This window comes from Geotrypetes seraphini, chromosome 1, assembly GCF_902459505.1.
Source record: "Geotrypetes seraphini chromosome 1, aGeoSer1.1, whole genome shotgun sequence".
In the NCBI taxonomy this organism is placed as follows: domain Eukaryota; kingdom Metazoa; phylum Chordata; class Amphibia; order Gymnophiona; family Dermophiidae; genus Geotrypetes; species Geotrypetes seraphini.
In genome coordinates, this window is record NC_047084.1 from 526,787,732 (window position 1) to 526,859,820 (window position 72,089).

The window sequence follows — 72,089 nt, forward strand, 5'->3', positions numbered from 1 at the left end:
CGCACTTTGTCCCTGCCTCCAGTTCATTTATGAATATATTGAACAGCAGCGTGACCCCTTTCCAGTCAGAGTAGTGTCCCTTTACTCCTACCCTCTGTTTCCTGTTTGCCAGCCAATTTTTGATCCATCTGTGCACTTCCCCTTAGACTCTGTGGTTCCACAGTTTCCTTAGTAGGCGCTCATGGGGTACCTTGTCGAAGGCTTTTTGGAAGTCCAGATATACGATGTCTTTGGGGTCACCTTTGTCCAATTGTTCGCTTATCCCCTCAAAGAAGTGCAGTAGGTTCGTTTGGCATGATCTTCCTTTACAGAAACCATGTTGGCTTGTTCTCATCAGATTATTTCTTTCTATATGCTCATTGATACTGTCCTTGATCAATGATTCGGTCATCTTCCCCGGAATTGAGGTTAAGCTCATCGGTCTGTAGTTTCCCGGGTCGCCTCTTGATCCTTTTTGAAAGATAGGTGTAACATTCGCTATCCTCCAGTCCTTCGGAAGTACCCCTGTTTTTAAGGATAGGTTGCAAATCTGCTGCAGTAACTCCACCGTTTCATCTCTGAGCTCTTTCAGTATCCTCAGGTGGATTCCGTCTGGGCCCGGAGATTTGTCAGTTTTTAATCTATCTATCTGTTTGAGCATGTCTTTGAGGCTTACCTCCATGCATGATAATTTTCCCTCCTGATCCCCCTTGAAGATTTTTTTCCGGTTCCGGCATGTTGGATGTGTCCTCCTTTGTGAAGACCGATGAAAAGAACGTGTTTAGTCTGTCTGCCACCTCTTCTTCCTCCTTCACCACTCCCTTCCTGTCTCCTTCATCCAGAGGTCCCACCTCCTCCCTCGCTGGCTGTTTTCCTTTCACATATTGGAAGAATGGTTTAAAATTCTGTGCTTCCCTGGCAAGTCTCTCTTCATACTTTTTTTTTTTTTTTTGCTTTTCTGACCATGCGATGACATTCTTTTTGATGCTTCCTGTGCTCTTTCCAATTTTCCTCGGTTTTATCCTTTTTCCACTTTCGGAATGATTTTTTCTTGTCATTGGTAATCCATGCCGGGTCTTTTGTTTGATTCTTTTGCACCCTTTCCTAAATCTGGGTATATATAGGTTTTGCGCTTCGTTTACCGTGTCTTTGAATAAGGACCAGGCTTGCTCCACCATCTGTGCTTTCCTGGAGCTGCTCCTGAGTTTCTTCTTCACCATTTGTCTCATGGCATCATAGTTCCCTTTCTTGAAGTTAAACTTTGTTGCAATGGTTCTCTTCCCCTTTGGCACTCCTATTTCCACTTTGAACTGGATCATGTTGTGATCACTGTTTCCTAATGGTCCCACTACTTCCACTTCCTTGGCAGGTCCATTCAGCCCATTGATGATTAGATCCAGAATAGCCGTCCCTCTTGTTGGTTCCTTGACAAGCTGTTCCAAGAAGGTAATTAAACCAATTAAGTTAGGCAACAATAGAGCAGCTACCACTGCCTAACTTTCAGTGACTGTTGTAGAATCTGGCCCTGTGTGACACAGCCTCTCAAAATTTGTGTGGACCAGCATGGCTAAACTACAGCTTCAGGTGTCATCTGAAAACAATTGGCACAACTGGATCGCCCTTTCCAAGTCCACCTACCACTCCCTCGCCCCCCAAACCACTAAATCCATCACCTATCCCCATAAAGCCCCTTAGTACCTTCCACTCTATAGAGACCTGAAACAAAAATGTCGAGCCTTAGAGCGAAAATGGAAAAAATCCAAATCCTCATCTGACAGACAGGCCTGGAGAGTCAATATCAAACTCTACAACTCAATATTAAAAAAAGCAAGGAAGAACTTCTATGGAGACAAGATCTCCAAATCCAAAAACCAGAATGGCACATTGTTCAACATTTGGCGCTCCCTAACCACTAAAAATGACTCCACCCTTCTTCCCTCATCTCCTTCAGCCGAGGTCCTAGCAAAATTCTTCAATGATAAGATCTCTACCTTAAGGCGCTCCTTCCCGCCCGCAATCTCCTACAATTCTCTGGTGCCCCCTGAACCCAACCCCACCCTAGCTGCTCTCAACCCCATCCCTGCCGACAGATCCTGGACTGTGTTCGAGCTCGTATCTGATTCTCAGACCCTTAAACTCTGCCTCAAGTTAAAATCATGCAACTGCATCCTGGACCCATTTCCCTCCTACCTATTTGAGAAAATCCCTGCACAGGCCATCGCATCTCTTACCAAACTCATAAATTCTGCCCTATTATCAGGCCTATTCTCCACTGAAATGGGACATATCGCATTGACCCCTTTACTGAAAAAAGCTGACCTAGACCCCTCCATACCATCCAACTACCGTCCAATAGCAAATATCCCTCTCCTCACCAAACTGCTCGAGTCTATCATATCTACCCAGCTCTCTTCCTACTTAGAAAGATTCTCCATCCTCTTACCTTACCAATATGGCTTCAGACCCAACTTCTGCACTGAATCCCTATTGGCCTCTCTAATCTCTAAGGTTCAGCAACTGCATTCTCGTAACAAGTTTGCTGTCCTTCTACAATTCGACCTCTCTGCAGCTTTTGACGTTGTCCACCACAACATTCTAATTTTCCAACTCTCTGAGATAGGCATTAGCTCCATAGTTCTTGATTGGTTCTCCAAATTCTTGCGCTCCCGCTCTTACATGGTTAACATGAGCGGCACCTCATCCTCCCCCTGGACCCCGACTTGTGGTGTCCCACAAGGCTCACCCCTCTCCCCAATCCTCTTTAACATTTACATGTTCTCCCTGAAACTACTCCAATTATCCCCCCTTGAAACTCTTTACACTTATGCTGATGACATCCTCGTCCTCCTTGAGACCGACTCGAACCTCACTAACCTCTCCACGAACATATCCTCATGCATAAAGAACCTCCAATCCTGGGCATTCACAATGCATATGAAACTAAACGAGTCCAAAACAAAACTCCTTTGGCTCGGCCCAATATTAGACCATCTACCTTCCTCCATCCCATTGTCCTCCGGCCCCCCATTACAGCTCGAGTTTTCAAGCAAAGTTCTGGGTGTCACCTTAGACTCTTCTCTATCCTTCAACGAACATCTCCAATCCCTGGTGAAGAAATGCTTCTTCAGCCTTCACATGCTAAGGAAAGTCAGACCCTATTTTCACCAAAAATACTTCGCAGTCCTAGTACAATCCATCATCCTCTCCAGATTGGATTATTGCAATTCTATCTACCTCAGCCTAACCAAGAAAAGCCTCCACAGACTTCAGCGGATTCAGAACGCCGCAGCTAAGCTTGTTTTCGCGAAAAGCAAATTTGATCGCGTCTCACCACTTCTGTCTAAGCTCCATTGGCTCCCAGTAATCCCCAGGATCCACTTCAAATGTGCGTGTCTGACCTACAAGATCCTACATGGCATCCTTCCTGCCGTTATCCCTCTATCCTGGAACTCCCCAACCCCTACTTCCTCCAGATCCTCCCAAATTTTTAAATTATCCTTCCCTTCCATAAAAGGTATTTCCCATGCAGGCAAACTTGGGTCATCCTCCCCTTTAGAATCACTGAGATCTGGAATAACCTCACCTCCCCACTCCGAACCTCAAGCTCCCTCCAACTCTTCCGCAAACACCTAAAAACCTGGCTATTCTCAAAACTGTAACACTTCCCCCCTCTTAGGCCTCTCACCTTCCCCTTTACACCTAACTCTTTAATCTCTCCACTGTAGTTCCTCTCTCATCCTTCTTCCTGTAAACCGTGCCGAGCTCCGCATTCGTGGAGATGGTGCGGTATATAAACCCAAGGTTTAGTTTAGTTTAGTTTAGGTGTCAGGACACACACACGCACACACACACATTTTTCCCCCAAGGCAAATGATGCATATAGAATTGAAAGTATAGTATTTGCTCCCCCACCTGGAACATCTCCCCCAGGACAACTTTCAGAGAGCCCAATTTACCCACAGAAATGACTTCCAAATGGGTCCTCCTGACTTCTACTGCACTGGAAGCTTTGAGCTTTAAATGTCTCTGAAAGATCAACATTTCACAAAATCATCCACCATACCCAAGAAAAGGTGTTCTGGCCATAAGAACTGATAGCATGTAAATAACAATCAATCAAAAAAATTCAATTCTGAAGTGCATAAGATAATAAGATGGTTTTGATCTTGGAGAAAAAGTATCAACCAACCATCAAATATGAATAAAAATGTGGCTTTTGTCTTACAGACATCCTAATGGGTACTGTGATAATTTTTTCTCTTAGCTGCCTCTTTTAACATCATTGTACAATTGCCTGTATAGAAAAGGTCACTCTTCTTCCTCTGAAAACATTTCCTTGCTGTTGCTATACCCAGGAGTAAACAATGAAACAACAATCAATAGCAGAACATCACAGAACACTTTGACTTATCTTCACAGGAATATCCTTTAGGTCAACAAATTCTACTACTTTCACAACTGCCTATTTTTTCCCCATAATTGTTTTTCTCCCCTAATCAATGGATGAAAATATCTTTAAATTACAATCAAAGAGCACATTCATTTATTTTTTTCAGATGTACATTTAGTTAATAATAATTTAAAAAAAAGCTCTACTTGGAGACTTAATTAAGATAAATCACTTCTTGTTGCATCATCACACTGAAGCATTGAAGCCATTGGTGGTTCTAATTCCCGTCTGACATTCTTAACTGGATAGATTCTTCATAGGAAAAAGTGAATTAGTTTATATGTTGTATACAACTCATCTGGAAATAAGTTACAATTTTGCTTTTGAGCTGGGGGCAATGTTCATTCAGCTTAGAGCGCAATATCCAAAGTCACTGCTATTAGTAAAACAGTGTTGCCTGCACAAATGGGTTGCTTGAAAATTGGCCATCCTCTATACTGGAATTCATCTGGTTTAACAACACCCCCCCCCCTTTTTACTAAACTGCAAAAGCGGTTTTTAGCACAGGTCAGTGCGCTGAATGATCTGTGCTGCTTCCGACGCAGATAGGAACTCTATGGGTGTTGGGAGCAGTGCAGAGTATTCAGTGCGCCGGCCTGCGCTAAAAACCACTTTTTGCGGTTTTATAAAGGGAGGGGGTGGGGTTGTGTAAGTTTACCCCTATAGTTTGGAGACATTCGCATGATTAAGGACTTTTTAGGTCAGAGGAAGAAGAAACACCATAAGTCATTTTAGATTTTCAAAATTACATATGTTGGGAGGCACTAGCAAGCCCAGATAAGATGGCTAATTAATCCCCTCGCTCCTCCGTGGGATTCTCCTGAAAAAAAAATGCATAGTTTGACTATGGGAGCTGTTATGAGGTTTTCTTTTACACTTTCTGCTGCTTACATTACCTGGTGGAGCTCTAGTTACAACAAAAGACTTTTACGAAGGTGCACTAGTGTTTTTAGCGCGCTAGCAGAAAAACTACCGCCTGCTCAAGAGGAGGCGGTAGCGGCTGGCTGGCCTGGAACGTCCTCTCCGATGTCAGAATTGACGTCGGGAAGGAGGCTTCTGGGTGGCGATTAGCAGCAGCAGGGAGGTAAGGACAGCAGCAGCGGCAGCGGACCAGGAGGGTTTTAAATCGGGCCTGGAGGGTGGCTTTTTTTTTTTTTTTTTTTTGCGCGGCAGGGAGGGACAGGAAGCGATTGCCTGTCCCATTGTCCCTGCGCACAGCTTTGGGATGCTGTCCCTGAAAACGGGACATTTTGGCGTCCCAAAGCTGTGTGTGGGGCTAACGGGACAGGGGATCAAAAAACGGGACTGTCCCGTTCAAAACGGGATGTATGGTCACCTTAGGTATACCTACTCCTTATCTAGTTAGCTTTAACCTCAAAATCACTTAATCTGTGAACTTATGGATAAATTATCCTAAGATGTGGTGCTATCTAAATTTAGCATATCTCCAGAGAATCCTACCCAGGGAGCTAAATGTTCAGAATTATGATTTCTTCCACCATGGCCTTAATTTACAGATGGCCTTCCCATAAAATTGGTTTTGGCCACCCTACTTGTTGAGAGGCAAGACTTTTTCATTCAGAATTGTCAGGGGAAATTTCAGGGGCCCAGAGTTAAACCTGGTGTGCATTAGCGGAGCATTTCCCAGGCTGTCAGAGAAAGGGTGGGGAAGGGAGTGACAAGGTGGGTTGGCAGTTGGGGGGGGGGGTGTAAGGGGGAAGGGAAAAGGGAAAAGGGGAAAAAGATGCAGAAGATAAGAAGGAACTGGAAAGGAAGTCAAGGTTTTGTTGGGAGGTATGGGAGGAAAAGGAAAAAGGTAAGTGGGGTAGGAGGTTGCTAAGGGCTAGAATGTTTGCTGGGCAGGAAAACACTACATTTTGGGTGGGTAAGGCTTTGGTTTGGTTTATTTATATCCCGCCCTAAACTACATCCAAAAATACAAAGTTTCATCTAGAATACAAAACAAACAAAATACCAGACAATAAAACATCGATCAGCAATCTCTATTCTTCCTTGTTCATTTTATCTCATGCCTTGTATTTCATCAGGCAAAAGAGGTGCCATTAAGCAATCTCTTAAAATTTTGTATATTTTGTTGACAAATATAGCCAGGGAGGTTATTTCATTCCTTAGTCCCAATACGGTGGAAAGTAGTAGCCCTGGATGATGTAAGCCTCAACTCTCTTACAGATGGAACATGTAGATCTAATTTTTCTGCAGACCGAAACAAATGAGAGGGCGCCTGTGGCAGAATACTCTGAACAAGATGTTTGGGAGCTAGATTGCACACACATTTGTAAACAGTTAACAATAACTTGTAGCATATCCTATCCCTCACCTTCAACCAGTATAGACTTATATAATATTCTGTCACATGCTCCTGTCTTCCCAATCTATACAAAGTCTTGACCAGTGAATTTTGGGCAACCTGGAGCCCACTTACTGCCGACCTTGGCACCCCCAGGAGCACCAAACTACAATAATCAAGAACTGACTGAACAATTGTCTGCACAACCATCCTAAACAAGTGGAATGACAAATATGGCCTACGAACGGCATAAGAAGTCCAACAGGGTCTGTAGAGCAAAAACGGCAAGCGAGAAGCAAAAAGTAAAACTGCAGACTAGTATGTACAAGATGCAAGCTATGTTTATTATACCAAATATTTAATGCAGTTAAATGTTACTACCTTATTACAAACCAAGAGACCCGACATGGTCTGTGTTTCGGAGAACACACCTTCTTCAGGGGTCCATGGTGGACAAGGTTTGTAAAAAACCGCATAAAATGGTATAAAACAATTGCCTGTTTAAAAGAAGGTCACCGGCCAGCAGTGCGGCTCTAAATAAAGCTAAAGCGTGTGTGACGCAGTGGTTGAAGCTACAGCCTGAGCACCCTGGGGTTATGGGTTCCAACCCTGTGCTGCTCCTTGTGACTCTGGGTAAGTCACTTAATCCTCCATAGCCCCAGGTACATTAGATAGATTGTGAGCCCACCGGGACAGATAGGGAAAATGCTTGAGTACCTGATTGTAAAACCACTTAGATACCCTTGATAGGCGGTATATAAAAACCTAATAAACTTGGTAACATTTAACTGCATTAAATATTTGGTATAATAAACATAGCCTCCATCTTGTACATACTAGTCTGCAGTTTTCTTTTTGCTTCTCGCTAAATATGGCCTACGACCATTTACCAAGCGGAGATGAAAATACACCTTCCGGACTACTGCCAACACATGCCCTTTAAAGGTAAGCCCTGAGTCTACAAACACTCCTAAAGAAATTCTGTGTTTGCAAAACCGACACTGTTTCCCCCAGTAATTCAAATGCTTCTGGGAAACCAGGGTTGAGGGAGATGGGCTGTGAGGGTTTTCTCCCTCCCTCTCACCAAAAAATGAGGCTGCAGTAGATCAATAGATGTACATTACAGTAAAGAAAAAAAAAAAGATCTGACTAGATAGAGATCCAATGATTGGTAAAATCAGTGGTAAAAGTATAAAAATTATACAATTTTATAGGGGGAAAATGACCTCAACAACTGAAGTGACAGACCTATAATCTTAGTCCATACTCATAGAAACATGATAGCAGATAAAGGCCAAATGGCCCATCTTGTATGCCCATCCATAATCTCTTTTTCTTTCTCTAAGAGATCCCACGTGCCTATCCCACGCTTTCTTGAATTCATACACAGTCTCTGTCTTCACCACTTCTTCCGGGAGACTGTTCCACACATCTACCACCATTTCTGTAAAAATGTATTTCCTTTGATTACTCCAGAGCCTATCACCTCTTAACTTCATCCTATGCCCTCTCATTCCAGTGCTTCCTTTCAATTGAAAGAGACTTGACTCATGCACATTTACATTACGTCTCTATCATATCTCCCCTCTCCCTCTTACCTTTTGAAGTATACAGATTTAGATCTTTAAGTCTGTCCCTATATGCCTTATGATGAAGACCACACACCATTTTAGTAGCCTTCCTCTGAACAGACTCCATCCTTTTTATATCTTTTTGAAGGTGCGGCCTCCAGAATTGTATATAATATTCTAAATGAGGTCTCACCAGAGTCTTATACAGAGGCATCAATAGCTCCTTTATTCTACTGGCCACTCATTTTCCTATGCACCCTAACAGCCTTCTAGCTTTTGCCATCATCTTTTCAACCTATTTGACTATCTTAAGATCATCACATACCACTACACCCAAGTCCCGGTCCTCTTTCATGCACAGAAGTTCTTCAACCCCTAAACTGTACTGTTCCTTTGGGTTTTTGCAGCCCAAATGCATGCCCTTTCATTTCTTAGCATTTAAATCTTAGCAGCCAAATTTAAGACCATGCTTCAGGTTTCACTAGGTCCTTCCTCATGTTATTTACAACATCAGGGGTGTCTAATCTATTGCAGATTTTGGTATCATCTGCAAAGAGGCAAATCTTACCTGACAGTTCTTCAGCAATATCGCTTATAAAAATGTTAAAAAGAACAGGCTCATGAACAGAACCTGGTAATATCCCTTTCCTCATAGTGATGTCCATTGAATACTACCCTCTGTCGTCTTCCATTTAACCAGCTCCTGATCCAATCTGTCACTTTGGAGCCCATCTCAAGAGCACTCAGTTTATTTATTAGCTGTCTGTGTGGTATACTGTCAAAGGCTTTGCTAAAATCTAAATACACCACATCTAGCGCACTTCTGCTATCCAATTGATCAGATTTGTCTGACAAGACCTACCTCTAGTGAATCCATGTTGCCTCTGGTCCTCCTGTAATCCACAGGATTACAGAAAATTCACCATTCTCTGTTTTAAAAGTGTTTCCATAAATTTGCTTACCGCAGAAGTCAGACTTACTGGCCTGTAATTTCCTACTTCTTCCTTACATCACTTTTGTGTAGAGGGACTACATCTGCCCTTCTCCAATCCAGTCTCAATATTTGTAGGACCAAGTGGTCTGGTGCTATGAGGAACCAATAGTGATAGAAGTGAGTGAGATGATCCCTGATAGGAAGGGTTTGGGTGTAGGCTGTAAAGAAGTTAAAAAGACTGCTGTGATTTTTGCTGAGTCTGCAGTTGGGTGTTTTGAAACCTCTGTTGCTTGGGGCATTTTTGAGGAGGAGCTCTTGAAGAGGCAGATGATGGAACATATCTGCATCTGGAATAGTAAGAAGAGTGCTTAGGATTGTGAAACCATTTGATAGGCTACGATTTGGTAGATCTTGAAGCCAAAAGAGTGGTCATAGACTGTTCATGCCTTGTGATCTTATGGAATATTGGCTTAGTGCTCTTGAATCCAAGTCAAACTCTTAGCCATGCGCATCTCCTATGGCAATAGATAATGCTGATGCTCTTGAGGTGACATCAAAGACTGATCTTGCCACATATTTCCTCGTTTCCAACAAGTCATTAGAAATATGTTGAAACTCATTTAATAGGTCATCAGGAATAAATTGTTTGTAATGAGAGTTTTTGTACTAATGACGAGGGTGTGCTGAAAAGTTCTCAGCTCAACCAACTCCTTAAATTCTGAGCATTATTTTGTCACTGTAGCTGAAAAGAGGTTTTGTTTTTTTGCAAAGTACAAATTTGCAGAATCGTAATGCTATATTTTGACATTGTTTCAGATCATTGAATGAACCATGTCAACGAAAAGTGTGGAATTTTCAAGTGTGGAACTATGAGTCGTCATGAAGTTTCTATTCCTGCAGAAGAAAACTCCAAAGGAAATCCATAATTGTATGAACTGCTTCAGCTAATAGCCAATCTGTCGATCAAATCGGGAAGGTGGAAGGTTGTGAATGCTACGCCAATCATCACAAAAGGTTTGAGGGGAGACCCGGGAAACTACAGACCAGTGAGTCTGACATCAGTACCGGGAAAGATGGTAGAGGCCCTGATAAAGGTCCGCATCATTGATCACCTTGATGGACACAGTCTTACGAAGACCAGCCAGCATGGTTTCAGCAAAGGCAGATCTTGTTTGACAAACTTGCTGCACTTCTTCGAGGGAGTAAACAAGCAGATAGACAAGGGCGACCTAGTCGACATAGTATATCTGGATTTTCAGAAGGTGTTTGACAAGGTTCCGCATGAACGACTACTTCGGAAAATTGCGAGTCATTTAATCGAGGGTGAAATACTCACATGGATTAGGAAACAGAGAGTTGGGGATAATTGGACAATACTCGGACTGGAAGAGCGTCACCAGTGGTGTGCTGCAGGGCTCGGTGCTTAGACCCATGCTCTTCGACATCTTTATAAACGATCTGGACATATAGGTACAATGAGTGAGATGATTAAATTTGTGGATGATGCGAAGTTATTCAGAGTAGTGAAGATGCAGGGGGATTGCGAAGATCTGCAACGTGACATAATCAGGCTCAAGGAATGGGCTTCAAAATGGCAGATGAGGTTCAACGCGGATAAGTGTAAAGTGATGCAAGTCGGTAACAAAAATCTCATGCACGAATACAGGATGTCCAGGGCGGTACTTGGAGAGACCTCCCAGGAAGGGATAAGTCGATGAAACTGTCCACGCAATGTGTGGTAGCGGCGGCGAAAAGGGCGAACAGAATGCTAGGAATGTTAAAGAAGGGGATCACGAGCAGATCGGAGAAGGTTATTTTGCAGCTGTACCGGGTCAGGGTGCGCTCTCACCTGGAGTACTGCGTCCAGCACTGGACACGGTACTACTCGAAAGGGTCCAGAGAAGAGCGACTAAGATGGTTAAGGAACGGAGGACTTGCCATACCGCATAAGATTAGAGAAACTGGGCCTCTTTTCCCTCGAGCAGAGGAGATTGAGAGGGGACATGATCGAAACATTCAAGGTACTGAAGGGAATAGACTTAGTAGATAAGGACAGGTTGTTCACCCTTTCCAAGGTAGGGAGAACGAGAGGGCACTCTCTATAATTGGAAGGGGATAGATTCCGTACGAACATAAGGAAGTTCTTCTTCACCCAGAGAGTGGTAGAAAACTGGAATGCTCTTCTGGAGTCTGTCATAGGGAAAAACACCCTCCAGGGATTCAAGACAAAGTTAGACAAGTTCCTGCTGAACCGGAACGTGCGCAGACAGGGCTAGTCTCAGGGCGCTGGTCTTTGACCAGAGGGCCGCCGCGTGAGCGGACTGCTGGGCACGATGGACCACTGGTCTGACCCAGCAGAGGCAATTCTTATGTTCTTAATAACCATCATACTCCACAGTGAAGACGTGTGCAAACTTTCAGCGTGGAGATATTGAGACCGAAGATGCAGCAAGGTCTAGGAGGCCTCAAATGGTGTCAACTCCTGAAATTGTTGAACATGTCCATGACTGATTTTAGCAGATCAGTGAATATTGGCTAAAACAATTGCTGAGACACTATAGACATCCAGTGAATGTGTTGGGTGTATAATCTACAAGCAGCTGCTTATGCAGAAGCTGTCAGCTAAGCGGTTGGCCAAATGTTTGAATGTTGGTAAGAAATTATGTTGCGTGGTACTTCCAAGTTGATTTTGTCACAATTTCATTGCGCTGGTGCCAGCTTTTGGGAACGACTAGTTATTGCTGATGAAACATAGTTACATCACTATTATCCTGAGACAAAACAATGCAATGCAATGGTCCATGCAATGGTGGCACTCATGTTCTCAATGGCCAAGGAAATTCAAGACCCAAAAGTCAGCAGGAAAGGTTATGACCTCAGGAAGGTGTTGTAATGGCTATCTTCCAAGGAGCCAAATAGTTAGTGCAGAATACTACTGCAACTTGCTGTGCCTATTAGAGGCAATGAAAGAAGAAAATAGATTGAAACTACGGAAAGGAGTTCTCTTTTTGCAAGACAATGCACCTGTTCACAAGGCTGGTAAAACAATGGATGTTTTGATGCAGCTGGGGTTTTGTGCATAGCCCATCCATCCTACTCACCAGATCTGTCTCCATCTGACTATTTTCTCTTTCCAGACCTTAAAAAGAGTTTGAAAGGGTGACAATTTTTGAGTGATTCAGAGGCAATTGCAGTAGTGAAGCACTATTTCAGTGACCAGATATCAGAGTATTTTTATGGAAAGGTTATTTACGGTAAATTTCATAAATGATGTGTCAAGTGTGTTGAGGTTAGGGGTGAATATGTGGAATAACGTATAAGTTTTATGGCTCCAAGTCATTCTTTTCTAGGTTGGGCTAAGAACTTTTCAGCACTCATTCTGTTTATATCATTTTGAAGATACGGTCTCCAGAATTGCACACAATATTCCAAATGAGGTCTCACCAGCAATTGTTTTTGCTGAAATTCATTGACCTGAATTCATTGACCAAAATCGTATAATGGACATGGTCAACAATTTTGCTGAAATTTATTGACCAAAATCATATAATGGACATGGTCAACAATTTCAGGAGTTGACACCATTTGAGGCCTCCTAGACCTTGCTGCATCTTCAGTCTCAAAATCTCCATGCTGAAAATTTGCACACCACTTCTTCACTGTGGAATATGCTGGGCATTTGTCACTCAATGTTTGCATCATACAATTATGGATTGCCTTTGGAGTTTTCTTCTGCAGGAATAGGAACTTCATGATGGCTCGGAGTTCCACACTTGAAAATTTAACACTTTTTTGTTGACATGATTCAATCAATGATCTAAAACAATGTCAAAACATAGCATTTCAATTCTGCAAATTTGCAAAATAAAATAACACTTTTCAGCTTCAGTGGCAAAATAATGCTCAGAATTTAAGAAGTTGGTTGGGCTGAGAACTTTTCAGCACCCCCTCGTAAATGGCCACTTTCAGAGAGTGCTCCTTCCACACCTGGCATGCTGGTGGCTGAACACCATGCTCTCACAGACCTCAGATATTCCACAACTGCTTACTGCAAACAACGTGGATGGTAAAACAGAGGCTTCAATGATGCTCTGGTAGGAGGATTCCACTGGGGTCTCTAGCACACCGCTCAATCTTTAGTTGCATTTTTTTTCTGGTGACTGTTTAGGTCTTTTTCTTCAGACCAGGAGACAGAGGCTTGGCTGTGAGCCACCCATAAATCAATGCAACATGTTAAAGAAGCAAATACGTGACAATAAATAAAAAGAAAAAGGTCTAACTAAAGATAACTGGGAGAAACCTGAGGTTTGCAAGATCAATTTGTGCTTTTTGTCTTAATACAGATAAAAGCTAACCCACAGTTCTCAGGAGAACCTGCTGTCATCATCATTCTTACATGAAAACACAATCAAATTTGATTTGTGAAGAGTAGATGTCATGAAATGACATAATTCTCATCAACAACTCTCCCTTTATTCAGAGTCATCTGCTTTGACAGCCAAGTATTGAGGAGCTATACATCCAGCACCTTGTCAGAGTTTGGTTTTCCCTTCTTGCAACTGTGAAATCACAGTGCACCTTGAGTTTTATCTCTTGCCTTTCAACAGTACACCACTGACTACAGGTTTCAAACTGTGCTTGCTATTCTATGAGATGGCAAGTACCAAATGAAAGAAATAGGCACACTGGGTGTTTTTAAATTCAGGGAAGGAACAGCACAAAGGCACAATGGATAGAGGAGGCTCCCGTGTCAATTAAAGGATTGGTCACCGGGTGGGGAGAAAGGGAGACAAAATAAAACAGAAGTCTCCTTGATCATCCTCTCTCACCCACAAAAAAATATTAACAGAGAAAATAAACACATGGGAAACTTTACCAAAATATGATTTGTGTCATTGGGAATAGAATTTCAAATAGCTTATGTAGCTAAAATCAGCTTTTAACTGCATAAATCTAAATGGTTAGAAATTCTACCCCTCCTCCCCCCACCCCTGATTAAAATCTGTCCAGTCACAATTACTGTGCACATAGATTTAACTGAGCAAAATAAGGTCTGGACCAGGGAGTGCTTGAAAGGGGACTTTCAAATACCTGAAGTGCTGCTGATCAACTTAACATGTTAAATTTGACACTCTTGGGATGTATGATTGACACATGATTGTCTCTTAGGTGTCTGCCGAGACTGGCATCCTAAAGAGAATCAGGCCCTTAGTGGTTAAAGACAGGTTGCTATTTATGTGGCCTAATTTAACCACTAAACATAGATGGGTTGGCACTGAATATCTACATCTACCCTCGAGCTGCAGCCCAGCCCGAACATAGCAAAAGGAGATGCAGGCTGCTAACCATGAAGAAATAGTCCATTTGGTAACAGGTAGGCTCAATCTGTTAGGGTCAAAGGAAATGAACAGTTGTGATGAAGACCTATGTAGCTTAGTCCTCTGAATATAGTAAGTCATGGTGCATTACAGTCCAACGTGTGAAGAGCTATTTCTCCAGGATGGGAATGAAACATAGAAACATGATGGCAGATAAAGGCCAAATGACCCATCTAGTCTGCCCATCCAAAGTAACCATTATCTCTTTCTCTCTCTCGGAGATCTCACGTGCCTAGCCCAGGCCCTCTTGAATTCAGAAACAGTCTCTGTTTCCACCACCTCGTCCATGAGACTGTTCCAGGCATCTACCATCCTTTCCGTAAAAAAGTATTTCCTCAAATTACTCCAGAGCCTATTACCTCTTAACTTCATCCTATACCCTCTCATTGCAGTTTCCATTCAAATGAGAGACTCGACTCATGCACATTTATATTATGTAGGTATTTAAACGTCTCTATCATATCTCATCTCTCCCGCCTTTCCTCGAAAGTATACAGATTGAGATCTTTAAGTCTGTCCCCATACGCCTTATCATGCAGACCACACACCATTTTAGTAGCCTTCCTCTGACCGACTCCATACTTTTTACCGTATTTTCACGCATATAACGCGCGCGTTATACGTGTTTTTACAAACCGTGCATACCCTTGCGCGGTATACGCGTGAGCGCGTTGTACACAATTTTTTTTTACATAGTCCCCCCCGACGTCCGATTCACCCCCCGACGGACCGCTCGCACGCACCCGCACCCCCACCCCGAAGGACCGCCGACTCCCCGACACGATCGAGGCAAGAGGGAGCTCAAGCCCTCTTGCCCCCCCGACTCCCCGACATGATCGGGGCAAAAAGGAGCCCAAGCCCTCTTACCCCGCCGATTCCCCATCTCCCCGACAATATCGGGCCAGGAGGGAGCCCAAGTCCTCCTGGCCCTGGCGACCCCCCCCCCCTAGTTGTTCGGGCCAGGAGGGAGCCCAAATCCTCCTTGGCATGGCGACCCCCTACCCCCACCCCACACTACATTACGGGCAGGAGGGATCCCAGGCCCTCCTGCCCTCGATGCAAACCCCCCTCCCCCCAATGACCGCCCCCCCCAAGAACCTCCGACCGCCCCCCCAGCCGACCCGCGACCCCCCTGGCCGACCCCCACGACACCCCCACCCCTCTTCCCCGTACCTTTCTGTAGTTGGCCGGACAGACGGGAGCCAAACCCGCCTGTCCGGCAGGCAGCCAACGACGGAATGAGGTCGGATTGGCCCATCCGTCCCAAAGCTCCGCCTACTGGTGGGGCCTAAGGTGCCTGGGCCAATCAGAATAGGCCCGGGAGCCTTAGGTCCCACCTGGGGGCGGGGCCTGAGGCACATGGGCCCAACCAGACTGGAGAGTCGGGCAGCATGCGCGGTATACGGGTGTGCGCGGTATACAAAAATTTCTGTACATAAATTTGTGTTTTCCGCGCGCTATACCCATTGGGGGGAGGGGGGTTTGCGTCGAGGGCAGGAGGGCCTGGGATCCCTCCTGCCCGTAATGTAGTGCGGGGTGGGGGTAGGGGGTCGCCGTGCCAAGGAGGATTTGGGCTCCCTCCTAGCCCGAACAACTAGGGGGGGGTCGCCAGGGCCAGGAGGACTTGGGCTCCCTCCTGGCCCGATATTGTCGGGGAGTTGGGGAGTCGGCGGGGCAAGAGGGCTTGGGCTCCCTTTTGCCCTGATCGTGTCGGGGAGTCGGCGGGGCAAGAGGGGAAGCAGCAGGACACCGGTAGGAGCTTCTACATGATGGGGGGTCGGGAGGCTGTGGGGGTGCGAGCGGTCCTTCGGGGTGGGGGTGCGAGCGGTCCTGCGGGGGGGGATGAATCGGACGTCGGGGGGGGCATCAGGCTTTCAGGGTGGGGACAGGACTTCAAGGGGGAGAGGAGAGTCAGGGCGGGCGAAAGAAGAGTCGGGGTGGCCAGAGGAGAGTCGGGGCGGGCGACTGGAGAGTCGGGCAGCATGCGCGGTATACGGGTGTGCGCGGTATACAAAAATTTCTGTACATAAATTTGTGTTTTCCGCGCGCTATACCCATGTGCGCGTTTTACACGGGTGCGCGTTATCTACGTGAAAATACGGTATATCTTTTTGAAGGTGCGGCCTCCAGAATTGTACACAATATTCTAAATGAAGTCTTGCCAGAGTCTTATACAGGGGCATCAATACCTCCTTTTTCCTACTGGCCATACCTCTCCCTATGCAATCTAGCATCCTTCTATGTCTCGCCGTCACCTTTTCAACCTGTTTGGCCACCTTAAGATCATCCCATACAAGCACACCCAAATTCTGCCCTTCCATTGTGCACATAAGTTCTTCACCCCCTAAACTGTACCGTTCCCTCTGGTTTTTGCAGCCCAAATGCATGACCTTGCATTTCTTAGCATTATATTTTAGCTGACAAATTTCAGACCATTCTTCAAGCACAACAGATTGATTAAGATGGAAGTCCATTATTACTTTGGGAAGGAATTTTGGATGAGTTCTGAGAACCACCTTATCATGATGAAATACTGTAAAGGATGAGTTGCAAACCAATGCTTGAAGTTCACTCATTCTATGAGCAGACGTGTTGGAGATCAAGACCACTTTTCAAGTGAGAAACTTTAACTGAGTAGATGCCATTGGTGCAAATGATGACTTCATCAGCTTGGATAGGACTAGATTAAGATCCCAAACAACTGGAGGGGGTTTGAGCAGAGGTTTGGAGTTGAAGTCCTTTCATAAACTGAGATACAAGCCAGTGAATGGCTAGGAGAATGGAAAGAACTAATAGCACTGAGGTGAACTCTGACCAAAGTAGTCTTAAGTCCATAGTTGGATAAATGGAGAAGATAGTTCAACCCTGAAGGAATAGAAGAGAAGGAAGCCTCCAAGTCATGGAGGTTACATCAGATTTGAAGCTTGTCCACTTTTGTTGATAGCATTGCTGAGTAGAGGGCTTTCTGGAAGCAGTTATGATGGCTTGTACTGAGTCAGAAAGATTAAACTCTGGTGAAGTTAGACCAAGAGGTACCAAGTTGTTAGGTGTAGTGAATGCAGATTGGGATGTAAAAATATAAAGTCTACCAGGCAAATTACCGTATCTACCCAATATCAATTATCAAAATTTTGGAACCAACTACCATTTACACTACAATCTTGTGATCACAACCTCAGGTTCAGGAAACTTCTAAAAACATTTGTGTATCGTGACATGGAGCCAACCCTGAAGTAACGGAAATGGTAATTGTAACATTTTAATTTAATGTGGTTTCTTATATACCGCTAAATCTCTCAAAGGATTTGACACGGTTTATAAAACAATTAAATTGACTTAAGTAATGACCAAAAATCTTATCAAGTACTTTGAATTTCCCTCTCTGTCCCAACGGGCTTATAATCTAACTACAGTACATATGAAAGAAATAATTACTTACATTTACCTATATAAAGAGAAGGAAGAGGGAAAATATAATACAATAAATTCAGTACTATAGGTATATAAAAGGCACAACAGAAGGGAAATCTTCAATATCAAAGAACCCCAAAGAAAAATCCTAAAACTAAAATCAGGAAAAAATAGCAAAATTAAACAAGCTCAACAAAAATAAAGCAAAAATAAAATAAACCCCAGTCTTTCTCACCACCCTCTGTCTCGGTCGCCTTCTAATTCCATATCCCTAATTGAGCCATGCCAGCCCAGGGCAGTACCACAAATGCAACTCCTCCGCTTCAATTTCCCTGCTCTTGAAAGGCTGGATCCAAACACTGCAGCTCCACCAGCCCGCTCTGATATGGCAGAACGAAGAGAGGTGGACTGTCCTCCCATTTCTAAACTGTCTAATGCAACTCCTGGGACAAAACAAAGAACCAACGATGGTCTACTTGTATTTGTAACTATATATTTGAAACTATGACCTAACTGTATTAAGTTGTACTGATTTACCAGTAGTAGTAACCCTAGTGAAAGTTTGCATTAATCTGTCCATTATAACTTCCTGGAATAGGTAAAGGCGGAATTGAAAATCTGATTAATATAACATAACACTTGCTACTGCTACATACTTATTTATTTTTTGTAGTACTTGGTCTGTTTATTGCTTAGTCTTTTTTCAAGGATTGGAACTTGGATTCAATAGAGAAAAATAAATGTATGAAGGGTTGCTGAAAAGTTCTCAGGGCAACCAAGAAGTGAATAACGTGGATCCATGAAACTTACAAATTATTCCACATATTCACCCCTAAGTTCAACACACTTTGCACATCGTGTTTGAAGTTTCTGAAATCCTTCCCAAAAAACCCTCTATCTGGTTACTGCTGGAGAGGGTGCAGAGATGAGCAATGAAGCTAATAAAAGATATGGAGAACTTGGAATACGAGGAACGACTTAAGAGACTGGGATTGTTCTCCCTTGAGAATAGGAGACTGCGAGGTGATATGATCGAGACTTTCAAAATACTGAAAGGAATCGACAAAATAGAGCAGGAAAAAAATTTTTTTACAATGTCCATTGTGACACGGACAAGAGGACATGGACTGAAGCTAAGGGGGGACAAGTCCAGGACAAATATCAGGAAGTTCTGCTTCACGCAACGAGTGGTGGACACCTGGAATGCTCGCCCAAAGGAGGTGATTGCGGAATCCACCGTTCTAGGATTTAAAAGCAAACTAGATGCACATCTCCTTACGAGAGACTAAAATTACACCAGGTGTACACCTGGCTGGGCCTCCACGTGTGCGGATCGTCGGACTTGATGGACCGAAGGTCTGATCAGGAGATGGCAGTTCTTATGTTATTATGAAATACTGCTCCGCTGCTGCAATTGCCTCCAAATCTCTCAAAAATGGACTAATTATAAATATTTTGGGGTAAATATTCAAAATAATTTAACAAGGCAGGAGAGACTTCTGCTCAGTTAGACCATGGTGAGCAAGTCATCCATGGCTATACAGTGGCACTTAAACATACAGATTGGAGCACCTAACTTAATTTTTTTAAATTGGCTTAATTGGCGCTGATAATTGAAAAAGTCATTAAAAACAGATTAAAAAACAAAAATGAATTAGCTGGTAGGTACCTAACTCAGTAGGTGCCTACCACCTCACAATAGGTGTCTACACCGAGGCACCTACAGGTGCCTACATGGAAAGGATGCATGGTTAGGAGCAGCATTTGGGCAAGGATTGAGTTAGTTGCCAGTATATTAGGCCAAGAAAACCCTGGCTTAATATACCGGTACCTAAGTTGACGTAGGTGCTGCTAGGCACAATTCTACAAATGGTGCCTAACTTTGATTGACATCTTATGTGGTCGATGCCTCTTGCTTGGCACCTACTGAGATAGGTGCTGTTTATAGAATCTGGCCCACAGGCCTACCAGTGTAGGCGCCTAATTTTAAGGTTTTTTACATTGGCTTAATTGACGCTGATAATTGAAAGCACCATTAAATACCTATTAATATTGTCACAATCCTATCCCTGAAATCCAGCTTTCGCCAGGGCAGGCTAATGTTAAACCTGGCCCTGTGATTCGGAGGGCAAATCATGGGGATAGGATTGTGACCAAGCCTAGGGAAAAACCCAGGTTTCCCTTTGTAGCAGACAGGTCTGATCTCCAGGCTGGAGAAGAGGAGAGTGGGGACAGCCCACAACAGCCCCTGAGAAACCTTTCTTTCCCTGGAGATCATCAGCTGCAGGGAATGATTAGGCTCCCAAAGCCAGCCAGGAAAGGTAGGCAGAAAACTCCTCCCCCTCAAAGGGCAGGGCAGTTTCCCGGGAGTACTTTTGAGGCTGCTTTGAGAGGGAGAAGGGCAGTCTGTCCTGAACGAGCTCAGGGAAGGATCTCCCCTCCTGAAGGCACTCCAGAGTTTGGAGATTGGGAAATGCAGGAGCCTGACACAGACCCTTTGGACAACCAGCTACCTGGGATAGAACCTATGGAGTTCAGTGAAAGTGCCAGTCTGCCTGAAGAAGTCCTTATGGAAATCAGCTAAGTGGCAGGGCTGGAGAATGTGAGGCTTATTTCCCTACTGGGGCTGGGGGTTTGCACTGCTTTGGAGGAAAGAGGGTTTGTTAAGGGAAAACCCTTTGAAGGACTTGTGCTGGCAGTTCTTGCACTGCTTGAATTAAGCAGGAAAGAAAGAAAAAAAAAAAACGGTTTTTTTTTTGAAATGTGATTCAGTCAGCTAGAGTTAAGCTGACTGTATTTTGTCAGGGATTGAGTGAAAGCCTGAGGGAAGTAAACTGGGGAGAATTCACTATCCATCCAGGTTGGGATAGTGGGGCCATTAGTGGCAAGTCTGTTTCACAGATTACTTAATTGGTGAATTCACTTGCTCCCCTCCCCCCTGCCAGCTCTTGTATAGTTGGCTGGGGAAGAAGCCAGAATACCTGAAGGCTTGAAGCACCTGGACTATTTAGCTGGGCTGTGACAATGAACTTTGTTTGCTAGTGAGGAGAACTGTTGGGTTTTGGTTCTCCTGATTCCCTGAAAATAGCTTTTGTTTTTTGTTTATGTTCCTTACCTGAACAAAGGTCTGAGTTGGTCCCTTTTGCTTTTTGGAGACCGCTTCATCTTGAGTGCCTGATTTAAATATTTGCTTTATGACTTTGTGTTTGGGAACAAACTATTGGACAGAGCATATCACACTTTTCTCTGAATAAAGTGTATTACTGAGGATTAATGAAGAATTGACTTTTTTCTGTCTTTGTGCTTTATTGATAAGCCAGTGAATGGTAACCAGCAGGACCTCTCTCAGTTGGGGAGGCACGTCAGAGCGGCGTAACTGTGAGCGCGGGCCGGACCTCCTTGATCCACAGGTACCGGCTCCGCTACAATATAGAATTTAAAAAATTATCTAGTGTGCACCTAACTTTGCAGGCACCTACCACCTTACGGTAGGCATCTTCACTGAGGTGCCTACTGGCATCTAGGAAGAAGTAGGCATGGTTAGGGGCAGAGTTTGGTCATCAATTGAATTGCCTGTAGGCATCTATGTTAGGTACCAGTATATTTTGACAAGAAAACCCTGGCTTAATAGCATATCTCTGCTATCTTGAAGAGATTGCCCATAACGTTTCGCATTAAATTTAATTTTCTGAAACTTATACATCAGGGTGTTTATGATTGTCTGCCAGACTATTTTAAAAAATGCTTAGTGTTCTACGTCCCACCGCGGAAACTGAGATCTGAGAATCACAGGTTGTTAGACACAAAAAGAGAGAACAATATTCATTATGTATGAACAAAGAGTTCCTGTTTCTCCATAGCTGGACCATCAATGTGGAATGTTTTGTCCGGAACGTTATAATTTTGTGGAGATCTTTTGCAATTTAGGAAGGTGCTTAAAACCCATCTGTTTCTTCAAGCTTTCTTTGAATGAATATATAACTTGTGTTTTGAGTTATTACTGGAAAGCTATGTACTATATTAAAGAATAATGTTACTTGAGATTTGCTTAGAGGATATACACAACATACCAGAAGCCGACAGGCTATACGCAGGAAACGAAGACCGGAAACTGACTGGAATGACGGTCAGTCTAGAAGAGGTATGCAGGCAGATTGATAGGCTTAAAAATGATAAATCCCCTGGACCAGATGGCATCCATTTGAGAATAATCAAGGAACTGAAAGGGGTTATAGCTGAATTGCTTCAACTAATAACCAATCTGTCGATCAAATCAGGAAGGATTCTGGAAGACTGGAAAGTTGCGAATGTTACACTGATCTTCAAGAAAGGTTCGAGGGGAGATCTGGGAAACTACAAACTAGTGAGTCTGACCTTGGTACCAGGAAAGATGGTAGAGGCACTGATAAAGAACCACATCATCGATAACCTTGACGGACACAATCTAATGAGGACCAGCCAGCATGGCTTCAGCAAAGGAAGGTCTTGCTTGATGAACTTGCTACACTTATTCAAGGGAGTTAACAGGCAGATAGACAAGGGTAACCCAGTTGACATTGTATATCTGGATTTTCAGAAGGCTTTCGACAAGCTCCCGCATGAACGACTACTTTGAAAAATTGCGAGCCATGGAATCGAGGGTGAAATACTCACGTGGATTAAAAACTGGTTGGCGGATAGGAAACAGAGTGGAGGTAAATGGACAATACTAAGACTTGAAAAGTTTCACGAGTGGAGTGCCACAGGGTTCGGTGCTTGGACTCGTGCTCTTCAACATATTCAAAACGACCTGGAAATTGGTATGACGAGTGAGGTGATAAAATTTGCAGACAATATGAAGTTATTCAGAGTAGTGAAGACGCAGAAGGATTGCGAGGACCTGCAATGTGACATAAACACGCTTGAGAAATGGGCTGCAACATGGCAAATGAGGCTTAACATGGATAAGTGTAAGGTGATGCATGTTGGTAACAAAAATCTTATACATGAATACAGGATGTCCAGTGCAGTACTCAGAGAGACCCCCCAGGAAAGGGACTTGGGAGTACTGGTCGACAAGTCGATGAAGCTGTCCGCACAATGAGTGGCGGCGGCAAAAAGGGCAAACAGAATGCTATGAATGATTAAGAAGGGGATCATGAACAGATCAGAGAAGGTTATCATGCTGCTGTACTGGGCCATGATACACCCTCACCTGGAATACTGCATCTAGCACTGGTCACCGCACATGAAGAAAGACACGGTAGTAACCAGTGTTCCCTCTAAGCGGGCGGGTGTTGTGAGCAAACTTTTTTCACTGTGAGCTAAAAATATCGGGCGCCAGCAAGTTATGAGCCAAATAAATATGTTGTCAAAGTTGCTGATACATGAGGACGAGGTATTCAAAGGAATTTTAGGCCTACACGCTAAATTAAATAACGTTAAATAATATTTTTAAGAACACAGAAATTGTAGGGATGAAATGATATCTTAATAAATGTTTTACAACAAATGTAGTTATGTCTGTTACATCCATATGTGTAAACTGTAAATTAAAAACAGTCCAGAAGACAATACGTTTGATGCTTTCAATTTCTAGACCAGTGTTTTTCAACCTTTTTTGGGCAAAGGCACACTTGTTTCATGAAAAAAATCACGAGGCACACCACCATTAGAAAATGTTAAAAAATTTAACTCTCTGCCTATATTGACTATATATAAAGTAATTCTCTTGAATAGGAATCAAATAAACACAAAGAAAGTATTTTATAATTACTTTATTATGAAATAAAAATTATAAAAATTATAAAATACTTTATTCAGTGCGAAACCTGGGCCTGTTTGGCTGAACACAAAGCTGATATTCTGGCTGGAATGGAAGAAAGACACACACGTAGCTCTTCGTCAACAGCTCTCAGTCTCTCTCTGTATTTGGTTTTTATAGCATACAAAAATAGACAAATATACCCTCCATCCTTTTTATTAAACCACAATAGCAGTTTTTAGCGCAGGGAGCTGCGCTGAATGCCCAGCACTGCTCTTGACGCTCATAGGCTCCCTGCGCTAAAAACCACTATTGCGGTTTAGTAAAAGGGGACCATATTGTAAAATATAGACAGCAGATATAAATTCAGAACTGTGCATAGTAAGTGAAGGGAAGTTTTCATCTCTGGGAATTTACCCAGTTAACTATTAAGTTATTTGGGCAAATTCCTTTGAAAACTGTGGTAATACTGCCTCCACTTTGCTAAATTTAAAATAAAATCATTTTTCCTACCTTGTCTGGTGATTTCTGGTTGCACTTTCTTCTTCTGACTGTGCATCCAATCTTTCTTCCCTTCTATCAGCCTGTATGCTTTCTCTCCTCCACACCTCATTCCCTCCCCCAACTTTTTCTTCCTCTCTCCCTGACCTTTCTTTCTTTTTTTCTGTTTCTCTTCTTTCCTTCTGTTTCCCTGCCTGCCCCCTTTCTTTCTTTCTCCCAGCCTCCTGTCCAGCAGTAACTCTCTTCCCTTCCTCCCCTCCCAGCAGCATCTCTCCGTCTCCCTCTCCAGTAGCAGCTGTCCCTTTTTTTTCCTTGCCCAGCAGCTTCCCAGATTCCTTTCCCTCCTCCCCTCCCAGAAGCATCTCTCCTTCTTCTCCTTATCCAGTAGCAGCTGTCCCTTTTTTTCCTTGCCCAGCAGCTTCCCAGATTCCTTTCCCTCCTCCCCTCCCAGAAGCATCTCTCCTTCTTCTCCCTCTCCAGTAGCAGCTGTCCTTTTTTTTCCTGGCCCAGCAGCTTCCCAGATTCCTTTCCCTCCTCCCCTCCCAGAAGCATCTCTCCGTCTCCTTCTCCCTCTCCAGTAGCAGCTGTCCCTTTTTTTCCTAGCCCAGCAGCTTCCCAGATTCCTTTCCCTCCTCCCCTCCCAGAAGCATCTCTCCTTCTTCTCCTTATCCAGTAGCAGCTGTCCCTTTTTTTCCTTGCCCAGCAGCTTCCCAGATTCCTTTCCCTCCTCCCCTCCCAGAAGCATCTCTCCTTCTTCTCCTTATCCAGTAGCAGCTGTCCCTTTTTTTCCTTGCCCAGCAGCTTCCCAGATTCCTTTCCCTCCTCCCCTCCCAGAAGCATCTCTCCTTCTTCTCCCTCTCCAGTAGCAGCTGTCCTTTTTTTTCCTGGCCCAGCAGCTTCCCAGATTCCTTTCCCTCCTCCCCTCCCAGATGCATCTCTCCTTCTCCTTCTCCCTCTCCAGTAGCAGCTGTCCCTTTTTTTTCCTGGCCCAGCAGCTTCCCAGATTCCTTTCCCTCCTCCCCTCCCAGAAGCATCTCTCCTTCTCCCTTTCCAGTAGCAGCTGTCCCTTTTTTTCCCCTGCCCAGCAGCTTCCCAGACTGATAGTGGTTTTCTCCCCTCCCAGCAGCTCTTCTTACTTCCCAGCGCAGCGATTCATGAAGGCAGCCTCGGGTCCTTTGTTGTGTCGCGCCGCCTCTGAGGAAAGAGGAAGTTGCATCATCAGAGGCAGCCGCGACTCAGCAAAAGCCCCGAGGCTGCCTTCGTGAATCGCTGCGCTGGGAAGTAAAGGAGAGCTGCAGAGAGGGGAGAAAGCCACTGTCGGAGGCTCCCCAAGATCTCTCCGGCCCAGCGCACGCTTCCGATGCTGATCTTGCAGAAGTTCAAATGAGTCAATCTTGCCGGTCCTGCGCTGTGACGAGAAACTTGTGCGCTGCGACCTAATATTTTGTGCGCCAGCGCACGCCAGCGCAGCTTAGCGGGAACACTGCGGACGGTACTACTCGAAAGAGTCCAGAGAAGAGCGACTAAAATGGTTAAGGGGATGGAGGAGTTGCCGTACAGTGAGAGATTAGAGAAACTGGGCCTCTTCTCCCTTTAAAAGAGGAGACTGAGAGAGGATATGATCGAAATGTTCAAGATAATGAAGGGAATAGACTTAATAGACAAAGACAGGTTGTTCACCCTCTCCAAGGTAGGGAGAACGAGAGGGCACTCTCTAAAGTTAAAAAGGGACAGATTCCGGACAAACGTAAGGAAGTTCATCTTCACTCAGAGAGTGCTGGAAAACTGGAACACTCTTACGGAGGCTGTTATAGGGGAAAACACCCTCCAGGGATTCAAGACAAAGTTAGACAAGTTCCTGCTGAACCAGAACAAACGCAGGTAAGGCTAGGCTCTGTTAGGACACTGGTCTTTTACCTAAGGGCTGCCGCGGGAGCGGACTGCTGGGCATGATGGACCACTGGTCTGACCCAGTAGTGGCTTTCTTATGTTCTTATATACTATCCTGCTCTGTACTTTCCCTACTTATTGTATATCTTCTTTGAAATGTGTATTTTATTATGCATGGAAATTTTGTGAGCTGCCTTTGGAGAAAGGCGGATTAGAAATGTTTCAAATATATAAATATACTGGAGCTTAACATTATGATGACTACCAGTGCCTGTTGATTTAGTCACCGCTAGGCAGTTGCGTAGTGAGGGTGAGAGGTGCCCGGGGTGGTGGCACCCTTTCCTGCCTTCTTCTCCGCCCCATCCCCATCCGCTCCTTTCCCACCCCCTCTTGCTGTGCATGTGCACACCCCTCCCTTTCCCCATTCCTCTTTAATGTTTGTGACATAAGCAGTAGCCCAAACCTGCTGCTCACACCAGCATTGGCTCTTCCTGTCTGATGTCACTTCCTAGGCATGGATCTAGCAAGTGACATCGGAGGAAGAACCAATGCTGGCGCGAGCAGTAGGTTGGGGTTGCTGCTTGTGCTGTGAACTTTAAAGAGGTATGAGGGAAGGAAGAGGTACATTCGCACAGTAGGGGGGCAGGGAATGAACAGGGGGCAGAGAAGAGGATGGGTGCTGGTGCTCCCACCAAGATGACACCTGGGGCAGTCCACCTCTCCTTACTATGACACTGCCGCTAGGCATGATTCTACAAATGGTGCCTAACTTTGAATGACATGTGGTAGGTGCCGCTTTGTTAGGCACCTACTGAGTTAGGCTATGGTTACCAGATGTCCGGATGTCCCCGGATATGTCCTACTTTTGAGGACATGTCCGGGGGTCTGGATGACTTTGTCTGGATGGCACTTTGGGTTTTGAAAAGCTTTTATCAAATTGCCGTTAGGCAGGAGGACATCCGCGCATGTGTGGATGCCACGCCATGACATCACGCCTGGGGGAGGGGCTAGGGGGGATTGGGGGCAGGACTGGGATAAGGATGCGGCGGGTCTAGGGGTCTGTATTTTCCAAACGGAAAATCTAACAACCCCAAGTTAGACCCCCATTTATGGCCCACTGTGCTGCTGAAAATCCAGTGTGACCCTTGTGGCAATATCTGATTAGTGCCAAGTTTGGGCGGCAGAGTAAGGGTGGCATTCAGTTAATGGAGATATTCAGTCTACTAACTGGGTATGCTTCCAGATGAAGTTGGAACAGTAAAAGGCTGTCCTAATTTAATACGGGGACAGTTACTCGGGCACCAGTCTGAATATCATTGTTATCTAGATAAGTTCCAGTAGCTGCTGGTGTTTGGATTAGGATCTGCATTGAATATCCAGATCAAATTCAGCTGACCTCTGAAATTGCTGTTACCACCAGCTAAATATTGTTGGGGAGGGGAGGAGATAGTATAATACCAATCAGACTGTATCAATGCATTGAAGGCAATACATAATAATCTTCATTTTAGCCACCAATAGGCCAGATGTGAGACTTCAACAGACCTCTTCTATACCATGATGCTCAATCCAAGCAATACAGAAAGCCAGCTGCTCTCACATGGTGGAGTTAAGGACTCAAAATGTAAGAAAAGCCATGTTGATTCAGAGCAAGTTCATGTACTGAAAGGCCTCATTAAAATAGATCCAATTTTTTCATTAAACATATGTCTTTTTATGAATTGTATCTGTGTGCCTGCCACTGGTGACTTCATAATCAAAAATTAAGAAACAGACTAAGATCTACAGATCTTCAATTGTTTCAAACTGCTTTTAAGTTAATAAGACATTTCCCAGTTTAATTACGTTCTTTTACAATAGGGCTTATGGTCTTGAACATGTTCCTTGTGAAGGTTCATTCATTTTTTTATCTTTTCCTCTTACGATGGCAGAATGGATATGATCTCCGAATTTAAAGTCACCACCATTGATATCTTGAACTCTGGCTGGGTCCTGTTGATATAATTTTCTTTATAAAAAAGGGACTTATATACTTTCACTTTGTTGTTACACATTCAAAGCAGTGTACATATATGTTGTTGTTAGGTGCCATCGACTCATGTTCAAGTCCTAGAGATGATGGATTGCGGATCTAAAAAACTTCAAGAAATTGGTACCAGGCTATATGATTCCCAAGCTACCAATCTATAACCCAAGCTGACCGTTAAGTTCCCAGAAAGAAAGACGGCTGTCCCTACCCCCTGGACGTGCCCTCAAAACAGAATCAGACCGTGGGCTCGCCTGCTTGCACTTCATGCCTATTTATTTATTTTGATTGATTTATTTTGATTTTTATCCCGTTTTCCCAGAAGCTCAGAACGGGTTACAATTTAACATTCACAATCAATTTAAGAACAGAACAGTCATGACAACAATTAGGTTATATTTAGACAAGGTACATTTAGACGATTACAGAACTATTCGAGAGTCCAGCCTAGTCGTAGCAAAGAGTAATTGGAGAGTAAATTGAGGAAGCTGTTCAGTTGAGGCCCTATTGTTGGAAGAGGAAGGTCTTTATTGCTCTATGGAAGGACATTAGTGAGTCTAGTGACCTTATCTGTGTGGGTAGCTGGTTTCATAGCCGAGGGAGGAAATGGAATCTTATCCCACCATCTATCAGAGAGCAGGACGACCTATGGAACTTTAGAAAGTCCATGAAAACCTTCCTCGTCACAAATCCAGCTACATGAAAATTCCAAGCCTAAATGATCTAAGATGAACTCGTCAAATAGGCCATAATGCTAAATTCCTCGCCAAAGCATGTATAGTTAGAGTATCTCGGCTACTATAGCATATATAGTTAACTAATGTACCTTGGCTGTTTATTTCTACAATAGCATGTATAGTTTACCTAGTGTATCTTGGATGTTCTCTATTTACCATAACTCAATCATTGTACCACGCTTTCCAAATACATCTTGTCCACATTTGTCTTGACTATATATATGTATCCCGTTCTGGGCTTTTTGGGGAGTATGGGATAAATAAATGAATAACTATCTAAATAAAATAAATCCGTTTTGTGCTAGTCTGGAAAGGTCCTCCAGCGCCATCCCCACGGTTGTTTCCAACGTGTCTAGTCATCTGATTGCATGGAACAGTGCTGGAATTTGATCCCACAACCTATCACCTCCAAATTAATGCACAGTAACATAGCTAAATGTGGTGTTTAATATTAGCTATAGTGTAACCTGCTACTTCCTCAAAGTGTAATTCCCAACAATGTAGTCGTTGTGGTCAAGGATTCAATTATGTTTTCTTTAAGGAAGTAACGATTTACATTTGAAAATAAACTTCACCCAAATAGACAAAAACACAGGTGAAATAAAATAAATGTTAAAAGAATAGTTTATTTGTTATCAATACTTGTCCCCAAATTTTTCTCACTAGTTTCCACAGACAGGATTTCTTCTGCAGCAAAACAGGTGAGTATCCACTCCTTTAACTTCTCCGTTGGGATCTGTTGGGTACCTTCTCCCTAGCTAAAAAAAACCAAAGGAAGCAAACCCCTATATCCCTATTTGGTGGGGAAAAAACCAATAAACACTGTGGCCACTAGCTACCCAAATAAATCAAAGAAAACAATTGAAATGTCCCTATTTCTAATCCCACCCACTTTCTATTGGAACCAAGGTTTAATTAAAAATCAATACAATTCCTTTAAAGGATCTTTAAATATCCAATAAATATCCAATTTATCTTTAAAAAAAAACAATTTTACAGAGACAACATATAACAGACACCAAACAAACCAACTCAACTCTCCTCAACTGCTCTTCTAGGCAGTTTTAGAACTCTCTCCAGCACTGCTCACTTCCTGGAGAGAACTGTGCTGTCTACAATTCTAAAAGTCTGGAATTGCATGGGCAAAACATGTTGGTGGCTGATGTTTCTACCCTCCCGGCTAGCGTCAAATCCATAAGCTAAGTACTTTTAGTATTTCTACAAAAAACTTTTTCAAAAAATAAATGATATTATATATATGGGTCCAATGACGAATGGGAGCATAAAGCCCCACACAATGAAAAAATTTGAGTGTGTGGTGGCCCGCTGAGGACCTTAAATAGCACAATGAAGTCATCCTGAAAGAAGTGCTGTAAAGCAGCAGGATTATTTCTTACTGTTGTTGGGTGTTATATGTGAATGTTCTTCTTTCAAAAGTGATTATTAGTGTGCCTAGAGTTTCATTTTACAATTCTAAAAGTGACACATACAGCTCAAAATTCTTAAACCTACAGGAATATCTTTTTTAAAAATTATTATTTATAACCTTGGTTACAATAGGTATAACATGTACTGTAGGATGGCCACTGTTGGAAAGGATCTTTTCCAGATAAGCCCCGCCACTAATGGAAAAAGTGCACGCGCCGAAAGTTAAGCCCCGCCACCTTTTGCCAGCGCACGCAACCTTAACCAGTGAAGTTCTCAGCACAACGCCCCCACAACGCGGTGCGATGTGTATAAAGTAAAGTGTGTGGGGGGGGGGGGTTCCCCCCACGCCTCCCCGTCGGAGCACCCAAAAAAGATTATAAAAAAGAGGATATGAAACTTAACATTATAAAAAATAGGATAAACTGTCGACCATTTTTTTAAGGGCTCCGACAGGGGGGGGCATGGTGAGGAACCCCCCCACACACACACTTTACTTTATACAGATCGCGCCTCTTTTTTATAATCTTTTTTGGCGGGGCTTTTCTGGAAAAGATCCATTGGAAACGGGATACTGGGCTTGATGGACCTTTGGTCTGTCCCAGTATGGAAATTCTTATCATCTTATGAGAAATGCGTAAAGCATCACTTATATCTACTTTGATATAAGACTCCATTTTGTGATGAAAAAAATTATTTTACAATGAAAGCAGTTCACCCTTCATTTTTCACAGCCCTCACTATTTTCGCTGTGCTGTCTATCACATCCACCAGCAAGATGCATGCCGAAGTTCCTATTCAAGGACTTTGTAGCTCTTTGTCTATGCGTACCTTTTTCAGTTATATGTCGCATTCAACCAGTGCTTTCTACTGCCACTGTAGACCTGTTATCCTCTACAGGTGTCCTGTCCTCCTTCTCCTTGCAGGTTCACTTTCCCCACCAGAGCGTACAAAAAAAAAAGCTGAGTTTACACCAACGTGATGATCCTAGCCTCACCAGCAGGAAAGGGCTGCAGTGCTCAGTATCCATCATCTTTCCGATTGCCTTGTCACTACATCAATTAATACAATTGAGCAAAAAATGCCACAGGCCTGTTGGAAAACCTTTCCGCCACCTTTCAAGAAGAAGTTTACTTCCAGCTTCTTTCCCTTGCTTTAGACCCTGTCATATAAGAAACAGCAGCAGAACCCAGCGGTGTCAATTATATTTGATTGACTGAGGAGAGCGCACACACAAATAAGCAAAAACAATGGACACAAAAATCTATAGCTGGCTCCCCTTGTCAGACAGAATGCCTGTCTTCCCCATTTCCATGCCGCTCGGTGTCCTGCTGCTACAGGCTTAAATGTTTCCTTCAGCTCCCAACTATCACCAATTAAGTTAGCAGGGGCCTGCAGAGGTGTCAGATGACTCCCTGGGTGATTGTCTCTAACTGCTGTTCAATAAATGAGGTCTAATTTATCAGTTTAACTTCACTTTTAAAAAAACTAATATCTCCTGATACTGTAGCCATATGCCTGGAATAGTCCAAAGCGCCACATGCAGTGTTTCGAAGTTCGATGAGCTCTTGTTAGTGAGTACACATCAGGTTTATTTTTTACATTTTTCTTTATTCTATCACACTTTTAGCCACCTATCGAAAAGATACAAGTGGGATGAACACAGAGGGCCTCTAATCAGAAAATAATGGATATAAATTGAAGTCTGTGCATAGTCTTTGTCCTGTATATGGATATTCAGTTGAGGACGGGCTGTGGAAGGCTTTTATGGCTGGGATGGTATAGATGGGCTGGAGTGAGCTTTGGTGGATAGAACCTAAGCACACTACCGGGCAGAGCTCTGGGTTTTTCTGGCCCAGAAATATCTAAGAAAAGGACCATTTAAATTAAATGATTGCTTTACAAAGCGTGTATGGTTGGGCAGACTGGATGAACCATTCGGGTCTTTATCTGCCTTCATTTATTATATGTTACTATGTTAAAGAAATCTAAGGGCAGCTATTAAGAAGGATTTAACTGTATAGGAGGGTCCCAGAGTATATATTCAATGGCACTTTAACTGGCTAGTAATGCTACATATGTGGTTACCTTTTTGGCACTTACCGGTATATCTGTTTTTATATTGTCTAACTCGTAACGTTTAAGTTTCATCCAGGATGTCTAGTAAAACATTCGATTATTGCTGCAGGACGATTAAGTCTAGATCCTGAAATTGATTAAAGTTCCCTTTTTGAATAGCTAATGTTCTTTCCATTTTATAAATATGGCAGTTGTGGCTTCTGGAATTTCTATAGGCTATCAGCTCTGCCAACAATACAGTAACTCCCATGGAATGATCTATCCATCAGGACAACTGCATACAATGTTTAAAATAGTTACAGTTACAAAGCAGAAAACAGAATATAGCATTTGATGTATTTTCTGTAGAGCTGCAAAAAATATTAATCAAACGCTGCCTGAAAGAGTGCTGAAAACTGAAGATATCCAAAGTTAATTGAGAGATGCATAGGGAGGAATCCATCAAAGGGCACCAAGCCCAGATTCTCAAAACTGCACCAGAATCAGCCGGTACCTGAAAAAAAACAGTGTCAGTCATACATCACTCAACCTAAAGTGCCGTTTCAAGAATTGCAGTCTGTGTTGAAGATAGGTGCTGGAAATGTAGGCCAGCTTCATTTCCAGCACTTATCTTCAACGCAGAATCACGCTTGGTAGTTCAGAATGTCAACCCTAGCAATAACCACGCCTCTTTAGACCTTTGGTGCTGGTAAGCATCTGTGTAGATGCGATTCAGGTGCCATTTTTTGTAGGCGCATTACGGCACCTACTTTTTTTTTCTTAATTAGTTTTTAATTGGTTTTTAACAGCACAGTCAATTATCACACCATTAATGGCCAATTGAAACACTTAACTTAGGTGCCATTTGGGCGCCTACTGGCGTCTCCTGAACAGCGCTGTTTTGAGAATCCAGGCCTAAGTGCATTAGTGTACATAATCGTGTTAGAGCGCACTACTGAAGATGCCATAGAAATGCAATGGGTATAATGGAAATAATATGGGTATTCTGAAGATCCAGCTGTAATTTTATAATTTTATATAGATGATGGAATTAATAGAATGAATAGAAATATAATGGGCATCTTAATATTTTTATAAGTAATATTACTGAAGGGCTATAAGATTTGCCTCTTTGTGGATGATACCAAAATTTGCAATAGAGTGTGAATAACACTCAGATGGTGTGAATAACATGAAAGACCTAGCAAAGCTTATAGAATGGTCTGAAATTTGGCAGCTAAAATTTAATGCTAAGAAATGCAAGGTCATGCATTTGAGCTGGAAAAAATGAAGAAACGGTACAGATTAGGGGGTGAAGAACTCATGTGCATGACAGAAGAGCGGGACTTGGGTGTGATTGTATGTGATGATCTTAAGAAGGCCAAACTGGTTGAAAAGGTTATGGCGAAAGCCTCATTTAGAATATTGTGTACAATTCTGGAGACCATACCTTCAAAAAGATATAAAAAGGATGGAATCAGTCCAGAGGAAGGCTACTAAAATGGTGTGTGGTCTTGTCATAAGGCGTATGGGGACAGACTTAAAGATATCAATATGTATACAGTCTCCCAAAAAAGGTGGTGTAGACAAAGATTGTGTCTGAATTCAAGAAAGGGTGGGATAGGCACTTGGGGTCTCATAGAGAGATGAAGAGATAATGATTACTGTGGATGGGCAGACTGGATGGGCCTTAGGCCTTTATCTACCATCATGTTTCTATCTTTAGCAGGTTGCATGTGCAACCACGATTGTGCATGCTAACGTGATTGTGTGCGCTAATCTGCTTAGTGCCCTCTGTTAAAATCCTTGGTATACTGATTGACGCGAATCTATCATACCATGATCATATTTCCCTTGTAGTTAAAAACTGTTTCTATAAACTTCGCCAAATTAGGTCAATCTCTAAATTCCTTACCACATCATCTTTGAAAATATTAATACATTCTTTTATAATATCAAAAATCGACTATTGTAACGCTTTATTTTTAAATATTACCAATAAGGAGAAAAGGAGACTACAAATCATCCAGAATACAGCTGTGAAATTAATTTATAATGCAAAAAAGTTTGACCATGTTTCCCCTCTCTTGAAGGACGCACACTGGTTACCTATAGGTCATAGGATCATGTTTAAAATAATGTTTCTTATTTTTAAAACATTAGCATCTAATGAACCCCAATTCATATCCAAACTATTAATTCCTTATAAGCCAAAACGCTCACTGCGATCATCAGAACAAAATTTACTTTCCGTACCCTCATTAAAAATTATTGGGACCAGAAGACTGGATATTTTTACAGTAATGGGCCCTCAATGGTGGAATACTTTACCACAGTATATTCGATCCGAACCAGATATTGTTAAATTCAAAACACATTTAAAGACCTATTTATTTAAAGATGCCTACGATTTTTCTTAATTATTTTGAAATTTTTTTCTTACATGGTGCTCTGGTCTTATAACACCCTTCCCATTGTTCTTTCCTTTTTTTTAACTATACCCAATTATTGTAACTTTTACCCCCATTCCTTAACCTCATGTGAGTGTTCTTTTAATTTTGTAAATCGTAATTTGAATTATTTTTGTAAGTTTCTTCTATTTAAATTGTAATATGTACATCGCCTAGAACCTGTAATAGGCGATTCATCAAAAACTGAATAAACTTGAAACTTGAAACTTGATGAATTCCCCCCTTAGCAGAAAGATCCAAATCTTTTAACAAGGCATTGTTTTCATGTAAACACAAATGTATCATTTAAAAAATTCACCCTCTGCAAACAGTTGTTAATCTGTGAGCAAGGCAGGGGACACATGGACACTTTGGATGCCTTGATCATTCAGACAGGGCAAAGATCAATAATCAAATGTGTTGCTTTAATAACAAAACATAATTTAGCCTTTTTTTATCAAACTGTGGTAGAGCTTTTTACCATGGGCCGACGAGGAAAATGCACCGATGCTGATGGGAACTGAATGAGTATTGGAGCATTTACCTCACTGGCTCACGGTAAAAAGCTATACTGCAGTTTGATAAAAGGACCCCTTAATTATCCAAGTTATACTTACAGGTGAAAGCAAGATAATGGAAGGTTAACTGAATCTTCAATGGTTACCTGGGCTACAGGACTAAAATCTTTAAGAGACTCACAGGAGGTTTTAATTGTATTGGTATAGAAACTGTCCAGGGTTTGGGAATCTATGTCAATTACAGGGGGATTGTCCCCTCAAGGATCAGGAAATGGCCATCAGAATCAATTCCTTAAGTATACTTAAAAAAAACAACTTTGCATCCTAGCAGAAAAGTAATCCCTTTTTCACTAAAACAGTATCATTCAAAGGAACCTCAAAATGATCAAGTATTTAGTATGATCTGGACCAGCAGTGATATTGTCCAGATGCAGCAGGGCCACAGTTCACTGGCAGGGCTACTGCTGCAAGAATGAATCAGCTCCCAAGAAAATGTGGTCTTGCAAACCACTGAGAGGTAGTCTCTGCGAAAGACAACAGGTCGAACACAATCCGGCATTAGGACTGGGAAAAATATATGCTCCAGAGTTGCCTTTCCTTATCCATCCATACCTAGACCCAATCCTCCCCTTGTTGATGAGTGACTCTCTGTTATATAGTGCTCAGGATGGATAGGAAGATCCATGGTCTGCAGGCACAAAGGTGCTTTGGGAGACACATGGGTCCATAGGCGTTGAAATGGAGGGAGCCCCAGGTGCCATGGCACCTCCAAATTTTCCTTCCTTCCCCCATGAGGTATTTATTTTCTTACTTCCTTTCCCTGGAATTACGATGGCACAATCAGCACATGAGGGGAGGGAGGTAAAAAAAAGGAGATTTGCTGGAGATCATAATGGGGGAAGAGGTAGGGAAGGTAGAGACATTCTGAACACTATGGGACTCATAATAATTATAATAATTTAAAAAGTCCAAAAACCGGCTTAAGTCGGTATTTGGACGATCAAAAAGGCAGGTCATCCAAGTACCGATAATCAAAACTGATTTTAGACGTATCTAAAACAAGCTTAGGCCTTTTCAGTGCTGCTGCACATCCAGAGTAAAAAGGGGCGTTTTTGGAGGAGTGGATAAGGCAGGATGTGGGCCGACCTAGACTTAGTCATCCGGCAGCCATAACCAAATATGTTTGACAGGTTGCCAGATGGAACTTATACGTTTTAACTTAGATGAAGTCAAAACGGGCATAAGTTCTGGATCGGGCCGCTGAGCTGATTGTGAGTCCCTCGGGACAGATAGGGAAAATGCTTGAAGTACCTGTATTTAAACCGCTTTGAGTGTGGTTGTAAAACTATGAAAAGGTGGTATACAAATCCCTTCCCTAAAATATTGGGCATGTTCCTCAACTCCACTAAAATTTGGGCCCATAGCCCTGCCCTGTTATGCCCATGTCATGCCCCCCCAGCCCCACCCCTCAACCTGTTCTCATCGGGAAGGAGGGCATCCACGCATGCGTGGATGCAATGACATCACACGTGTGTGCACCGGTGACATCACTGCATTGCATCTGCACATGCGTGGATGCCCTCCCGATGCGGTCCCAAAGAAGCTTTTCAAAACCCAGACAGACGCCCGGACATGCCCTCTAAAAAGAGGATATTTCTGGATAAATCCGGACGTTTGGTAACACTAGCTTTGGAATCAATTAGGATTTCTTTTGTGGATATAAGTGAGTTGAAAACCTTAGAGTCATTTGGAAGGGATTGTTGTAGAATAGATTTTTGGTTTCTGTTACTGCTAACTTGTATTGCTTTACTTCTTTCTTCCATTGTAAGTAACGATCATGGATTTGGCTTTTCCTCTAGTCTCTTTCCAATTTCCTTACTTTTGTTTGAAGGGCTAATAGAGTTTCTGAAAACCACAAATTGACTTTCTTTTCTGGTTTAACATGTCTAGTTGGGGCAATTTTGTCCAGGACAGAAGAAGTGAGATCCTTCCATGTGTCTATGGACCTATCTATATTGGAGTATGTTGGTACCAATTGGTCTGTGATTGCTTTCCAGAATTCTCCCGGTTGTATCTTACTATGTTTCATTTGTTGTGGTTTAATGATAGTTCTTGAGATAAAGGTTTTGGGCATGTGTAAGTGGAAGCTAAGAAGGTAGTGGTCAGACCAGATAACTAGTTCCCATGTAACAAGTCTATCAGGGGGGATGACAAATTCCCAGACATGTATGAGATAAGATCCAGGCAATGCCCTCTTCTTTTTTTTCTTCGGAAGGAATGGTAGAGAAGTTAAGTTGCTTTTGTAAATTGTGGAAGGAGCGGACTTCATGATTTTCAAGATGTAGATTTAGATCCCCAAGCATTATTAAATGGGAGAATGTAGTTGTGACCTGTGAGATTAAGTAGCCTGCCTTATACTACAGTCCAGTTACCAGGTGGTCTATAGATTAGCAATATACCTAGTTCTTTTCCACCCTCTGGATTTTGCATGCCACAGAGCATATATTCTAGTCCCTGGTCATTTGCATTATCTAATAGTCTTAAGCTTAAAATGGACCTGTATAATGCAAGAAACCCCCCCCCCCCCCACCTCTCTTTAAATATCTGGGACAGTGAAGTATTTTGAAGCCTGGAAAAACAGAGTTCTGTTAAAATGGGAGAGTTTATATCTGGAATCCATTAGATATAGTATACCTGCTTGATGACCTTTCCTGCTGATTTTTAGGTCTTGCATATTCATTAGGGAAATCTTGAAAACCCGACTGGATTGCGGCCCTCAAGGAGGGACTTTGGGATCCCTGCTTTACATACACATGCAAACGTTTTGGCAAGTGGCAGGGACACAAGACTGCTATTACACAACTGTGTATGTTTGGTACATGAGCAAGCAGGGAAAACAGTGGGACAGGACAAACAGCTTTCCACCAGAGCCAGCTGAATAAAATCAGAGATGTTTTATTTTAGTCCAGAAAAGCATACAGTAATATCGACCCGACACAGTACTGTGTTTCGATGTATCAATCTGCCTGCATCAGGGGTCACTGTGAACTTAACATCACTGAAAGTGACATCAATCCTTAAATCAAGGAAAAACTTTTCTGGACTGAAATAAAACATCTCCGATTTTATCCAGCTGGCTCTGATGGAATCTTTTTGTCCTGTCCCAGTGTTTTCCCTGCTTGCAGTTCGCTTGTGGGCCTTCTTCCTGGTGGACTCTCTGTGACACTTGTTTTGTACCTGATACTTTTCATTAGCATGCAAGATTCTGACTATATTCTCCAGCGTATAATATAGTGACATTGTTTAGGTTCTGCCTGAAATTTTTCTCTAAGCTAAGTGGGAGTTCGCCACCTGCAGTCCTACCAGTGGAGGGTGCTGTTTCGCTATCACATTATCAATAGTAATGGACAGGCAAGCCCTGCATGGCTCCAGGGAACCTGCTTGTGCCTAGTAATTGAAAATACAATATTGACACGCTCCCCCCCCCCCCCCCCCCCCCTGGTAGCAATGCAGCTAGAGAGAACTGCTCAGTTTAGAAGGAACAGTGCCTGAAAGCTTTAAAACATACTTGTGCCTAAGAAGGTTTAACAGATGCCTGTGCTTTTGTGGTTTCAATATTGTAGCTGAATTGGCTTCTCACTCCTTTGAGGCTTTCCTAAAGCAGTGGCAAGTAGATTGAAAACCACATATACATTCCTTCTGTCACTGAGTACACATCTGGACCGTTGAAGGTTGGGTCTGGTGTTTGGATAAATTAGGAAGTATTGCACAATGGGACTGATATAATAAAGTGCACTGAGAGCTGTAGTTTACTTCTGGTTTAGTGCTTACATGTTTGTGCTTTAAGATCATCTCCCATAGAGCAAGGGTTTTGCTGTACAAACATCTGTATTAATCTTATGCAGTTAGCATGCGAAAGCAAGCTAATGATCTGCATATAGAATTACTTCTGATACAGCAAACAGTTCTAATGTTTAGTGCAGTTATTTACTTCCCCTAAAGCACTGAATCTTTACTTTGGGCTAGATTCACCAACCACTTAGTGACCCCTTTACAACCCGATTTCCCTCTGACCCCATTCACTAACCTCTGTCCCGATCATCCTCCAATCCACTCATGCAAATGGTGGGGAATGGCATTCAAATGTAGGCAGGAAGTGATTCATTAAAATAAAAAAGCAACACCGACTGGGCTGGCCGATCCACAATAAATGACTGATGAGGACCAGTCGCTGAGGTCCTTTCCGACTGCCCTGCCTTCTGCTGCCCTGCTCTCTGCCCTGCTTCTCTGCTCTCAGCTCCGATCTCCTGCTATCTCCTGCCTGCCCCGATCTCCTGCTCTCGCTTCAAATCTCTCCTGCCTGCCCCGATCTCCTGCTCTCGCCCTGAATATCTCCTGCCGCCCCGACTCGCCGCCTTGCCTCACCTCGAATCTCTCCTGCTGCCCCGACTCTCCTGATCTTCCACGCAGTGCAAGCCTGTGGTTTTAGCCCACGGGCTTAAAGCTGGTTAAAACCACAGGCTCACAAAAAAGTTAAAACCAGTCAAAAAAAGAGAAAAATTTAGCTCTGCTGGGCTTGGAGGGCCAGCGCATACGCAGACCATCTCCAGATGGTCTGCGTATGCTTTGGGATAGCTATAGAGCGATCTGGGCAGGCAGTTGGGGGCATGATTCCGATCGCCTTCATTTGCATGAGGGCAATTCGTGAATCAGCCCCAGACATGGATTGGATCCCTCATGGATAGGATCGGATCGGATCCGTGCCCTTAGTGAATCTAGCCTTTTATTTCTAGTCAATAGGAAGGTGAAAAATCAACTACCAAAGCCCAGTGATTCCCAAGTTGGGGGACCTCTGAGGATGGCATTATCCATAGAGCTATGATTCCATGACACAGAGTCCAAACGTTCCAGGAGATCCAGCTTCAGGAACATCCAGCCCTGTGACCCTAAACATGAATGTTCTGGGACCAGAGCCTCCCCCCCAAAAAAAAAAAAAAATTTCCCTACCATCCCACTCACTAACCAGACCCCTACCCATCTACCTAGTCACCTTCTACTCACCCACCTACCTACCCAGCCTTCCTCTAGCACTGGTTTAACTGAAATCAGTGACCTCAGCTGAATCACTTATGTTTTCAAAAGGTATCCACCAGGATCAAAGAATGAGGAGGACAATTACGCTAGATAATGTTTATATAGGGGACCAGCAGACCATTTTGTTCTTCCCAGAGCAACTGAGGATCCCCTCGGGCGTGGAAGAGCACTCCACCCCTCACCGATGCTCCAGCCACTGAGCCAGTTAAAAAGCTTTGCACCTAACGATACGCAGCCGTTCGGTGCACCATATAAGGTGCACATCTAAGATGCACCGTCTAAGGCGCACATCCCAATCACCGTCTAAGGCGCAAGTCCCAATCACATACCACCAACAAACACCTAGAGAAAGATCAACTTTCTAACCCTCAGGAAATCACCTACAACCTCACTCCCACCAACCCCCTACCTCCTATCTTTCACAATGAAAGCTATACCACAAATACAAACTATCCTACTGATCATCTTGCTCCTAACCAACTGGAAGGCTGCAGCAAACAACATCTCCCCAATACCAATTATTTCAACTACTAATAGAATTCACCACCCAGCCGGGAGAACCATTACAGACAGAAACATAAACTCCCAGACCTGCATACACCACATCATCACACCAGCAAGGAGAAGACCAACCAACCCTTCCAGGACTAAACCACACCACCAACCAAGAACACTTGTCTACCCAAAAACAACAAATAGTGTGCAAACAAAATACACCACACTAACATGTGCCTACATAAACATCAGAGCTCTAGGCCCAAAGACAGAACACACAAAAGACTGGATAAAAACCAGAAATCTAGACTGCCTCTTCCTCACTGAAACCTGGCTAACCTAGACAAAACGTCCACACCATACATGGATCTACTAGCCTGCCAACTTTCATGCACCACATTAAAAGGATCCATAACCTGCATGCTCTGCTACATAACACCAGGGAATTGGAACACAGCAAGACCAGAATTCTAAGATTTTATATCCCGAAACACACTAACGGTGACTTACAACCTAATCCTAGGAGTTCTAAACCTCTATCTTGAAGACCATAACTCTACACAAGTAGAAAACCTACTATCTTACCTCAAAGCCTTAACTTACAAGATCTTAGACCCACAAACCACACACGAGAAAGGCCACCAACTAGACATAGCAACCTTCATGACCCAACAGCCCATTCTATCAGAGATTCAAACCTCAAATGGAAAATGGTCCAGATCCATCTGTTCAGACCATTACACATATACCTCCAATATCAACTGGGCCAAAGGCAAAACCAAACTAAAATCCCAAAGCTTAACCTACAAATCACGTACATATATCGATCCCTCCAATTCTGGAATAAAACACATACTACAATCCAAGAATGTGACCCCAAAAACTTCATCTCACAATGGTGCCATATAAGTACAACTACCATAGGCGAGCTAGCCCCAATACAAACAAAAAACAGAATCAGCAGACGATCAGACAAATGGTTCAACAACAAACTGCTCCTACTCAAAAGACAATGCAGACAACTAGAAAGAAAATGGAGAAAAAGTAACCAAGAACACACAAGAGCACCATGGAAAAAACTAAACCAACAATACAAACCAAAACTAAAAGAAAAAAGAAAGACATACAACATAAACCAAATAGGCATAGAAGCCCAAGACACAAAAAAACTATTCCAATTACTAAAGGAACTCACAGACACCAAACCCTACCTAGCCAAAAACAACAACCCTCCCCCTTCAGCCACCCTTTTAGCTGAATACTTTAAAAACAAAATTACAACTGCCAGGACAAACTTCACAGGAACCCCAATCCACCTAGAAGAGATCATAATGCCCCCCACAGAAAAAGAATCAGCTACAGCAGATAGAACCTGGTCCCACTTTGCCACAATACAATGGTCCGACCTTAACAAACACTATAAAAAATACAGCCACGCAGCTTGTGACCTCAACCAATGCCCTCTATATATATTAAAAAGCTCCAGCCTAAAATTCCGCACTCTTCTCATGCAATGGATACAAACCATGCTCATAGATGGCCTTTTCCCACAAGACCTCTCCGAAATCATCGTCACCTCGTTCTTAAAAGACCCAAAAAGAGCGACAGATCAACCATCCAATTACAGACCCATAACCTCAGTTCCACTATATGTCAAGCTAAACTCCTCACCAACTACCTAGAAAACCACAATTTGCTCCATCCTACACAGTTTGGATTCAGAACCAACTTCAGCACTGAGACACTACTAGGATCCCTTCTGGACACAGCTAGACAACACCTCAGCACAGGTAAAAAATGCTGATTATTCAACTAGATCTCACCACAGCATTTGACCTGGTAGACCACGACATCCTGCTGCAAATACTAGATACAATAGGAATCACAGGCAAAGTACACACATGGTTTCAAGGATTCCTACAATCCAGGACCTACAGAGTAAAGACAAACAAAAAAAAAATCAGAACCATGGTCCAACCCCAAGGATCACCATTATCCCCAACACTCTTCAATCTCTACATTGCATCCCTTGGCACCTGCCTAGACAAAATAGGCTTAACCTCCTATAACTATGCAGACATCACCATTTTCCTTCCTTTTGATCAGCCAATGCCCACCATGACAGACCCACTATACAGAACTCTAGAAACAGTGGCAACATGGCTGAAAGACCACAAACTAAAACTGAACCCAGACAAAACAAAATTCAAGTTCGAAAATTCTTCAACAGAAAACAATTCCTGCTCATGGTCCAGTCCCTAGTCCTAGGTCTCCTTGACTACTGCAACATCCTCTATCTCCCTTGCCTCGCAACAATGATGAAACAACTACAAAACACAGCCCTGAGATTAATCTATTCACTAAGAAAAAATGACCACATCACTGAGGCATACCTTGACTCACACTGGCTCCCAATTCAAGCAAGAATACTATTTAAATTCTACTGTCTATTATTTAAATCCATAAATGGTAACATCCCAGCCTACTTGAACAACCACCTAATCCAAACTACCACAAGCAGACACAGGAAAACCCAGACACCATTCACATACCCTCCAATCAGAGACATCAAATGGAAAAAGCTGTACGATGGCCTACTAGCCACACAGGCAGCAAAATTAGACCACCAACTCTCCAATCTACTAATCGTGACCCCAGACTACAAAACTTTCAGAAAAGAAATAAAAACCCTGCTATTCATAAAATCCATGAAGACTAACACCGTATGAAACATTTCAGTCCTCTGAAGCAACCCACTCTACTCTGTAACACCTCTAGACATATCCAGAAATCCTCTTCCGTAATTCTGAAATTCTCTTCTGTAATCCGCCTTGAACCGCAAGGTAATGGCAGAATAAAAATCACTAATGTAATGTAATCAACAAAGTAGACTTTCAAAGCCCTAACAATTGCCCACAAGAGAATCTACTCTACCACCCCCTCCTACATAAAATCCAAACTTCCCATCTACAACCCCACTCGCACCCTCCGCTCAAAGTCAGAGACACGCCTATGCGTCCCCCCCGGAAGATCCCTGCTCACAGAAACTGCCCACAAACGATCCTACAGCCACTTCATTCCACACCTCTGGAACCAACTTCCCCCCCAACTTAGACAACAGAACTCATTATTAGCATTCCGTAAATCGGTAAAGACCCTCCTCTTCAATTAAAGATCCCCTCTGTCTCTCCCCCCCTTAAGCCCCACCCTCCACTCTCCTATCTCCTTCCCGAAATTCCAGTATTACCCTCTCTTACTCTTTCCACTAAAAAATTGCACCTATACGCTTATAACTTTCCTTACATGAAACTACTGTATTTCCCCCCCTCTCTCTCTCTGCTCAATCCCCCTGTATTTAATTCTCTCCAAAAACTATAAATCCAACCACTAAACCTGTTGTACTACTTATATGTCTAGTTACTCCGCATTGTGTATGTTCAATTGTAAACCGTCCTGAGCTACTGGGAGGACGGGATAAAAATCTAAATAAATAAATAAATAAAAATAAATAAATAGTTAACTACATTTTTTTAACTCAGTAACTGTAAATAATTACTTTTGAAGTATAGCTAGCATAACATGGTAATGACATAGCAAAGGATGAGGTTGGCATGAGTTGGTCAAACCCCCCATGAAATAAGCTTCAAGAGATGAAATTATGTAATATTCACATTGCAGTTTTGTATAAGATGGATATTTTACTTCTTCACATACCATAAGGCTTTTTTTTTACCATAAGTATTCTTGTGGTATTGGTAGAAGAAAAGAAATTAATTACTCTAAGCAGGTAACCACAATCTGTAATCAATCACTTTCCTAAATGAGTATTTTAATTACTGTATCTAATTACTTCAAGCTGAGAAGTAACTAGTAACTGTAATTAATTACTTTTGAAGAGTAACTAGCACATCAATGTCCCAGGATCTTCATGCTTCATTTTCTCAGGGCAGGATATCCTGAGACATTTGGAAGCAAAATTCATATACTGTAGATATGCTGTAAAATTAACTTTACTTCCATTCTTAGAGCAGGGTGTTTTATTTCAGTAATTTTTGTATAGCAGTTTCCAAAATGCTTTAGCATTGGAATTGCAGACAAAACATTCTAGCCCCTGCTCAGAAAACAGATGCTAAACAGTGTAACAGTATGAACATTAGGGGACCTTCTACTAAAAGGCATTAAGTTTTGGGCTTAACACTCCATAATGCAGAATTTTATTGCCCAGAAAGCCCAAAAATAAAGCTGCATCAAGAAGGGGCATTCTCTCTAATTTTATTGCGGGTCATGTATTAACACAGAAGCACTTACTACCTTAACACGTGGTTTAAAATACAATAACAGGCCTGGTTGCCTATTTCTGCATGTTAACCACGGATTAAGTTCTTTATTGCCCTTATCCCAGGGACTAAAAGTAAAGGGAGGAGGAGTAGTGGTGAAGAGGCTGCCAATCTGTTAATAAACCTTCCCCTGGGATCTCAAGAAATAGGTTTCCATCCTGCATTGATCTGTTCAGAGGGTTCAGTTTGATTCACAACTATCTTTGTGAGGCCCTGAAGTGGAAGTTCTATAAATGCGCCTTAACTTAGGCACCCTACTGGCATCTAGGTTAACCCAGAAACACCATTTAAAATGCCAATTAACTTTAAATTCAAAGCGCCCAACGGCACCTAAATAAAAGGCACTGGAATCATGCCTCTGGAGGTGTCTACCAGCGCCAATGTAAGCGTGGCTAACTCTGGAAGTGGCATCAGGCACTATTAATAATAATAATAATTTTATTCTTATATACCGCTAAAGCCATGGTAGTTCGAGACGGTTTACAACAAGAAGAGCTGGATAATCAGCGAAAATAATTACAATGACGTCGTCGAGTACAAGTGTAGAAGGGCGGATACAAGTTGAGTGGGAGTGAGTCAGAGGGAGGCACAGAATAGAGGCATTGAGTACATATAGGAACCGTACATGGTAAGGCATTATGAGTTCTTGGTTATAAATTGGTTGAACAGGTTTGTTTTAACTAGTTTTCTAAAGTTAAGATAGGATGAGGTGTGCTTAATGATGTTACTCAGCCAACCGTTCTGTTGGGCAGCCTGGAAAGCAAGAGATATGTAAGGCACAATTCACATCAAAGATAGGGGTTCATAGACAAAATCACACGAGACAACGGCGCGCCGACAACTGAGCGCAAGGTTGATGGCGCGCCGAAGAAAAGCACTATTTTAAAGGGTTCCGATGGGGGGTGTTGGTGGGGAACCCCCCTATTTTACTTAACAGACATTGCGCTGGCGTTGTGGGGGGTTTGGGGGGTTGTAACCTCCCTCATTATACTTGAAACCGAACTTTTTGCCTGTTTTTTAGGGAAAAAGTTCAGTTTTAAGTATAATGTGGGAGGTTACAACCCCCCAAACCCCCGACAACGCCAGCGCAATGTCTGTTAAGTAAAATAGGGGGGTTCCCCACCAACACCCCCCGTTGGAGCCCTTTAAAATAGTGCTTTTCATCGGCGCTCCGTCAACCTTGCGCTCAGTTGTCTGCGCGCCATTGTCTCGCGCGATTTAGTCCCGTCACCAAGATAGGTACCAGAAATTAGGCCTTGAAAACCCTGGCCTTCATTTACAGTGCCTATCTTTCTTAGAATCGGGTTTCCAGATTTAGCAAATTAATTTTTTTTTAAATTGTTTTTTTATTTGGTTTTAATCTACTGTCAATTAGCACTGATTAAGTCAATTAAAAAAAATTAGGCATCTGGATTGGCTAGTCATGCCAATCTAGGCGCCCAACTGTAGGTGTCTTTTATAGAATCAGGGCCTGAGTGCCTGACTGCAGAAAGTCTGGTCATGAGAAGACTACATCGTCCGTTCTCAGAGAAGAACAAGGGGTGAAGCTTCTGACAACAGTAAATCCACACTTGAAGAAGGAATTGAAGGCTAAAGCAGCGGAATCTGTGAGTGTCAACTTCCTAGAAGTGTTGGGGGATATTTTATCCTTAACGTGTTTACATTTCAAGCTTTCAGCACTCAGAGAACACAAATAATATCTAAAGGAGAATTAGCTTCAAACATTATTGGGCTAAGAGCACAATAACCCTTTCGCCACCCGATTAAGAGACACCAGAGGCTCAAAAATCTACCCTCTGTAACCATCTAAATGATACCTTGAATAAGGAGTATAGATTAGTGCTGCCCGATTCAGGAAAAAAAATTTTGATTCGATTCGATTTTCCTGCCCAATTGGTGTTTTGTTGTTTTTTTTTTTCAAACATCCTGGTGGGTTTATTTTATAGCCTCTTCATCCCCTTTGCCTTCTCCTAACCACACTGGCGCTGTGGTGTAAACAAAATAAACAAACAAAAAAGACTTTTCCTCTCTCTCTTAAATCCTAGCGCACGTTTGCGGTCTAACACCAGCTCTGGCAGGATACACATTTCAAATCTGACATATTGTAATTACAAAATGGAAAATTCGTTTTTCTACCTTCTGTTGTCTGGTCATTATTCAAATCTTGTTGGTCCCAGGCTCTGGTTGTCTTCTGATAACTTGCTTGCCAGGGTCTCCTTCTTTCTTCTTTCTCCGTGCTAACCATCCATCTGCCATCTCTGACCTAGAGAGCTGCACGGGAACGAGGACGACGGGAATCCCGCGGGACCCGCGGGCATCCCGCGGGTTTCCCCTTTGGGTCACGGGGATCCCGTGGGGACGCCCCCTAGGGTCGCGGGGATCCCGTGGGGACGCCTCCGAGGGTCGCGGGGTTCCTGCAGGGCTGGATGTACTCAGTCGCGCGGCTCTTCTCCCTACCTTCTCTGCTTGCAGCACAGAGCCGAACGGAAGTCTTCCCGACGTCAGCGCTGACGTCGGAGGGGAGGGAGGGCTTAAACAAAGCCCTCCCTCCCCTCCGACGTCAGCGCTGACGTCGGGAAGACTTCCGTTTGGCTCTGTGCTGCAGGCAGTGCAGGTAAGGAGGAGAGTAGCCTCGCGGTTTGAGTGGCTACCAAGGGAGGGGGCGGTCCGCCCCGCCACACCCCGCCCCGCCACACCCCACCCCGGTTGCAGCACAGCCGGCCAGGTCCCCTTACTTTTGTGGCACTTCCCGACCGACCGACAACAGCCCCGGTCCGACAATCCTCCCTGCCCTGTAGCCGCGAATCTAAATTATCTTCTTACAGCAGCTGTAATAAGGTAATTTAGATTCACAGTTAAGGGCAGGGAGGTTTGTCGGACCGGGGCTGTTGTCAGTCGGTCGGGGAAGTGCCACAAAAGTAAGGGGACCTGGCCGGCTGTGCTGCACCCGGGGCGGTAGAGAAGGAGTGGGGAGAAGGACGCTGAAAGGCCATGGGGAAGACGGGAGGAGGGGGGGAAGGACTCTGAAAGCACTTGAAGACAGAGGAGGGAGAAGGACGCTGAAAGCACATGGGGAATACAAAGGGGTGGAGAAGGACGCTGAAAGGCCATGGGAAGGGAGTGGGGGGAGGAAGGACTCTGAAAGCACTTGTGGAAGACAGAGGGGGGAGAAGGATACTGAAAGCACATGGGGAAGACAAAGGGGTGGAGAAGGACGCTGAAAGGACATGGGGAAGACAAAGGGGTGGAGAAGGACGCTGAAAGGCCATGGGAAGGGCGGGGGGGGGGGGAAGGACTCTGAAAGCACTTGTGGAAGACAGAGGGGGGAGAAGGATGCTGAAAGCACATGGGGAAGACAAAGGGGTGGAGAAGGACGCTGAAAGGACATGGGGAAGACGGGGGGTGGGTGGAAGGACGCTGAAAGGACATGGGGAAGCAGAGGGGGGAGAAGGACACTGAAAGCACATGTGGAAGACAGAGGGGGGAGAAGGACGCTGACAGGACATGGGGAAGATGGGGGGAGAAGGACGCTGAAAGGAAATGGGGAAGAGAGAGTAGGGAGAAGACGCTGGCAGGGAAGAAGACAGATGCCAGACTATGGGGGGAGCGGAGAGAAAAAGATGGGTGCCAGACCAATTTGGAAGGGGGAAGAAAGGGAGAGGCACAGTAACAGAGCAAATGGAAGATGCAGAAGGAAGAGAGACAGTGGATGGAAGGAATTGAATGAGAACATGAGGAAAGCAGAAACCAGGCAACAAAGGTAGGAAAAGAATTATATTTCTTTTTTTTTATTTTGCTTCAGGATAAAGTATATTAGTTGTGTTGATAAAAATTTATAAACATTAGAGGCTCTGGTAGAAACCCATTTGCAAAGTATGTATTCTTCCCAATTAATATTTTCAAATTAATAAAGTCTTTTTGCTTATTTGTAAATGGGTTTCTACCAGAGCCTTTAATTCAGTAGCATAATTAAATGAAATAACTATTTCTGAAGTTTATATGGACGGGCGGGGACGGAGGGGATTCCTCGCGGGGACGGGTGGGGACGGAGGGGATTCCTCGTGGGGACGGGTGGGGACGGAGGGATTCCTCAAGGGGACGGGTGGGATTCCTCATGGGGATGGGTGGGGACGGGTGGGACTTTGGCGGGGACGGGTGGGGACGGGTGGGATTTCTGTCCCCGCGCAACTCTCTATTCTGACCTCCCCTTCCATTTCCCTTCCCTCCCCCGGAGGTCTGGCATCTTTCTTTTTTTTTTTTCATCTCCATCCACAGATCCACCTTTTCTTAATTACCCTTTCATCCAGCATCTCTCCCTCCTTCCCCTCCACCCCAGGGTCCACCATCTCTCCCTTTTTTTTCTCAACTACCCTCCTATCCAGTATTTCTATCCCCCCCTCCACACCATCCCTTGTGTCCAACTTCTCTCCTTTTCTGTTCCTTCCCTCCCTAAATCCCATTGTCCAACATCTCTCTCCCTCTCCTCTATTTTTAGACCCATTATTTCTTACCCCCCCAAAGTCCGGCATATGCACGTTTCTTTGAACCCCCCTTCCCTCCCTCCATGTACTTTTACACCAGGCCCCCCTGCCCTGAAGGTCTGTCCCCCTTGAAGGCCTGTACCCCCATCCCTGAAGGCCTGTCCCCCCCCCCTTGAAGGCCTGCCTGTCCCCCCTGAAGGCCTATGCCACCATCCCCCCTTAAAGGTCTGCACCCCCCCTTAAAGACCTGTTCCCACCTTAAAGGCCTGCACTTCCTCAAGGCCTGTCCCACCCTCTGAAGGACTGCCCCCCAAAGGCCTGCCTGTCCCCCCTGAAGGCCTATGTCACCATCCAAGGCCTGTCCCCCCTTAAAAGTCTGAACCCCCCCAAGGCCTGTCCCACCCCCTGAAGGTCTGCCCCCCCCCGAAAGACTGTGCACACACCCCCCGGAAGGCCTCTGTGTTCCCCCTGGCCTCCCTGCACCATTCACCTTATAGATTGAGCCTCCAGCCGAAGATCGCGGTTACAGTATCTTTGCAGTGCTTTGAGCTGTTTCCGCTGCTGCGTTCCTGCCCCCTCCTCTGATGTCAGAGGCAGGATCGCGGTGGAGGAAACAGCTTAAAGCACTGAAAAGACACTGTAACCACGATCTTTGGCTGCAGGCTCAAGCTATAAGGTAAATGGTGCGGTGAGGCCAGGGGAATACGTAGGCCTTCTCGTAGGGGGGGGTGCAGTCTTTCGGGGAGGCCAAGAGGGAAGCCGGACAGCAGCACTTCTGACTGACCCTCCCTCCTCGCCCTCTAAAACAGGTGCGGCAGCGGCCAGCCAGCAAGAGCAGCGCTGCCGCTCCTGCTTTAGGGGGCAAGGGGAGAGGGTCTGAATTCGGAAGCCGATTTTTATAAAAATTTAAATAGATTCGAATCGATTCACCTGAAGTGAATCGGTGAACCGATTCGAATTGTGAATCGAGCAGCACTAGTATAGATTACTATCTGTTGCCAGATGCACATATAAAAGATGCTGGAGCTGGAGGAGCATGAAGCTCCTCTAAGGAGACTTTTTAATGCTTCTTTGCAGTATTATAATGAATAGTTGGAGTGAATCTACCTTTTATTTTTCATTATTCTTATACCGAACATGCTTTTTAAGTGTTGGAATGTCCATTAAGAGGAATAATTTAAAAAAAAAATCTTTCATTCACTTAGGTCTCCAGTAATACTCCAATAACCTCGTTAATTGGAGGGACTCCCCCAGTAGTCTAATAGTCCATCTGCTGTGGGACTGAGAGTGAGGAGTATTACTGTATATCAGTGTCCCGCAAACTTTGTTGAGCCACAGCACAGTAAACGTAGTGACTGTGGCTTGAGGCATCAGGAAGTGCACCGACATTGACATGATGTGCGTGATGTCATAACGTTGACGTTGATGCATGTGTGGATACCCTCCAGATGGGCCCTGAACCACCAGTGGAGGAAGTGGGGGGGCAGCAACAGGGAAGAAGCACGGAGAGGCACTGGTGCCAGCTGATTTCCTTCAGGATGTCCCTCTCGCCGCGAGAGGCACATCCTGTAGTCAGTCAGCCGATGCCTCGTGGCACACCTCAAATCTCAGGAGGCACACTAGTGTGCCACGGCACACAGTTTGTGATACACTGCTGTATGTTTTGCCCATTGACACTATAAATAGATTACAAGGTTGGGTTGAAAAGTTCTCAGCCCAACCAAGAAGAGAATGACATGGATATGGTTCATTCAATGATCTAAAACAATGACAAAACATAGAATTTTGTTTTTGCAAATTGGCACTTAACGGAATAAGATAACTCTTTTTAGCGACAGCGGCAAAATAACTCCCAGAATGTAGGAAGCTGGTTGGTTGGGCTGAGAACTTTTCAGCACTCCCTCATATGTACCTGCCTCTAGGATGACCTTCATCCCTGTTACTCGAGAGGCCTCTACATTTGCAAACCATTATTTTAAATTTAGCTCATGCCTTTTCAGTAGTAGTTCAAAGTGAGTTATGCTCAGGTAGAGTAGTTATTCTCCTGTTTCTGTCCTGTCTCATAGTTCCAAGTTTGCACTAGAGGCTATGGAAGATTAAGGGCTTCTTTTACAAAGGTGCGTTAGGGCCTTAGCACGCAGAATAGCCCTAAGTGAGCTTTGAACGACCCTTCCCTTTTCACAGCCTGCTGTGCTAACCAATAGACTACTCCTCTACTCCATCTAAAGTAAAAACATGAATACAGAATTTTTCAAAAATGCAGATATTTTTTATCAAGTTGTTAAACTAATAGTCAAGCTAAAGTAATACAAAGTGGCACAAGTAGTTATTGTTTACTATTTTCACCATAATGTAGCAGCAGGATACCATGTTGTCATTTGTATAGTGCTATCAGGCAGTAAAGTTAGGTGTGGCTTATACGAAGAATAGCACTTGGAGCCAGTTCCTGTGACTAAATTTTAAGCCCGACCATTTACACCAATTAAAATTGGGTGGAAATCCCCATGCCTAACTTAGGCATAGATTAGGCGCATTCTATAAAAGTGAATGGACATTTTTGGAATGTCTGTGACCCTCCCACACCCTCTTTTCTGCTCCACACACTAGAATTTATGCACACTTTGCCTACAAAGAAGTGTGCGTAAACTCTAATTAGTGTCAATAATTGCTTGTTAGCAGCCAATTATCAGTGCTGATTGGCTCGTTAATCAATTAAGTGGCAAGTGCAAATTGGGCGCATGACCAAATTTGCACGCTGAACTTCTTAAAGCACCATATATAGAATCCAGGGCATTGTGCCTTAATATAGGCCTGCCAATGGCTGGTGTAAACACTAGTACCCAACTGATGGAAGTTAGATAACCATCTATATCACAAAACATAGCTGATTAGGCATGGATATTCAGCGCTAAACTGGCTGTTTAGCGGTTAAAATAGGCCTGCTATTTATGTGGCCTATCTTGAACTGCTAAGGACTTAAAGGTGATGCTCATTTTTAATTAGTTAAGTTGCCACAGACAAAAGTGAAACTGGATATTCGATATCGGTTGCCGGGAATGGCCTAGCATTGAATATCTGGGTTGAACGGCGGTGGTGGGCAATGAAAGCGCTGACCGCCACCAACTGATTATCAGACCCATAGTAAATGTCAACAGAAAAAAAGACCTGCATGGTCCATCCAGTCTGCCCGTTAGGCACTCTGCACATCTGGCACTCTGCACAGGTTCCATTTCTTTAGAGCTACAGCCTTAGCACCCTGAGGTTAGGGGATCAATCCCACACTGCTCCTTGTGACCCTGACAAAGTTACTTGGCCCCCCCATTGCCCCAGGTATAACAGATTCTGAGCTCCCCTGGGAGAATGGTATAGAAAATTGAATAAATAAATACATAAACACTGATATACTTTATCTCCATCTCTCCCTGCCAATTTCAGGGCACAAGCCAGCACCATTCCTACTTCCCAACTATAGGAAGATAGAATCAAAGAAAACAAACAAACATTAAAAAACAAAATATTGAGGGGTGTAACCTGTATTTTGAGGCATATACAACTATAAATACCAGAGGGTGCTGAAAAGTTCTCAGCCCAACCAGCCAACTTCCTAAATTCTGAGTTATTTTGCCACTGTAGCTGAAAAGAATGTTATCTTATGTATTTTGTGAATTGCCAATTTGCAGAAACAAAATTCTGTTTTTGACATTGTTTCAGATGATTGAATGAACCATACCCATGTCACTCTCTTCTTGGTTGGGCTGAGAACTTTTCCACATCCCTTCGGTAACCTGAACGTTCTGCAGGTACAATTTTTGCCACTTGGCTGGGCAGACAAGATGGACCATGATGGATTTTATCTGCCGTCTGGTACTATGGTACAAAATATAATTTTGAAGAGACCTGGAAACAACAAATTGATTATTGGTTTGTTTGTTGTTGTTTTTTAAGTCACTGCAGGGGCTCGAATACCCAAGGTCCCAGAAAAGAAAAAAAATTGGAAATCTTCTGTCAGCCCACAGTGTGGAGAAATAAATTAGTATAATGATTTATGTTTTCTGTTTTAGTCAATTCTGATAGAGATTATAGAGACAAAATGACAAAGTGCCTTAGAGGGAAACTTAAATCATGCCAGACAATCTTTAGTTTTTCCTAACTCTAATTGCTTCTCTTGTTCATTTATCTTCCCATGCACCATTTAGAAGAAATCTTAGCTCAATCAGTACATGTGCAAACCACCAGGGATTAAAAAAAAAGTTTATCCTAATTTGTCTCACTAGCGATCCCAGTAAACAAATCTTAGCTTGAATGGAGGCTAAGGAAATTTGTGCTGAAGAATCTTTTCTTCCCTATTTTTTTTCTGTTTGCCCTTTACTTATGCCTCTCTAATAATTTCAGCCTTTTTTCTAAGACATAATTGTTCATTTTCTAGCTGATCAAATGTTCTTTGAGACTAGAAAAAAAAAAATCTTTTTTTTTTTGCAGGCATATTCACGCTACGTAGTCTGTTGCAGCCATAATATTAAAACCATTTCCTGAACTATGGCATTGTGGTACTATGTTCCAAAACCGCCTTAGTGTAGTGGGCTGAGAACTAGTAGAACTGGGTTTGATTCTACCAAAGTGCTGATTGTATTCTAAAGTATTTTGGAGGAGAAAAAGACCTCAGAGACCCGAGTTTATTACTCTCTAGTTTCCAGTTCTCTTGCTTTGATCTAAAAAACCTGACCATTTATTACATTACATTAGTGATTTCTATTCCGCCTGTGCCTTGCGGTTCTAAGCGGATTACAAATTAGAAGATATCTGGACATTTCCGAGAGAATTACATAACAAAAGATTCAAGTATGTTACAGGATACGGTAGAGAATAACAAATCATTTGGTTCTAAGCGGATTACAAATTAGAAGATATCTGGGCTTTTCCGAGAGAATTACATAACAAAGATTCAAGTAATACAGTGGAGAATAACAATACATTCGGGTAACAGAAGATAATTACATAACATTGAAGGAAGAAGTTTACTGGATACAGATGGTGGTTGCTTATTTAGGTATCTGAATATATATTGGAGGTATGGTTTGAGGAGTTGACGAATGTGGTATTCTCGAGGGAGTATGCATGTGCGACTAGGGTGGAGGTTAGTATGTAGGGAAGTGTTTTTTGAATAGAAATGTTTTGATTTCTCTTCGAAACACTTTAATGTCTGTTGTTTTGATCATCAGTTTGGTGATGGTAGGGTCAATTACATGCATTTTTTATAGCCTATTGTGAAGATACAAAATACTTGTGGTGTTCTCTGTCATTAAATGTGTATCTAACCAGTGGCATAGTAAGGGTAGGAGGTGCCCTGGGCAGTGGTGCCCCCTGTGCCCCACCCTTACCCCCTCCTCTGTGTTCCCTTCCTCCTTCCCCCCCTCACTCCACATTCACGCTCTCCTATCCTCCCTACCTCTAAATCTTCAACAGCATGAGTGGCTTCTCCAGCATGTTCCTCATGCCAGCGTTGGATTTCTTTCTGACATTACTTCCTGGCCCAGTAACCCAGAAGTGATTCAGAGGGGAACCAGGTTGGAGAAGTTGCTCATGCTAGCTAGGAAAGGGAAGGGAAAAGGGGTACTGTTGGACAGTGGGGAGGTAAAAGGAAGGGAGAAGAGGTATGGGGTGGGAATGAGGGATGGCACAAGCGTAGTGTGATGGGGTGGAGAGTTGCCCGTCCCTCCACCGACACAGTGCCCAGGGCAGTTTACCCAAGTTTCAAGTTTATTAAAAGTTTGTTATACCACCAATCGGGCTTCAAGGTAGTGTACATCTAATACGGTAATTAAATTTAAAATAACAAAGGGGTATAACAAATTCATAATATAACAAAAAATAAATAAATTAAAAACTAAGAGCACTATTCTATACATGATAATACAGAGACAAACAAAGAGGAAAAAGAAAAAAAACAAAACCCATACAAAAAATGATAGGGAAAAGGGGGAGAACTACAATGTATTAAAGTGCAGAAAGAAGAAGGGAAACTACAAGAGGGAAGGGAAAATATAAAGTTATGAGCTGAAAGAATTAAAGCTTGACGACATCCTTAAGAGGATGATCCTTAAGGCCAAAAGGCGTCTTGAAACAGAAAGGTTTTCAGTTTTGATTTGAAGTGATTTAGGATTGTTTCGTCTCTTAGATGGGTTGGGGCAGACTTCCAAAGCAAGGAAGCAGTCACTGAAAAGTTATTACGCATGGTGTTGATATGTCTTAAGGATGGTATGGAAAGCAGGTTTTGTGAAACTGAACGGAGAGTTCTTTGAGGCGCGTACGGTATTAGTAATTTGTTGATGAATTCAGGTTGACAGGAAGTTCAGGTTTTGAAAGTGCATAAGAGGATTTTATATGTTATTTGGTGCTCCACAGGTAGCCAATGGGCTTTGAACAGCAGCGGGGTACCGTGGTCAAATTTTCTTGCATGGGCTACGATTTTAATGGAAGTGTTTTGCACTATCTGAGGCGTTGAACTTCCTTGAGGGTAATACCCTTATAGAGTGCATTATAATAATCAAGGTGAGTGATCACGAGTGAGTAGATTAAGATATTTAAAGCTGAGGAGTCCAATAATTTTGAAAGTGAGTGGACCATATGCAGTCGGTAAAAACATTTCTGCACAACTCAACTCATTTCTTCGTGATAAGTTAGTCTTTCATCAAAGATAACCCCTCCCTTTTACTAAGCCAATTAGCATGGTGGCCCATGGTAATCGCACCGAAGCAAATTAATTGGGAATTAATGGGATTCAGTGCTGTTGCCATGCGGCAGCTGCTAGCAGAGCTTTGTAAAAAGGGGGAAGGGGGTTATGTATTTTCATAACTACGTATCAAAAATATGGCCATATTCACTGGCACAACTTTCCCAAATGCTGTCACTTTGGCTGAAATTTACTTATTATACTTATTTTTCCGAGCCCAGTATAGACCGTTTCACCATAAATATATAGCTTCTTAAAAGGGATTTTATGATCATGTACAAAAATCAGCCTACTATAACTTACTTTAGCGAGGCCCCACTTAGGCCTGGATGTACTAAATTATCCAATCCTGCCAATTGCTCACTGTCTAGTGTTAGGTCCTAGTTCATGCTTGCTGTCTAACAGAGAGAAAAAGTCTTTTTGTTTGTTTGTTTATTTTGTTTACACCACATTGCCAGCGTGAGGTTAGAGAAGGTAAAGGGGAGTGGGAAAGGCTACAAAATAAGCCTGCCAGGATGTTTGGGGGGAAAAAAGCGCTTGATTGGGTGGGAAAAGCAAATTGCATGGAAAAACTGATTCAATAGGCCAAATTGAATCGAATTGAAGCAAAAAATTTTCCCTGAATTGAACAGCACTAATCTGCAATTAGGGGGGGGGGGGAGGGGGAAGGGAGAGAGGTGAAGGGGGGGAAGGGAGAGAGGTGTTGGGTATTTAAAAAAAATAAATAAAAAAAATTACACGCTAATTGCAATTAATCGCTACTACATAACATGATTAATCAGAATTTAAATTTTTAATCTTTCTGCAGCCCTAGTTCAAAGACTAAAGAGGTTGAGGCTCTTCAGCTTGGAAAAGAAATGGCTGAGAGGAGTTATGACTAAGGTGACCATACGTCCCGTTTTGAATGGGACATTCCCGTTTTCGGATCCCCTGTCCCGTTGTCCCCACACATAGCTTCGGGACGCCAAAATGTCCTGTTTTCAGGGACAGAGTCCCGAAGCTGTGCGCAGGGACAACAGGACAGGCAATCGCTTCCTGTCCCTCCCCTGCCGCACCAAAAAAAAAAGCCTCTCTCCAGGCCCGATTTAAACTTCTCCTCTGGTCTACCGCCGCTGCTGTTCTGCTGCCACTACTTGCACCCGGAAGCCTTCTTCCCGACGTCAATTCTGATGTCGGAGAGGACGTTCTAGGCCAGCCAATCACTGCCTGGCTGGCCAAGAACGTCCTCTCCGACATCAGAATTGATGTCGGGAAGAAGGCTTCTGGGTGCCAGTAGTGGCAGCAGATGAGCAGCGGTGGTGGACCGGGGAGGAAGTTTAAATCGGGCCTGGAGGGAGGCTTTTGTTTTCCGGGGTGGGGGAAAGGAGGTAGGCAGGCAGGCAGGCTGGCTGGCTCTGGGGGAGAGAGGTAGGTAGGCAGGCTTTGGGGGAGGTAGGCAGGCAGGCTTTGGGGTAGACAGGCAGGCTGGCTCTGGGAGAGGCAGGCAGGCTCTGGGGGAGGTAGGCAGGCAGGTTGGCTGGCTGGCTGGCTGGCTCTGGGGGAGGTAGGCAGGCAGAATGGCTGACTTTGGGGGAGACAGGCAGACTGGCTTTGGGGGAGGCTGGCTTTGGGGGAGGTAAGCCGGAAGGCTTTATGGGAGGGGGTGGGACAAAGGCTAGAAGGCAGTGAGGGGACATAGGAAGGAGGGATGAAGGAAGGAGAGAAAATGGCAGAGAAGGGGGAGGGGGTGTTGTAAGTAGAAGAAAGTCTAGAGAGATAAAGGCCTGGACAGAAGGGGAAAGACAGGAGGCAGAAGCAGGACTTTGGGAGGTGTAGACAGAGGGGGAGAGCCCCTGAGGAAGAGCAGAGAGAGGCAAGATCATAACAGAGGAGGGAGAGAGGGAGACCTGGAACAAAGGTACAAAGGAGAACTAACACTGGATCTGGGGGCACTAAGGACATAGGAAGGAGGCACTGGGGGTACTAAGGACATAGGAAGGAGGCGCTGGGGACACTAAGGACATAGGGAGGCACTGGGGGCACTAAGGACATAGGAAGGAAGGAAGGAGGGAATAGGAAGGGACAATTGTTGGGCCTGAGTGCAGAAAGAAATGAAAGATAGGATGCACAGTCAGAAGGAAACGCAAACAGAGACTTATGAAATCACCAGACAGCAAAGGTAGGAAAAATGATTTTATTTTCAATTTAGTGATCAAAAAGTGTCAGTGCTCAAGGCAGGCGTTAGCGGCTAGTACGGCCGGCGGTTTAACCTGCGCTATTACGCACGTTAAACCGCTAGCGCGGCTTGATAAAAGGAGCCCTTAATGAATTATCCCCGTTACATAATATATGACACACAAAATCTATTAACCCATGTGCTAACATTTAGGGCTCCTTTTATCAAGCCATGCTAGCGGGGTTAGCGCGTACGAGACTTTTAATCACGCGCTAACCCCCGCGCTGGATAAAAACTACCGCCTGCTCAAGAGGAGGCGGTAGTGGCTAGCGCAGCCGGCGGTTTAACGCACGCTATTACGCGCGTTAAACCACAAGCGCGGCTTGATAAAAGGAGCCCTTAATTTGAAAGGCATGCGTGCAGACCCTGATTCTATAGGCGGTGCCTAGATTAGGCAATGATGGGTGCGTGGTAGCACCTAACCAATTTCCACACAGAAGTTCATTTTTTAAAAAAAATAGCCTTAAATGACATGATAATTGAAAATGCCATTGCAGAAGCGTTGCTGAAGGAAAGGATAGTGAACTTTCTAGAATCCAATGGGTTGCAAGACCCGAGGCAACATGGTTTTGAGAATTTATATCTGCTGTCTATATTTTGCACTATATTTGTCTATTTTTCTATAGTTACTGAGGTGACATCGTTGAATACCCCCCAAATATAAATGATAATTAACATTTTCTCTGCGTATAGGGTGCTTTGTGTTTTTTAAAATTTTATGGTTACCATTATGAAATGATAAGATATTGTGTGTACATGAAAAATGAATGGAAGAAATTGGGGGCGGGGCTAGGGCGGGATGTCCCGTTTTGATGAAAAAAATAAATGGTCACGCTAGTTGTGACTGAGGTCTACAAAATCCTAAGTGGTGTAGAATGGGTAAAAGTAAATAATTATGAAGACTAGGGGGACACTCAATGAAATTACATGGAAATACCTTTAAAACAAATAGGAAAAAAACTTTTTTTTGTCACTCAAAGAATAGTTAAGCTCTGAAACTTGTTGCCAGAGGCTATGGTAACAACAGTTAGCATAGCTGAGTTAAAAAAGGTTTGGACTAGTTTTGCTTGCCCTGGAATTGGTAGCATGGAATGTTGCTACTAAATGTATTTCTGACCTGGATTGGCCACTGTGGAAACAGGATACTGGGCTGGATGGACCATTGGTTTGACCCAGTACAGCTATTCCACTATTACTACTCTTTATTATTTCTATAGTGCTGAAAGGCGTACACAGCGCTGTAAATTTTTAACATACAATAGACAGTCCCTGCTCAGAAGAGCTTACAATCTAATTTAGACAGGACATATGTTCTTATGGAGTCAGCATTTATGCCAATATTCAGCACTTAACTACCTAGGTTAACTAGACAAATCAGACCACCTAAAATTCAGTCCTATCTTTATCCAGTTTCACTTAGGCCATTAACTCCGAAAAATATGGAACTACTTTTCTGAGTCTGACTTCACCAAACTACTCTATACCTTAGTACTCTCCCGCATGGATTACTGAAATGCACTATTCAATGGTATCATGGCAAAGAATGCATGATGTCTCCAGCATGTACAAAATGCTGCAATCAGACTTCTAAAAAACCTTCGTGCCCGTGACCCTGTCTCCCAGGCTTTATTGTCGGCTCCCTGCCTGCCCATAGCCAAACGTGTCTTTAAGGGCCTGATGCTAGCATTCAAATCCTTGCACGACATGGCACCGGACTACATGACAGCCAAGCTTCATCCGTATGTATTGAACAGGCCCCTCTGCCCCCAGGATGAAATACACTTCAAAACGCCCCCTGATCATGTCCTTCAACTGCAAACAACGACATTTGGCCGAACCCATGGCTTTGTAGGTAACCTCGCGGCTCGCCCACCCTTGTTTCTAAATTTGAATTTCTTTTCCAGAGAAGGGAAAATGATAAAACTAGAGGGCATAACTTGAGATTGCAAGGAGGAAGACTTAGGAGTAATGTTAGGAAATTCCAGGTGGATGCTTGGAATGCCCTATCCAAGGGAGGTGGTGGAGAGGAAACAGTGATGGAATTTCAAAAAAGCATGGGATAAACACAGAGGATCTCTAATTAGAAAATAAATGGTTATAAATTAAAGAACTAAGACCGATATTGGATAGACTTGTACAGTTTGTGTCTCATATATGGTGGTGTAGGATGGGCTGGGGAGGACATCATTGGGAACTCCACTAACTTGGAGCATGCGGATGTTTCTGGCCAAACTTTACAGTAGATATCTTGCAAACAACGGGATGGTTTGATAGGCTGGAGTGAGCTTTGATGCCAACTTCAGCAGTTGGAACCTAGGACAATACCAGGTGGACTTTAGTCTATGGTCCAGAAACATCAAAGAAGAGAGGAGTTAATTTAATCATGTATTTTTTAATGAGAATAACTAATGGGCAGACTGGATGGACCATTCAGGTCTTTATCTGCCATCATTTACTATGTTACTATGTAAATTGTATGCTCCTGCTGCATGCAACTAGAGCATAACCATTCATTTTGTCATGTATTTTAGAAGAGGCTTTATACTGGAAGATTCTGTTCTAAAATATTTTATTTTAAAATATTACACATTCATTGCTATTAATCGTTACTGCACAATATGATTAATCACAGTTAAAATTTTTCTCTCGGAAAAGCCCAGATATCTTCTAATTTGTAATCCGCTTAGAACCGAATGATTTGTTATTCTCTACCGTATCCTGTAACATACTTGAATCTTTTGTTATGTAATTCTCTCGGAAATGTCCAGATATCTTCTAATTTGTAATCCGCTTAGAACCGCAAGGCACAGGCGGAATAGAAATCACTAATGTAATGTAATAAATGGTCAGGTTTTTTAGATCAAAGCAAGAGAACTGGAAACTAGAGAGTAGTTCAAGAAGCCCTAGTTCAAGAAGAGAAGAGGCGATGTCCTGGCCTGCATCTCTCAATTCCAAATAATTCACATGTGGTGTTAATGCGCGTTAAGTCAATTGTGTGCAATACTAGCACTGAGAATGTTCATTATCACTCGTGCAAACCTGGATGCATTTGAGGGCATCAGCCCCCACAAACATACAAGTGAGTAACTTCACCCATGTTTGTTACCTTGATCCTAATAATGCACTGAAATTGGAAAAAAAAATATGCACGCTATAAGCACAATCTGTTCTATATTTCAAGGAAACATGTTTAGATAACATTTATTCTGGGTAGAAAGACCTGTTCTTCTCTGGGAGTTACAATTTATGACTCGGAGATAAAGTGTTTCAATTGCAATTCTTATATCGCAAACAAGAGAAACAGATTAAAGAACGAGGAATGCCACTAAGGTCAGCACTTTAGATCTTATTGCCTTGAAGAATGGTCTGGCATGCTGATGGCTCAATAGCTTCCTCTGCCACAAGTTGGGTCTCTAAACTGCATCAAGAAATAGCAGGACCCGTCTTAGCATTCACTTTTTTATTTTTTAAATCAATACATCGATTACCTTCTTTTTATTATTTGCTTTGCCCTATCAAAAGACTGCACCCAATCATTTTGTATACCTCCAGGAAAAACACCCCAATAAATTAGTTTAAGCTAAAACTTGAAAAATTACAGTGCATGGAACAGGATTAAAGGAAGTTTAATGAATAAAAAGTACGCTTTGAAGTTCAATTTACTGCAGTTGTTTCAGGGAACAAGGGATATTCCCAAATGTCTGCATGTTTTCAGAACCCCCAGACAGCTGAATGAATATCGGAGTATGGTCCTGAATCACTCAATTTCAAGACTTAAGGACTTATGCACTAAAACTCCCACTGAACGTTTTATGCAGTTTCTCACGAGAAAGTTTCATGTGGTCACTAGGGGGTGCTAACCAATTTAGCATGAACTAATGCTTAGCACACACTAAATGCGATTTTCTCTGTAGGATTAGTGCCCCTAGGGCTCCTTTTATCAAGCCACGCTAGCGGGGTTAGCGCGTGCGACTTTTAATCACGTGCTAACCCCCGCGCTGGGCAAAAAAAACTACCGCCTGCTCAAGGCAGGCGTTAGCGGCTAGTGCGGCGGGCGGTTTAACCTGCGCTATTACGCGCATTAAACTGCTAGTGCGGCTTGATAAAAGGAGCCCTTAATGAATTATCCCCGTTACATAATATATGACACACAAAATCTATTAACCCATGTGCTAACATTTAGGGCTCCTTTTATCAAGCCACGCTAGCGGGGTTAGCGCGTACGAGATTTTTAATCACGCGCTAACCCCCGCGCTGGATAAAAACTACCGCCTGCTCAAGAGGAGGCGGTAGTGGCTAGCGCGGCCGGCGGTTTAACGCACGCTATTACGCGCGTTAAACCGCAAGCGCGGCTTGATAAAAGGAGCCCTTAATTTGAAAGGCAGCGTGCAGACCCTGATTCTATAGGTGGTGCCTAGATTAGGCAATGGTGGGTGCGTGGTAGCACCTAACCAATTTCCACACAGAAGTTCATTAAAAAAAAAAAAAAATAGCCTTAAATGACATGATAATTGAAAATGCCATTGCTGAAGAGTTGCTGAAGGAAAGGATAGTCAACTTTCTAGAATCCAATGGGTTGCAAGACCCGAGGCAACATGGTTTTACTAAAGGTAAATCCTGCCAAACAAATCTGATTGAATTCTTTGACTAGGCGACTAGAGAACTGGATCGAGGGTGTGCGCTAGATGTAATTTACGTAGATTTCAGCAAAGCCTTCAACATGGTTTCTCATAGGAGGCTCTTGAATAAACTTGATGGGCTGAAGTTAGGACCCAAAGTAGTGAACTGGATTAGAAATTGGTTGTCAGACAGATGCCAGAAGGTGGTGGTTAATGGAGTTCACTCGGAGGAAGGAAAGGTGAGTAGTGGAATGTCTCAAGAATCGGTGCTGGGGCCGATTCTGTTCAATATATTTGTGAACGACTTTGCTGAAGGGTTAGAAGATAAAGTTTGCCTTTTTGCCAATGAAACAAATATTTTTAATAGAGAAGACATCCTAGAGGGAAAGGAAAAAATGAAAAAAGATCTGCAAAAGTTAGAAGAATGGTCTAATGTGTGGCAACTAAGATTCCATGCAAAAAAAATGCATAGTGATGCACTTAGGGAGTAGAAATCTGAGGGAAATGTATTTGTTAGGAGGTGAGAGGCTGGAATGCATGGACGGGGAGAGGGACCTTGGGGTGATGCAAGTGTCTGAGGATCTGAAGGTGATGAAACTGTGGTATAAGGCGGTGGCTGTAGCCAGAAGGATGCTAGACTGTACAGAGCACTGTTTTTCACTGCAAGGCCCGCGAACCAATGGTGGCCCGTGGGGACCTCTTTTGCAACTCACAGCTTCCCACTGGGTTCCAAAGCCCCCCTCACCTCAAAAACTACAAGGAGGGCACTGGCGCAGCAGTGATTCTACAGTGCTGCTGGTGGCATCCTCTGCAGTGCTGTTCTGCTGCGGTCCATCCCCCTCTGAAGCAACTTCCTGTTTCCACTTGGGTGGACTGCAGCAAAGGAACCGTGCAGAAGAGGCTGCAGGCAATGCTACAGGGCATGCTACAGGGGTTCAAAGAAGGTTTGGATAAATACCTACAGGATAAGGGGATTGAGGGGTACAGATAGACATAGAGATAGGTACAGGAAAGACAGGGACACTTAACAGGTCATGGACCTGATGGGCCGCTGCGGTGCGGGCTGCTGGGCGCGATGGACCTCTTGTCTGACCCGGCGGAGGCAACTCTTATGTTCTTATGTACTGCTGTGCCAACAACCTTGTAGTTTTTGTTGTAAAGGGAGTCTTTGGAACTGGGAGGAGAACATTTTGCAAAACAGGGGTTGGGGGAGGGAGGGAGGGAGGAAAAAGGGAGAGATACTGAATGGGAGAGGCAGAGGGAAGAGGAACCGGGGCACATGGATGGAGGAGAGGGGAAAGAGATGGTTCAAATGGATAGGAAGGGTAGGTAAGAGTGGAAGGAAAGGAGATGGTGCACATGGATGGATGGAGGAGAGAGGGGGAGGAAGGAGATGGTACACATGGATGGAGAAGAAGGAAAAAGATGGAAAGGTAGATAGATTGGATATGGAGGCAGAAAAATGGAAGAAAACTGAATATGAAAATCAGTGCCAAAGTGCAAAAAGTGAAGAAGGAGAAGAAATAAACAGCAAATGCATAAGGAGGCCTTGAAACAGAGTTAAGAGCACAGATGGAACAAGATGATATGAAAATCTGCAATAGAGTAGACATGCCGGATGATGTGAATAACATGAAGTAAGACCTGGTGAAGTTTGAAGAATAGTCTGAAATTTGGCAGCTAAAATTTAATTCTAAGAAATGCAAGATCATGCATTTGAGCTGCATTTGGGAATGGAAAAGATTAAGAAGTGAAGAGCTTATAAGAACATAAGAATTTCTGCTGCTGGGTCATACCAGTGGTCCATCATGCCCAGCAGTCTGCTCCCATGACGGCCCTTAGGTCAAAGACCAGTGCCCTAACTGAGACTAGCTTTACCTGCGTATGTTCTGGTTCAGCAGGAACTTGTCTAACTTTGTCTTGAATCCCTGGAGGGTGTTTTCTCTATAACAGCCTCCGGAAGAGCGTTCCAGTTTTCTACCACTTTCTAGGTGAAGAAGAACTTCCTTACGTTTGTACGGAATCGATCCTCTTTTAACTTTAGAGAGTGCCCTCTCGTTCTCTCTACCTTGGAGAGGGTGAACAACCTGTCTTTATCTACTAAATCTATCCCCTTCATTATCTTGAATGTTTCGATCATGTCCCCTCTCAGTCTCCTCTTTTCAAGAGAGAAGAGGCCCAGTTACTCTAATCTCTCACTATATGGCAACTCCTCCAGCCCCTTAACCATTTCAGTCGCTCTTCTCTGGATCCTTTCGAGTAGTACTGTGTGCTTCTTCTTGTATGATGACCAGTGCAGGATGCAGTATTCCAGGTGGGGGCGTATCATGGCATGATAACCTTCTCCGATCTGTTTGTGATCCCCTTCTTAATCATTCCTAGCATTCTGTTTGCCCTTTTCGCCACCGCCACTCATTGCACGGATGGCTTCATCGACTTGTCGACCAGTACTCCCAAGTCTCTTTCCTGGGGGTTCTCTACGAGTACCGCACCAGCCATCCTATATGCATGTATAAGATTTTTGTTACCGACATGCAACAACAAACAAAAAATCCAACTTAACTGCAGTCAAATATCAAAACGAAGAACATAAAGAGCAGAGACTATAGTGATGATGTACAGGATGCCAAGACTTTATGAAGCAATCATAAAACACATAAAACAGTTTGTTTCCAAAAGGACTGATAAGACCGGATCCAACATGGTCCGTGTTTCGAAGAAACACTCCTTCCTCAGGGGTCCTAATGTAAGAAAGTTGAGAATGGTGTGAAAAAAATATGTGAAAAAAAATATTTATATATATGTCTAAAGTAACAATGGTAATCCATATGAGCTTAAGAACTTCATAAATACTTTTTTCTAATATATCTCTAAAGTTCATAATAGAAAGTTCATCATGCTTTTGTTGTATACTCAATTTCTCAACTTCTCTTGTTTTTTAACTATGGGATAAGAGCTCAGCAGCTACATCTGTATAGAATCAAGTCTGTTAGATACAGAGTTCAAAGCGTAGCTAGCCTCCTCATTGGTCATAACCCTGCTCCTCCTTATATTAAATAATCTTAGTTTTATATATTAATTTTATGAAATAAATTAGTTTACAAATTTAGCTTTTTCATATCGTTTAGGCGTTTAACGGGACTCCGACATGGATCCACATTTCGCTAGTGCTGTTTCAATGAGATGCCTCTAAATAAAAAGATACGTCAGAAAAATTAATTCGAAAATAGATATCTTAAATGTAAAACATTCATTACTATAGTTATACAAACAGATTTGCTTAGTTACCGATATTCAGACCGCTACCAGCTTCAAGTCTTATTCAGCATAGCGTCGTTGTCCGAAGAGCTATTTAAATATCTACTTATCACATGACTGTCTAAGCCAATCAAAGTAAAGTATTGAGCAAAGCACCGGGAGATTTAAAATTAGATCAGAGACGTCCATTCTACCTCACTATTTAGTCCAAAAGGAATAACTGTATTAAGATCAAAGATCCATTTCTGCTCACAAAAATTCAAGTAGCTATCAATGTTCACGAAAATGTTTACAAATTTTCATTTGTAAACTAATTTTCATGTTTACTAATCTTCAGCGCGCGCTATAAATGCTAGCACACCTTAGTAAAAGGAGCCCTAAATGGTATGGGGTTTATTGAGATCCTACGACTATAAATCACATGTTCCTGAGAAGGAATATTTCAGGTTGTAACAGCTCTTAAGTTATGGAGCTCAGAGGAGATTACTATAGTGCTGATACACACTTTACAATTAAAAAAAAAGAAAATACATATATTTATTTTTGACGCGTTATGCGGGGTTTGTAAAGTTAAGGAATGTTTATAGGTTCATTGAATCCTGAAAGGATTAGTCTGCAACGCTGCTACTGCTTCCCCTCTCCATGGTAAGTGCTCAGCTCTTGAATCTTGCAGCTGCAGTGCACTGATCAATTGAATTAGACTAATAGGATCTCCTGTACAGTATAAAGATTAGACTTATTGTTTGTTCAACAGCACACGGCAAATAAGTGCAAATCTCTCCAGCACTTCCGTTGCCTGCAATGACCTTAAATAGGACCCCAAATGGATGCACAAAATTGTAAATCGACATTTTACCACAGAGCTGAGCATCTGTTATGTATTAAATTTTAAAAGACACAAAAAGTAACACCATGAGGTTGCTACGGGAGAAAGAATCAGGCAATGTGGGGGGGGGAAAAAAGATAAGAAAATGTTGCATTGCCAGTGACAGAAACCCTCAGTGGTTCTGGGCTGCAGTACAGCCTCACCAGTATAGGCAAAACTTGACGGGGCCATAGATCACGGTAATAACATTTGCAATAAACAATGGCAGACCGAAGCAGACATCTCTAAAAATCCCACCAGGAATTTGCCTTATCCATAATTTTTCTCTACATTTCAGAAACCATGTCAGATGTGGCCATTACATTCAATGGCCCCAATTAATTTCTGCAAGTTTTAATGACTTCTCTTCCAAGTAAAAACCTTAGATAATACCCCAGGCAGGTGATTGATGGCACCTTAAGTTTGATTTGTACTGGATTCCTGGTTCTATATATTCTTTAGTATTTTTTTAAAAAGTCCCACTGCAGCCAATCAAGCAATCACCATGAAATACTCAGATTGTCTCTAGAAAAGTGCAAGGGGAGGGAGGGAGAGGGGGGGGGGGAGAAAAAAAAAACCCCAACCCAAGAAGACAGTGTGGATTCTTTTGTGGTGCAGAGAGACTATTGGAGATTTTATCCACGTTGTTTTCCTGTTGATGGATTACATGAAATTTTATGTGAAGAGAAAACGAGGGAGAAAAAGAAGTTCTCTGATTCCAGATCCTAAGTTATCATTCACGGAGTATGTTGCTGAGCCATGAAAAAATATAAATTCAATTCATTCTGAAAGACAGAAAAATGTAATGCTTGTAATGATAAATTCTTCAGTTTTATTCATTGGCCCTTGTGAATGCATGGCAACACATGTAGGGCCCAATTTACATAACATTTCTCTTTTATACATGGAACAGAGGCTTCAAGTAACAATTTGTGAATTAACTGTGGACCTACACCAGGGTTTCAAGGATTAGCATGTAGTTTGAAACATGCTTCAGTTACTATATGAAGAGCTCACACACATGTGCACTTGAATTCTGTGTGGGCAGCTCTTTTCATGGAAAATAACACAGAGATTTTGAAAATGCAATCTATTATTTTGAAGTACAGTTGGTTATGGTTTATTGGTGATTGATATACTACTGCATATTCTAACATATGGATCAATACAGTTTCGTGTTCTCTTTTTTCAGGTACTCTGAGTATTTTCCCTGTCTTACTATGGAGGGTTAAGTGACCATCCCAGGGTCACAAGTAGTGACACTGAGATTGAACCCAAAGCCTCATGGTGCTGAGGCAGTGGATTTAACCACTAGGCCACTCCTCCCATCACTGAGAGCACATATATTGTAGAGCAAAGCATAGACTTTCGGTTACACTGAGGTAGGGGCAGTTTTTAGACAGTCGGATTACCTGGGTAAATTGCTCTTCACCAGGGTAAATGGCTTTGAAAAATTGACCTTGGACTTCCGGTGACATCATCAAACAACATAACACAGTAAAGAAAGGGCTCTGGCCCGATTAGCTAAGAATTCTTCCAAATTCTGAGCATATCCCTGCCATAAATAGATGTGGAAGATATAATACCTCTTTAGAGCTGCCAGGATTGGAATATACTGGTGAAAAAGCGACATGAGGAGTCTTGTGGGCCACTGCGAGCTGCGGAGAAGAGCAGACTGCACCAAATACCCGACAAGGGAACTTTATTGAGAGGTTATCAAAGAGAATATTACGAGAGGGTGCTTAGCCCAACCAAGAGAATGGCATGGATCTGGTTCATTCAATGATCTGGAACAATGTCAAAACATAGAATTTCAGTTCTGCAAATTGGCACTTAATGAAATAACACTCTTTTCGGCTACAGTGGCAAAATAATGCTCAGAAGGAAGTTGGCAAAATAATGCTCAGAAGGAAGTGGCAAAATAATGAGAAACTTTCAGCACCCCCCTCGTAGTGGTAAGGGAGGGTATTCTTTTAGTTGTGGGAGATGTTAACCTGAGCCTGGACCTGAGATGGGATTCATCAGGAGGTAAAGCAGAACATTTAAAGATGGACAGAAGGAAATTACATAGTACAGAAACCATGCTGGAAGTTCTTGCCAAACGAACCTACTGCACTTCTTTGAGGGAATAAGCGAACAATTGGACAAAGGTGACCCCATTGACATAGTATACCTGGACTTCCAGAAAGCCTTCGACAAGGTACCTCATGAGCACCTACTAAGGAAACTGTGGAACCACGGGGTGGAAGGGGACATACACAGATGGATCAGAAACTGGCTGGTGGACAGGAAACAAAGGGTAGGAGTAAAGGGACACTATTCTGACTGGAAAGGAGTCATGAGTGGCGTCCCGCAAGGGTCAGTGCTGGGACCACTGCTGTTCAATATATTTATTAATGACTTGGAAACAGGGACCAAGTGCGCAGTTATAAAATTTGTGGACGGCACAAAACTCTCCGGTAAGGTGAGATCTGTTGAGGAATGTGAAGAACTTCAAAGGGACCTGAACAAGCTGAGTGAGTGGGCAGATAAATGGCAGATGAGCTTCAATGTAGAAAAATGTAAAGTCATGCACATAGGGAAAGGAAACCCGATGTATAACTACATGATGGGGGGGATGATACTGGGGGAAGGCAACCTAGAAAAGGACTTGGGGGTTTTGGTGGATAAAACAATGAAACCAGCGGCACAATGTGCAGCGGCCTCAAAAAAGGAGAACAGAATGTTGGGCATTACTACCAGAACCAAGGATGTTATCCTCCCACTGTATAAGGCGATGGTGCGACCATATCTGGAGTTCTGCGTTCAGTACTGGTCGCCGTACCTCAAGAAGGATATAGCAATACTCGAGAGGGTCCAGAGAAGAGCAACAAAAATGATGAAGGGCATGGAAAACCTTTCATATGCTGAGAGGCTGGAGAAGCTGGGGCTCTTTTCCCTGGAAAAGCGGAGACTTAGAGGGGATATGATAGAAACTTACAAGATCATGAAGGGTATAGAGGAGATTGAGAGGGACAGACTGGCGGGTGCAACAGGGGGCAACAAAAACTAGAGGGCACCCAAACAAATTGAAGGGGGATAGGTTCAGAACGAATGCTAGGAAGTTCTTCTTCACTCAGAGAGTGGTGTACACCTGGAATGCACTTCCAGAGGAGGTGGTAGAGCAGAGTACGATTTTGAGTTTCAAAATGGGATTGGACGAGTTCCTGAAGGAAAAGGGAATTGAGGGGTACAATTAGAGGGTTACTATATAGTATAAAATGCTTTAGAGTAATAGATCACTTACAGGTCATTGACCTGCGGGGCCGCCGCGGGAGCGGACTGCTGGGCATGATGGACCTATGGTCTGACTCGGCAGAGGCAATGCTTATGTTCTTATGTAATGGATGTTCTTAATTTGGTGGATAGCTGGAGGGCACATCATATAGGTGAAAGGGTTTATGCTTACGATTCCCCAGTGCATGAATCATATTCAAGGATAGGTTTTATTTCTGTGGACTGGGGGTGGGTGGGGTGGAGGAAGATTAAAAAATCAGAAACTGAGATCATAACATGGTCAGACCATGCTCCAGTATAGCTATATTCAAGTTGGGGGCCATCAAAGAGTAGGTACTCGGTATTGGAGACTTAATGTTAGTTTATTTAGGGACTGAGATATCATTAAAAAAGGTTCATGAAGTTATTTGGGAATTTTTATCCCATAATGCTCCTAAAGAAAATGGAGTTGAAAGCAGTTTTGCAGGGAGAATTAATATCAATAGCATCCTATCAGAAAAATATTAGGATGAAGAAAGAGAGAGATCCAAGGCTGTGACTTATAGAAAAGATGAACCAATGAGAGAGGACAAGGGGGAACAAACAGACCTTAAGAGGCAAATTCAGGAGATTCGAAATAATTTGGGGTCCGTCTGGGATGAAGAGATTAAATTCAAATTAGATTGCTTGAAACAAAGAAATCGGGCAATAGAGCAGACTCGCAGATTAAAAATTAAACAGACCAAATCTAATATAGTATCCATTACAGATAAAACAGAGGATATCCAAGCTCACTTCAGCAAATTCTATGCAGAATACACTCCAGAGTGTCAGGCCTCGGATGAGGAGATCCACCAATGTTTAGAAAGTCTTAAGTTGCCCAAGATAATGACTGATGCTATGAAGAAATTGGATAAGGATATTTCTGAGGATGAGGTTAATGCAGCTATAAAGGCCCTGAGACCAAGTTAATCACTGGGTTTGGACAGGTACAATACTGCCTTATTTATAAAAGGTTTTGATTGTTAACTTATACCCTTACTGGTTAGGCTTTATAATTCTCTGAAGGAGGGAGAACATTTACTATTTTTCATGTGGATAACGAGTATTATTGTACTACCCAAATCTGGTAAAGATGTCACTCAGTGTAGAAGGTATCATCCTATTTCCTTATTAGGATTAGACCAGTGGTGTAGTAAGGGGGGACTTTGTCTACCCCAGGCACGATCATGGAAGGAGTGCCAGCTCCACTCCTTGCTCCTTCCCAATTCCCCTGCCGTGCACGTTCACCCCTTCCCTCCCCTCGTACCTCTTTAATTTTTCCTGTACGAGCAGCATCACAAACTTGCTGTCCGCAACGG